At 40.4% G+C, this 72,089-nt stretch overlaps 1 long non-coding RNA gene across 2 annotated transcripts; it reads right to left on the bottom strand.

Annotated features, from left to right (window-relative positions):
• Positions 1-19,597: 19,597 nt before the first annotated feature.
• LOC116151041 (uncharacterized) lies at positions 19,598-56,748 on the bottom strand. Of its 2 annotated transcripts, XR_010376760.1 has the most exons (6): positions 56,494-56,748; positions 51,451-51,550; positions 29,677-29,752; positions 25,207-25,349; positions 23,692-24,140; positions 19,598-19,960 (listed from the first exon to the last, which is right to left on the bottom strand). It is a non-coding gene; the product is annotated as an uncharacterized LOC116151041 (long non-coding RNA). The 2 variants fall into 2 exon arrangements; XR_010376761.1 differs by lacking the exons at positions 25,207-25,349; positions 29,677-29,752 and having other exon boundaries at positions 23,692-23,789.
• Between the last annotated feature and the right edge of the window lie 15,341 nt (positions 56,749-72,089).

Below are 72,089 nucleotides of genomic sequence, written 5' to 3'. Positions count from 1 at the left end.
TTTAGTGTGGAAAACCACGTTGGAGCGAGTGCCTCCCCTTAGATATGTAAGTAGCGTAGTTCCCCTATACCAGAAACTCTGGTTTTCCAACAAGATAGTTGAAGGACGTCTCCAAAACAAATTCAGATGTCAGAAGTAAGCCTGTGGAGAGGCATTTTTTCATCCAGCATTGAAGGTTAAATGGTATACAGAAACAAATTTTCTGACTTGTCAGCATGTTTCTCAAAGCCGGTTTCAAATAAAAGCTGTTTGCAGTGTAAAACCGAGTCCGTGCTAGAAAGTCCCCATATATATGAAAGAAGCGTAGTTTCCACTGGACTGAAACTCTGGGTTTCCCACAAGGTAGGTGAAGTATGGCTTCAACACTCATTCAGTTCTGAATATTGAGAATGTGGAGAGACATTCGTTTGTCTATAATAAAGGGAATGGTTTGCAGTAGAAACACCTACACTGGATTCTCAGTAAGCTTCCTAGTGCTGGTTTGAATTTCATGCAGTTTTCATTGTAAATCCCATTTGGAACTAGTACTTTCGCATTTACACAAATGTAGTGAATTTACCCACTCATAAGGAACTGTGTGTTCCCAACAAGCTAGCTGATTGAAGACTTTCACACAAATTAACTCTCAGAATTGTGCAAGTGGAGAGACGTTCATTCATCTAGCATGAAGGGAATGGGTTGCAGTAGAAACACTTGCTCTGGTTTCTCAGTATGTTTTCCTAGTGCCGGTTGGAGATTCATGCAGTTCTCACTGAAAAACCGAGTTGGAGCTTGTACCTCCCAAAATATATTTATTTAGCTTAGTTTTCCACACAAAAGAAACTGTGTGTTCCCAACAAGCTACGTGATTGACGGCATTCATACTCATTTAAGTGTCAGAATTGAAAATGTGAAGAGACGTTCGATAATCTAGCATAAAGGGAATGGGTGTGTAGAAACACGTACTCAGGTTTCTCAGTATGTTTTCTACTGCCAGTTTGAAGTTCATGCAGTTTTCACGGTAAAACCGAGTTTGAGCTACTACATCCATATACATATATAAGTAGTGTAGTCCCAAAATAAAAGAAACTGTGTGTTTCCAACAAGCAAGGAGATTGATGACTTCACAATTAAATCTCATAAATGAGAATGTGGAGAGACGTTCGTTCATCTAGCTTAAATGGAATGGTTTCTACTAGAAAGATTTCTACTGGGTTTTCAGTATGTTTTCCTCGTGCCAGATTGAAGTTCATGAAGTTTTCACTGTAACACCGAATTGGAGATAGTACCTCCCATTATATACGTAAGCAGTGAATTTCCCGGCTCTAACGAAACTGTGTGATCTCAACAAGCTAGGTGATTGAAGGTTTCCCACACACTTAACTCTCATAATTGAGCAAGTGGAGAGACATTCGTTCATCTACACAAAGGTAAAGGGTTGAAATAGAAACACTTACCCTGGACTCACATTATGTTTCCTAGTGCCGCTTGGAAATTAATGCAGTTTCCCTGTAAAACCGAGTTGGAGCTATACCTCCCCACATGTATGCATGTAGTGTAGATACCCAATGAAATCAAAATGTGTTCCAAACAAGTAAGGTTTTTGATGGCTTGCAAAATCATTTATGTCTCAGAATAGAGCATGTGGTGAGACGATGTTTCATCTAGCAATAATGGATTGGATTGTAGCAGAAAAAATTACACTGGTTTCTCAGAATCTTTCCCTAATGCCCTTTAGAAATTCATGAAGTTTACTCTGTAAAGCCGAGTTGGAGATAGTAATTCCACATATGTATTTATGCAGTGCATTTACCCACTGAAAAGAAAATGTGTTCCAAAAGAGCAAGAAGATAGAAGACTTCCCACACACTTAACACTCAGTATTAAACATATAGACAGACGTTTGTTCATTTAGCTTAAAGGGAGTGGTTTCTAGAAGAAAGAAATATTCTGGTTTCTCAGTCTGTCTCCTAGTGCCTGTTTGAAGTTCATGCGGTTTTCAATGTAAAACCGAGTTGGAGCTAGTACCTCCCCATATATATGTATGGAGAATAGATTGCAACTGTAAAGAATATTTGTGTTTCCAACAAGCTATGGGAAGGACGGCTTTCACACACCATTATCTGAGAAATGAGCATGTGGAGAGAAGTTCTTTCATCTAGAACAAAGGGGACGGATTGCAGGACAAACAACTACTCTGGTTTCTCAGACTGTTTTGTAGTGCCGGAATGAAATTCCTGCAGATTTCACTGTAAATCTGAGTTTGAGCTATTAACTCCCCATATATATGTATGTAGTGTAGTTTCCAACTAAAAAGAACCTTTGTGTTACCGACAAGCTAGGTGAAGGACGGCTTTTCCATACACTTATCTCTCAGAAATGAGCATTTGGAGAGACGTTCGTTCATCTAGCACAAAGGGAAGTGGATGCAGGAGGAACACTTACTCTGCTTTCTCAGTCTGTTTCCTAGTTCCGGTTTGATGTTCCTGCAGTTTTCACTGTAAATCCGAGTTTGAGCTATTACATCCCCATATATATGTATGTAGTGTATTCTCCAACTGAAAAGAATATTTGTCTTCCCAACAAGCTAGGTGAAGGATGGATTACACACACAAATATCTCTCAGAAATGAGCATGTCGAGAGACCTTATTTCATATAGTACAAACAGGACAGGTGCACAAGAAACACCCACTGTGGATTGTCAGTCAGTTTCCTAGTGCCGGTTTGAGGTTCCTGCAGTATTCACTGTAAAACCGAGTTGGAGCTAGTGCCTCAACATATATATGTATATAGTGTAGTTTCCGAATGAAAGGAAACTTTAAGTTCCCAACAAGTTATGTGAAGGACGGCTTCCACACACAATTATCTCTCACAACTGAGCATGTGGAGAGATGTTCTTTCACCGAGAACAAAGGGAAAGGTTTGCAGGTGAAACACTTTCTCTGGTTTCTCAGTTTCCTAGTGCCTGTTTCAAGTTCCTGCAGTTTTCACTGAAAACAGAGTTGAAGCTAGTACCTCCACAAATATAAATATATGTAGTGTAATTTCTAACTGTAAAGAACCTTTGTCTTCCCAACAACTTATGTAAAGTGCGCATTTCACACATACTTATCTCACAGAACTGAGCATTTTGAGAGACTTTCGTTCATCTAGCACGAAGGGAACGTGTTATAGGAGAAACACTTTGCTTTCTAAGTTTTTTCATTCTGTCAGTTTGAAATTCCTGCAGTTTTCACTGTAAAACCGAGTTGGAACTACTACCTCCCCATATATGTGTAAGTAGTGTAGTTTTCAAATGAAAAGAAACATTGTGTTGCCAACAAGTTATGTGAAGGGCGGCTTTCACATGCACTTATCTCTACGAAAAGACCATGTGGAGAGACGTTCGTTCATCTAGCACAAAGGGAACCATTTACAGAAGAAATAATTACTCTGGTATCTCAGTCTGTTTCATATTGTCGGTTTAAAATCCCTGCAGTTTTCACTTTAAAACTGAGTTGGGTGTAGTACTTCCTCATATATATGTGTATAGTGTATTTAGCAACTGAAAAGAAACTTTGTGTTCCCAACAAGATAGATGAAGGACGGCTTTCACACACAGTTATCTTTCAGAACTGAGCATGTGGAGAGACGTTCGCTCATGTAGTAGAAATGGAACTGTTTTCAGGATAAACACTTACTCTGTTTTCTCAGTCTGTTTCCTACTGCCGGTTTGATGTTCCTGCAGTTTTCACTGTAAACCCGTGTTGGAGCTAATACAACATATTTATGTATATAATGTAGTTTCTTACTGAAATAAACTTTATGTTCCCAACAAGATAGTTGAAGGACGGCTTTCACCCACAATTATCTCTCAGAACTGAGTATGTTGAGAGACTTTCTTTCATGTAGCACAATGCGAACGGTTTGCAGGAGAAGGAAATACTCTGGTTTCTCAGGCTGTTTCCTAGTGCCGGTTTGAATTTCCTGCAGTTTTCACTGTAAAACAGAGATCTAGCTAGTACCTCCCCATATATATGTATGGATTGGAATTTGCAACTGAAAAGAATCTGTGTGTTCCCACCAAGCTAGGTGAAGTTCGGCTTTCACACACACTTAACTCTTACAAGTGAGCATGTGTAGAAACGTTCGTTCATCTAGCACAGAGGGAACGGTTTGATTGAGAAACACTTACTCTGGTTACTCAGTCTGTTTCCTATTTCCGGTTTGAACTTTAAATTTTTCACTGTAATACCGTGTTGGAGGTAGAAACACCCCATATATAGCTATGGAGTGTAATTTCCAACTGAAATGGAGCTGTATGTTCCCTATAGTCTACGTGAAGGACGGCTTTCACACAAATTTACCTTTCGAAACTGAGCTTGTGGAGTGACGTTCGATAATTTAGCTGAAATGGAAGTGGTTGCCATAGAAACACTTACTCTGCTTTCTCAGTATGTTTCCTAGTGCTGGTTTGAAATTAATGCAGTTTTCACCTTAAAACCCTGTTGGATCTTGTACCTCCGCACATATATATATTTTGTTTTTTCCAACTGAAAAGAAACTTTTTTTTTCCATCCAACTATGTGAATGTCGTCTTTCACACATACTTATCTCTTAGAACTGATCATGTGGCGAGACGTTCTTTCATCTAGCTCAAAGGAAATGGGTTGCTGTAAAATCACTTACTGTGGTTTCTCAGTATTTTTCCTAGTGCCGTTTTGAAGTTCATGCAGTTTTCAGTGTAAAACCGAGTTGGAGCTTGCACCTCCCCACATATATCTCTGTCGTGTAGCTTCCAAATTAAAGAAAAATTATGTTCCCAACAAGCTAGATGATGGACGGCGACACACACAATTATACCTGAGAACTGAGCATTTGTAGAGATGTTCTTTCATGTAGCACAAACGGAATTGGATGCTGTAGGATCACTTACTCTGTTTTCTCATTCTGTTTCCAAATTCCGTTTCTTAATTCATGCAATTTTCACTGTAAACCCGAGTTCGAGGTAGTAACGATAAATATATGTTTATGTAGTGTAGAATCCAACTGAAAAGAAATTTGTGTTCCTAACGAGCTAAGTGAATATCGGCTTTCACACACACTTATATCTCAGACCATAGCATGTGGAGAGACATTCGTTCATCTAGCTGAAATGAAGTGAGATTCAGTAGAATCACTTACACTGGTTTCAGTATGTTTCCTAGTGCCTGTTGGAAGTTCATGCAGTTTTTACTGTAAAACAGATTTCCAGCTAGAACTTCCTCATATATATGTATGTAGTGTATTTTCCCACTGAAAAGAAGCTGTGTTCCCAACAAGCTACGTGATTGACTTTTTTCACACACACTTAAATCTCAGAATTGATCATGTGGAAAGACGTTCGTTCATCTAGCTTAAGGGAAGTGGGTTGCAGTTAAAACACTTACTCTGGATTCTCAGTATGTTTCCTCTGCCGATTTTAAGTTCCTGCAGTTTTCACTGTAATTCCCAGTTGGAACTTGTTCCTCCCCATATGTATGTATGTAGTGTTGTTTCCCACTTAAATGAAACTGTGTTTTCCCAATAAGGTAGGTGACTGACGGCTTTCACACACACTTAACTCTCAGAATTGAGCATGTGGGGAGACGTTCGTTCATCTAGCATAAATGGAATTTGAAAGTGATGATCATGACCTGTGCTTGTAAAAAAACAATTAAGGGAGCATTAATTTAGAGCTTTTATAGTTATGGCCATGAGACATTACAGAATTTCGTTTTCAGCAGTTGATTTCTTTTTTTTTAAACCTCAGAAAACTTAAGTCTTTCCTGTAACTGGATATAGATATTGAATATCTTAAAATCTTTAGTGACCGCTTCAAAGTAGACTAGTTACTTTGCTTTTGGTCTTTAACCTAAAGGAATATCCAGAAGTCCAGTGGCAGTTTGTAAGCAAGGGCATTATCCTTGCCTTTTCATTTTTTATGTGGAATAGGTATAACTGTATACTAGGGTACAGTGTTTATCTCAAGAGCTGCTTGGATATGTATATGTAAGTTATATTTTGAAAAATTATAATATTATGAAAATCAATTAACCTTGGAGATATATTGCATATATTTTATTCTTTAATAATATAGATTTAGATAGCCCCATTTTATGTAACACTTATGAAAATAAGTTGGCTTTATATAACTCCTTTTTCGATAAATCATTTAAAAATTGTGTATTTTTTATCATTTGCTTCTTAAAAATAAGATATTAATTGCACAATATGTATTTTCCTTCGTTTATACTTTTTCTCTATACTATCTTGAGTTGCTTAGATAATTTTTCCCATAGTATTATTTATTTTAAACACTCAGTATGTGCTTCTGTCTGTTGCTTTATTAGAGAGCAAGAATTCTTTATTATTTTTAATAAAATATACTTTCAGGAAACTATACTGGGATTCTTTCATTCACAGTGTTGAGCAATGATACCTGTTCTGTTATATCAATTGTCTAAGCCTCTCAACTTCCAAAAGATTACATGGACAAAGTATAAAACGTCATAAATGATCGACTAAAAAAGTTTATTGTGTTCCTTGATTAAAAGTACAAGTATGGGTCAGTCTTAAATTCGGAAGTAAACATCTTATAAATTACATGAGTCTTCTCCAAAATTCTTTAATTTGGGCTTTAAACCCTCCAGTAAAAAACTGGTTTGAAGAAGAAGGAAGTCGAGAATAGATTCAATCCAAATTCTATGGGAATAAACAAAGCTAAATGTTTCAGTCATCTTTTGAAGCAGAATAGATATGTTTTCTGCACCATATGATTTTAATAGTACTCATCTTAACATACGGTTTTGACACCATGAGACCACAAGCCAACAAACAAGATCTCAGGCAAAGCAAGAAAAACAACTGAGGGGATTTTCTGCTGCAAAATTTCCCCTAACTAAAACTGTAATTGAGAACAAATCTGACGCCATATTGGATCTGTTCCTTCAGTTTGAAGCCCTGTGACCTGTTTTCCAGGCTTAATCTTGCTGGCTCTGAACCTTTTGTAAAACAACGTTTCCTTTAGCCTAAAACCTACAGGAAAGCCTATTCTCGGGGCTCTGACCCTTAAGGATGTTAGCACTTCTGCACTTACGCAGAGATGGCAAGTTGCAAAATAGAGAATAACCTTTGTTTTGTTGCAGGCTTACAGGGACACAATAGCCTGAGCCACATGGATGGCTGCAAGAACAAAGAATGCCGGCAGCAAGAAGTTTGCACAACCAACCACACCCCTTCCCCTTTTTAGTTCAAAAGGAGCCTTAATTCTGACTTGGGAAAGATGATTCTCCAGGATATTAGTCCCCCATCTTCTTGGTCTGCCAGTTTTCTGAATAAAGTTACTATTCCTTGCCCCAAAACCTTGTCTCCTGATTTATTTATTTATCACTGTTGTGCAGTGAGCAGAACAAGTTTGGCCTCGGTAACAGAACCAGCTTTGTTATTCCCTCTGATGTGAAATCTCTCTGGGTGTACAAGTGCTTGCCTGGTGGTGGTGGTTGTAGTGGTGGTGGTAGGCAAAAACATTTCACTTCTCCTGATTTCAATAGGCTAAAATTTCCTGCTATATAAGTCAACTCTAGACTTTTACAGAATCACCTGCTGATGTGCTTCTGGAAGCTACAATAATTCCAAAAATGAAAATAATTCGATTGTCTCCAGAAAAGATAATTTTCCTCAAAATTGAGCAGCTCTGAAACACACTTCAGGAGTACAGATAGATGCAGTGTTCTTCATTTCCCATGCTGTTCTGACACAATTTTCCACTTATATCAAAGTAAATTAAAATTGGTCTTCAATTTCAGATGCTCTTCCATGATACAACAATGTCAATTCCACTTATTTATTGAGCCAGAGCAGCTTTAGAATAAATGACTTTATACCAAACTCCTGCTTGATAACCTGTCTTCTCCCTGGTGGCTAATTCCTTCTTCTTACTTCCTAAAAGTTCTCCTGTTATGGGAAGTTAGCCTTTACTGTGCACATTCAATTGGGAAGGCACAAATTAAATATGTGAGGGGATGACATACATATTTAATTCTTACTTATACATATATACAAACACATAGGACCTGTGTCTTGGAAGATGTCAATTCCTAATGTGGGCAAGAGGATGGTCTATAGTTCAATCAATGATCTAAAAGCAGTTTTCTAGGATATAATAAAGCAATGCTTGAGTTATAAGACAGAACAACTCCTGGATATGAATCAGTGGCACCATTCAGTGGGTGCACATGTGTGCACTCACACGCCCATGCACACGGAGCAGCCTTGGAGACACTCCATCTGTGCTGATGGAGCCAAATCATGCTGGGGAGATGAGGAAAAAGTGCCTAATACAATCAAACCAGGACATCTGAGTAATGGGTAATAGGAGTCAATTGAATATTCTGGTTGGCTGAAGGTCAAACAAAAACACTTTTAGTTTCAAACGTCATTGTTAAAAACTTTCTTAAAGCACAGGAGCCTGTTTTCCTGCCTTGCTTAGTGTCACATGGCATATTAAACATGACAGATTCGTAGTTCTCTGACTGTGGAACGGGAAAGGCCTTGCTGTCATATTTCTGAACATTAGTCTATGTTTTGCAGCACAGTGGATACTGAAAATGGGGCAATTTGAGTGAATGGGAATGGACATAACCTAGCAGCCATTGACTGTGATATGCCAACTTTCTCCAAAAAGTAGGGGTAGCAAGCAAATCAGATAAATTGAGGGATCCTGGGGTGGGGAGTCGGGTGGGCTGACAGCTGGGTGGTCCCAGGTAGCTTGTTTCACTGTGTAAAATTGTGACTATGATCCAGACAGTAAAACATTGTCAAATTCCTGTGCCTGTAGCTTTGATACCTGGCCGAGTCTGTGAGCCAAATTTATCGATGGTGCATAATGAAGATAACTAACATTTCCTGAGGACCAGGTTATGTGACTTCTATGCATTGACTCACTGAATTCCCTAAGCACCCTTTGTGGTACATAACAGTCTTAAAATATGCAGCAGGGAATTATTCTGTTTGCAGATGATAAAATGAAACTCTGAACTGTTGAAGCCTGGCCCGAAATAATGCAGATGGGAAGACGCCGTGCTGGGAGCTCAGCTCGGGCCAGGCTACAGAACCAAGTCCCCTCACCCAGGAACCTGGCCCACAGCCACTGCCAGGCCCTGTTCTATTTCTATGAGTGCTCATGTGAAAATGCCAGGTACTCAGGGTCAATGCGACTTGATTAAGAAATTCAAACTGGGATAGCCTTTTGTTGGGGACTGTAACTTGGGAGTGAAACTGGCAGTGAAGTAAGGGAGGAAACAGCCCTGGTTGTAAGAATATTTCTAGGGAAAAAGGTTCCCTGATGGGCTGGCATGGGAATCGCTGTGGTTGTGAGCCCCCTGTTGCCCTGTGGGGTTGTGGGCAGGGAAGGAGAGAGGCTGTTCAGACTATTTATAGTCAATAGAGTTTGTAAACAGCTGAGTTCTGTTCCCTCAGAGCTCAGACACATGCAGAACATGAGGATGCTTAGCTAATGACCAACAGTGGGTAGCAAAGGCCAAGAGTGGGGTGGGGAGGAGAGATGGGGCCACCTTATGGAAGAAACTCTGCCCCAGGGGACAGGAAGGTAATGAACGATTGGGGAGGCACAAAGGGTTTCTATGGCCTCATCAGGTAGTTCCTACTTTAAACTGATAGTCTGGAATATATGGTCAAATGCGGTGGAATGACTGCTCTTATTTTAGGTTCTACAAACAATTAAACGGATAGATTTCTATCTCCATTATACAAGCACTGCTGGGTGACTTTTAGAGTCATGTGAGGATCAAAAGAGTGAGTACTTATTAATGCTATTACCATGCTTCTACTGAATTAACACTTCAGCAAGAGTATAACGGCCACGCTCCTTAACAACTTCCTCTGTAAGGGTCTTGTAAGTCACAAATAATAATTATAAAGAAAATATATTAAAAATAATAACAATTACAGTTACAACAACTATGTTGTTTATAACGATGATAGTGTTAGCATCTCCCTCTCATATTAAACAGTACCCAACACTGGATTCCGTAGGAAGCAACGCCAATGCATTTTTCGACTTTTCTAAGTCTTCACCCAATGAAGCCTTTTTATTCACATTGGTCCACCACAGCCAGAATTGCTGTTCCTTGCATGGTTGGCTGCCATGCTGAGATGTTCTGGGCTTTTTCTGGCACCATACGTCTATACTGGGTAGTCAAGGTTCCACGTACCCACTCTGATTTCCAATATATTGTTCTCCAGAGCCAACAGAGGGGCCACTGGAAAGAGGCCACATATACTGTGGTGAATCCAAACTGAATACCTGTTGAAGGAATGGACACACAACATGGAGTGGTGGAAGGATGGAAGGACAAAATAACTTCTTTTACTCCTGTAAAGAGAGAGGGGGAAATGGTGAACTAAATCCCAAAGAGAAAATACATTCATGGTAATAATAATGTTCAACAGTGAAAGAATCCAAACAAAAGGCAAATATAAAATCTCTGGGAAGAAGACTCATTACAACCTGTTTCTTTCACATATATAACCTTAGTAGGAATAACATACTTAAAAATCTTCAACCAACCATAGTTATTTGCTGATAATAAACTTGGGAATCTTGAAGCATATTATTCACTCTCAGTGTGGAAATAATACAATCTTGGAAGATGATTTTTATTTGAGGATTAAAAAAAGAATATTGTGGATGTATCTAACAATTTAAATAGAAATAAGAAATGTACCTTTGGGAAAGGTATGCATAGAGAACGTTGGAAGAAATACACTGAATATAGGCAAGTGAGCAAGCTCCCTTGAGTCTGGGAAGGTGAGTGCAGCACATTCAGAGGGTCTATGAAGTTATTACAAGTCACAGAAATTTATGCAATTAAAGTGTCTTCCTAAGCAAAATATTCTTCTTCAGGAATTTTTATCTTAATATTTCTATGGTCTGTGAGGTCACAGGAAGTCAAAGTTATGGTGCTGGCTTAGAAGTTCTTTTCTCTCTGTGTGTAATTTACAGGGCAATGCTACAGATGGGGCAGCAGAGATCTGTGGTAAGCTGTTCCATAGGGTGGTGGAGCAGTTAGAAATGATAAGGTCAGAGAGCTAAAAGACTTTTAGACCCTCCCCTACTAACTGGCAGACCTTTAAAGCAAACTAGCACATGTATGTAACTAAGAGAGTGGATGAGAGGCAAATTTATAGTCCCTTTAGTGTTAGTGCTCAGTCAAGGGGTAGGGACCACTCTGGCCAGGAACGGCAAGACCGTGGATGTTGTGGATGGGTAGGAGAAGCTGACATTTGCTTCTGACCTGAGAGGCAGGGTTGTGTTGCAGAAAAGCCGATAGTGCTGGAAAGATGCAGCAGGTCCACAGCCCAAAAGGAGCTGTCATATTCAGGGAGGTCAGAGAGCAAGAACCAGAGTTAGTGACGCCACAGGGTCAGTAGCGTGGCAGCTGTGATGTCAGTATCTGCGTCCCATAACCCACCTAACCCTACATGAGTTCACCTGCCTAAGGGGGCAAGTAAGTAGCAGAAATGTGTGGAGTGGGTGCAGCCACTGGCAAATTGGCAAGTGGGCATCCAAAGGAAACGCAATGCTCACCGTCACCATATTGGAAATAGGGCCTCATGGTGTCAGATCTCCTTCTTATTCAAGAGAAACAAGAAATTAAGAGTTTATTAGCAATCAACCCAGATCAAAACCCAGAAAAGATATCATTTTATAATGACAAAGAATGCACAGACTATTCAGAAATAAATTAATGAAAATATTAAGAAGATTCTGATAAATGATTTAAAAAAAGAAAAAAAAAGATGATTGAATGAACAGTAGAATGCACCACCCTCTTCAGTGGGCAGACTCAAATTTGGGGGACATAGAACATTTTTTCTCCAAAATAAATTTAGTATCTGAATGCAAATTTAGTTAATAATCCCAAATGGATTTAAGAAAAAAATCTGAAAGGTGATCCTAAATGTATTCCAGAAATATACCCATATATACAAATAAAATAATGAGGAGGGATGTTTGAATTTGTAGTATTAGAGACATTCTGGAAAAGGATAAAACAGGACCAACTCTAGGAGGTATTAATCTATGTTCATGGAAACAGTATAGAAATAGTGCACTGAGAGTATGAATGAAATAGATTACATTTCAAGAATAGACGTGGATATTTATGAGATTTTAGTAATATTATAAAACTGACACTTCAAATCAGTGGATTCAAGTACTGCAGTAATTAGCTAAATCATTGGAAGCCCTGGTACAGTGTCCTCATTTATGACATTAAAATAAATTCCAGATAATTTTTTAATTAAAAAATAAAACACCAGAAATAACCCAACATGATTTAATCTGTTCAGATTTTCAAGCGAGAAGAACTTTCTAAAAAGCTTTTGGAACAAAGACCAAAAAGAGCAAAGGCCCAGCAACTCAGCAAGGCCAGAAACGCCCACTGTAAAACAAAACTAACCCTCGCCCAACCATCTCTCACGGTCCTGTGTTGCTGTCTGATACTTTCTACACTTTCTTCTTCCCTTTAAAGTCCAGTTTCTTGGAGAAGTACCTGCGCTGAAGACTTCTCCAGGGCTCAGAGCCCTGCATCCCCCACGGCCCTCATCGCAGCACTGAGACAGGAGTTGCACTGCCGGTGGCTGCGTGTTTCAAACTAGTCGGCACTTTCAGCTCCTATTTATTTGATTACCAGTTAGCTTTTGCCGTGGACAAATATTTTCCTCTCAGTGGAATATTTTCCCCCCTTAATTTTTGTTTTACTTAAATAAATTTAAAAAGCCCAGACAGAAAATTGTGTGTGCACATATGCACACACACAGATACACACAGATCTGTTTTTTAAAGTCTACCTAAGTATAGTCCTCCTCTGCCTTTTCCCCAGTCTTGGCAATTAAAGCTGGGTTTTAGCTCTTGATTTTTTGCCCCACACACACCCCCTTTCTCACTATGCTCCTTTTAGTCAGTGTTCAAATCCCTCTGAAGCCAGGTTACAGCCTTCTCTGTGTTGCCTCAACTAGTTTCTCCCAACTGCTCTGATATTATTCTTTCTCTTGCTGGATTTCTCTTCTCCCATGTGCCATGTACATGGCCCTTTTCCCCAGGGCCTCGTCCTCAATCCTTCACTTGGCAGGAATGAATCGCCCCCACGGCCTCACCCGCAGCTCCTCTGAGCTCCTGACTGTTGAATCCAGCTTAACAACGGGCATCACTCCTCAGATGTCCCATAGACACTTTGCAATCAAAATGCCACACACAGAACAATCTCCTTGAAACCATCTCCTCCCCTTACACTCCCCCTGCAGATCCGCTCTCCAGATGGGTCAATGGAAATTCACCTCAGCAGCTCTGTGGCCCGCCGCCGCGGCCCTGCAGTCCCCTCTGCAGCAGTCACCACTTCTGCCGCCCACGTCTCTCTCCCTCTGCCCAGGGCCTCTCTGCAGGCATGTGCCACTTGTCTGGATTACCTGGAGTGGCCCCCGAAATATCCTTTCCCACCAAAATATGGGCCTCCCCCCAAAAATATTATTTTCCATTCTGCTGCCAGTATAACCAGATCTTCTTTAACATAATCATTATGCAATTCTCTTGCTTACATATATTCCAATATAGCGCTGTTTCTTTAAGGATACATTCAAGTCTAAGCACACAAGACCCATCATGACAGAGGCCTTGTGCACCTGATATTCCCACCTGTGGATACTTTGTTCTAACCCTACTTGTTGTTCTTCAGTCTGGCCAAGCCGCTTCATGCCGTGTACTCTTATATGTCTCTACCTCTCTGCATGAAGTGTCCACTCCCTCTACCACACATTAGAGAGCTAACTTCCTTTCACCTTTCAAAATTCAGTTCAAATATTTCCAGCTCTATGAAGTCCAATGTGTGTTCACCTGCTTAGCAATCCATCAACTACTCGCCAAGTCTCGCCTGCCCTGTGGAGTGCAGACACCATGTCTTGCCTGTCTTGGTCTCCCCAGCAGTTGATACAGTGTTTGGCATAGCAGGTGCTCAGTGTTTGTTGGATAGATAAACGAATGAATCAGTAAAGAGATGAGAGGTCTACAATCCCCCCAGTTATTCAGCTGCCATTTTGGAAAGTACATTCTGCGGAGTTAAGGAAATGTCAGTGCAGGTGGTGAGCAGACAGAACAGAGGTGAGGGCGTGGGGGAGAAAGGTGGTCCTGGAGAGCACAGGAGAGGCGTGGGTGGGAGAGCACTGGAGAGAGAGGGAATGGAGGGGGCCGGTGCAAGGAGATGTTGAAGAACAACTGATATTAAATGCAGTAAATTAAATAGAGAACATAATAAATGAAGGGAAGATCAAGTTAACACAGCAAGGATGGAAAAGGCAGTACCAGAGACGAAGAGCTCTCACTTCATCACTCACTGCATTTCACTTAGGGCACCCGCCCTCTGGGAAGGCAGTGCCAAGTTCTTGAGAGACTGGTGTTTGTGCTGTGGGTGCTCTAAGTACAAAACTGTATCTTATGGCTTCCAGATTTTAAGACTGATAGATTATTTCTCTTATGTCCCGTGTCTGAGTTCTCAAACAGCAGGATCTTTTGCTTCTGGGGGTGAGCTATTGTGGTTAATAACTCAGGGTTACTCTAATAATCTAAAAGGACAGTGGGAAAATCACTAAAACAAATAAAAGAGAAATTTCACTCAGAAAAAACATATGCCCTATAGAACCTTGTGGGGGCCTTGGGGGTAATGTTACCGCCAACTCATCTAACAGTTGTATGTGAGTGTGTTGAAACTCCATGCTCAAGTCACTTAAACACGTATGACAAACAGGGTCCAGGCTGTGGTGCTCCAGACATGCACGGGAAGATGAAAAGCCTGACTACTGCCTCCGACAGGATCAGTCCAGCCGGGGAGCGCAATGGACACGGACACGATCAAGCACCATCAAGGCAAGAATCAACTGCAATTCATGTTTAGAGAGGAGAGCAGAAAATCTCTAAAAAGTGGAGGGTTTCCTGCCAAGGCTTGGCAAGATTCCTTCCAGGCAGAAAAGCAGAGAAAGATACTTCTGGCGAAGGAGACTAGGGATGGTGGCTGGGTGTGAGGCCTAAAGAAGCAAGGGTGGAGGGCTCCAGGGTCATCTGTCAGAAGCTGTTCCCCTTCAGCAGCTAAGAGGCATAACTAAAAAGGCAGGTGGGGTGTCATTAATGATCATGGGGAAAACTGGGAGGAGGAAACTAAGGTCAGGAGATCACCATCAAAGGCACTTTATTTGAGAGGAACAAAAATAATTCAAAAAGCACTTGGAAATTCTATCTCCCATGAATGAAAAGAACACAAATTAAGTTTCACTCCAGCGTTGAATATAGAATAACAGACTGCCTACTCTCAGAAATGGATTGAATTTTCTAATTCGTTAGGGATTATTTAGAGAATAGGAAAACGAATAAATCTGAACAATCTCTCTAGAATAGCTGTTACTCCATCCTGGTATGTAGGGTAGAGTTAGGCTGAATTATTTAATTAGTATTTTAATGAGACTATAAAGTTCTAAAAGTCCTATCCATTTCTCCCAAAAGCGTACAACTTTTCCTTTCAATGACCTTTATTTGACTTAACTAGAACAATAACTATTTTCCAAGGCATTTTTCGTGTGTGTTAAAATACCAAATGATATGCTGCCTTCAGAATGTTGTTGTTATTATTAATGCTGATAATAGCCCCAATAAGAAATATTTACAATTACAACTCATTTTGGAATAACAGGTCATTGGCTTAAAGTCCTTTTGAAAATAAGCAGAAAAAACGAACATAATTTCTACACCAGGGACAGGAGCTGCACCCTTAATCGAACCTGGTCACTAAGCACAACAAAACAAAGATGAAACTCAAATCAGACACCAGGCCACAAAACATAGCTGACTGAAGTTGCCACAAAATGACCTTTCATTCACCGAGGGAATCAGATGCGTTTCTATGTATATTATATATTTTAAAAGCAATTATTATATATATAGCATGTAATTTAGGAAAAAGAAAACTACCTCTTTCTGTAGACTTATAAACAGGAAGCCCAATGGGGTGTCTTGCAGACATGAACCCGCATGCATAAATGCAAAGCCTATTGACCAAAATACTTTCCTGTCTCCTAAGCTTAAAAAAAAAAAAGTAATTCAAGGCAGTGGTGAGCTGAAAGGGCTCAGATACAAAACGTGCACATCATCAGCCTTCTAGTAGATAAAAGTGCGCCATGCATAATAGAAAAGATGAAGTTTCCTATGAAAATCTATTTTGAGATGCAACAATTTAAAGGCAAACGAGAGCTCAAAACCAAGTTCAAACAAAGAGAAACAAAGGCCAAGCAAATGTACAGAAATGGACAAAGACATTGGAGAAGGAGGGGATCTGTGTTCTACCAATACTCCAAATCAGCAAATTCATCCTGAATTCAAGCCAGTGATGTGCCATGAGGTCACTCAAGGAACCAGGCAGAAACCATCTGCCAGAAGAAATAGAAAAAATGTCAAAGGCAGGTGTGAGGTGTGGAAGGGTTGACCCTGTGACCCTTGCTGCCATGAGGCAGGATGCTCTTGCGGGCTTTCTGCACAGGCTGGCGGGCTCACATGACTCTGTTTAGAAGGATATCAGCCAACAGCTGTGCCACACGGGCTGCAGCCCGAGCTGAGTCACATCTAGTAACGGTTCTGAGTTCATCCTTAGACGACATGACCAGAAGGATCTGAGAATCAATGATGGAGACTTACCTGAATGAGTATTCCATTTCATTCCTTGGCAGTAAACCTTCAGCTTTGTACAACATAAATATTGACAAAGATATACACAGGCAACCTATTTGAAAGCCTAACTGCATAATTGCATCTAATTGAGAAAAGCGGGCTCCGTTTCGGTATGCTAGGTCTTTGTTTGGCTCAGTAACCGATGCTTCTGAGACCCAAAGCATATTCTAGTATAACCGACAGCACAGAAATCTCCACTGATGACTTACTCATTTCAGGGTATTCATAAAATAACCCCAGTTTGCCCGTGGGATACAGATTGTTGTCCCATTCCCATCGTGGGGTGGTATGTTCTGCTCCCGAAACTGGCATCATTAGATTCATGACCCAGCTGCCAAACAGATCAAATTATAAGGCAAGATATTATCAGACCAAGGTCATAAAAGTATTACTGACATTTCAAGCTGAACACATCATCTTCCCAAGAATTTAATTTCTTGTTTTCAGGATAAATTTCTTTTTATTGCTGCCTCCCTACCCTCAAGTATTGTGAAAACTAGCCCTGAATACGTACCTTGGGTTTACCAAAATTGTAACGACTACTACTACTTTATCTCCTACCTCCTTTTCAGGTAGGCACTTTAGCTTTTAGAAGATACCTACCCTCATTTGTTTTTTCCCCCATTTCTCTGCTATTATCCACCATGGCCTTTCCAGTCTGTTAATTGTCAGACAAAATAAGTAAAAGAAAGAAATACAGGGTCTGTGAGCTGGTGATAAGTGCTGCAGACGAAAATAAAGGAGGGCGAGGAATGTGTGGTAGGGAGGAGTGTGGATGGGGCAAGTGACCTTTGAATAAGGCAAAGACGGAGGCAAAGGGGTGGGCAGAGGGAACAGTGATCACAGGCCTTGAGGTCCCTCACGCTGGACAGACAGCATGGAGGCTGGTGTGGGCCAGAGTGAATAGGAAATAAGTGGTGGTTTTGGGGGGTGGAGCCTTAGAGGCTGCTGTGAGGATGTGGGCATTTTTCCCTCTGAAGGAATTGTGGAGCCATGGAGGATCACTGAGCAGAAAAGTGATAGTCAAACGTTGGATCGAACAGGTCCAAGACCCTAATTTAAGCTGAACAAATCAAGGGCCAAAGAAGTGACATGCCACCTCAAATTCAGTGCAGAGCTTGAAATAAACAGCCTCGGCTTGCAGCCCAGTGCTCTGCCCCCTTCTGGATGTTGTCTCACAGAGCTGTCTATAAGGTTATATTTTTTCCTCACTCAGAGGCTTGTGGGACAACTGAATTCTTCCCCCTTTTTCAAATGGCAATTTGTCCTGAAAGGAATTCGGAGTTGGCAGTGAAACAAGGCATGGACCTGTAGCCTACAGAGCTGTTGTCCCTGAAAGCAACAGCTGGCGCGTGGTTTACTCGTGGAGTTCAGCAGAAGAGACAGAGCAACAACAGACAACTTAGCATCTGGCGGAGCTTCGGCTGACTGCACTGCACGTTTGGATGGATTTCAAATTTGGACAGTGAGGCGGCTTCACACGAAAGGCAGGTGTATACATCATACATGCCCACACGTCTGTATGCACACACACGGGACACATACAGAGTATATGATGTGACTTTTAAAGAGCTGCCCCTGCTGGGTTTCCCACTGCCTCTGATCTCAGCGTTAACCTTTCCCTGGCCATGCTCCCAGGGTTGCTACGAGATTTCTTTGCAATGGAACATGCCCTTCGCTTCACAAACTTTCCCCAATTCTTTCAATGACATTAGGGGAAGAGCAGGGAGCTCTGTGAAGGGGTGGGGATATGGACTCGAGATACCCCTGAATCTGAATCCACACTTCATGGCTTATTTGTTATTTAACTTTATTTACATTCAAAATGCAATTGTTGCAGATCTCAGAAGTTGATTTACACTCACTACTGTGGCAGAATGTTGCGGTCAGTAGACCCACCACTGGATCCTCTTATTCAACACGTCCTTCAAATAATTCAGATATTACTGTATCACAAATGCCCATTTCTATATTTTGATACCTGCTTTTCAGTATAATTATCTTCCTTCTTTATTCTCTAAATCTTATGATTTTTAAACATTTTTCTGAGAAGTGTTCCACAGGCACTTTACATATGATAAGTTGATAAAGAGATCCTGGAGATCAAAACCACATTTAAATCCTGAGAAAAACTCAAATGTGCCGTATACATGGCTAGGTTTAGTCTGCTTCCTTTGTTACTTTGTTTAGTAATTTTTGTTTCAAACAACAAGATCCTACTGTATAGCACAGGGAACTACATTCAATAACTTTTAATAGCCTATAGTGGAAAAGTATATGACAAGGAATATATATATATATATATATGTATGTATAAGTGAATCACTATGCTGTACACCAAGAATTAACACAATCTTGTACACCAACTATACTTTCAACAAAAAAGTTGAAATAAAATTGGGAGATGAAACTTCCCCTGCCCAGGCTGCTGTCAGGATGAAACGACTCAAAGCAGGCCAGGTATTAGCAAACTCCCTAACACATCAAAACCCCATATGGGATCTTCTTTTTGAGCAGCACAGGCTAACCGGCTGTGGTCACCTGTAAATAAGGTTGAAGTCACTTAGACCCTTGGCTTGGGAACACCGTGGCCACAAGGGTGGGGGTCACTGCAGCACTTACGGGAATGACGGGGACAGCCTGCTCCTGACGCCGATCCCCAGGCCGCAGCCCGGAGCGCTGCAGTCAGGTCTGAGGTCCTGCCGGGAGCGCGCAGCTCCACAGCCACTCGGAGCCCTGCGGTGCGGGTGGAGCTGGGACCGCGCTCTTCCATCACCCTTCCAGGCACCCAGACTCGGGAGTCTCCTGGGGGAATTTTTCTCTGCCTCATAATTCCTGTCTCAGCCTCTTGTGGAATGCGGTCCAAGCCCCACGGAAGGAGGGCTTTAACCCTCCGGGACCCAAATCCATCACGGTTTGGATCCAGGATGTAACTTCCATGTTAACTCACCCGGTGCTCCCTTCTTGTGCTGAACTGCCCTCCCCCGTCGATGGCATTAGGTCGTATTAGAAGTCCCGACTTGCTTGTCCTTAGCTAAGGCTCTGAGCCTCTTGCTCAGTCTTCCTGAGTGGAACCACTCTTCTGTGGCAGAAAAGATTGGGCTGTCGTCTACCCATCATTGTCCTCGGTCTTTTGGGTTTTCTGTTGATTTATGGTTCTCGTGCAGGGATACCAACTTACACATGAGAAGCACCTGTAGACATTTTAAAAAATACAGACACTGGATCCTCCCCACTCTCCAGCCAAGGCTGGAAGCTTTCTCCCTCTAGCAGGGGTTACACAATCATTTGCTTGGGAATTGACCACACATATTGGCATAATCATGGTAAATTGCCCTTTACTCAGTGCTTGCCACGTGGCATTTTCTACTTCATGTTGTCTTTGTACGTTCATTATCACATTTAATCCCTGAATTATAGATAATCACCATTTCTGTTGAGGACACTCCTACTTGCTAATCTTGAATTCAATTATCTTTGATTCTCTTAATCTATTTCATTCCTGAGTTTCCTGTACCTGGATTTAAAGAGTGAATTATGGACACATGTATTTAAGATTCTCTTATTATATCTATCTGACTCATCCTCTAACCAAATCATATCTGGAGAAGAGAGATTTTCTCTTTTAAACATTTGTTTTTTCTTATTATATAGAAGTGCGTACACACTGTGGAAAATGTAGAAAGCATATATAAGAAAATTACAGCCATACATTATTTAAACACCAAAGGACAATGCTATGTCATGTTGGGCTTTTAACCATTTTTCTTAATATTTTATCATAAAATTTCCCTAGGGCAAGTTACTTAACCCTGGAATTGTACTAGACTTTTGTCAAGTACAGAATAACATTCCCAGAAATGACCCCAACATCAAAATAGTATGTGAGGCTGGGAAGGCCATAGGGCACTCAGCTTATTCTCTGAGTCCTACAAAGAATGCTGTTAATTCACTGATGTTACGCATTAGATGCCTGTGAGTCACTCACTCACTCAGCTGGCTCGGGCTGAGACCTAATTTATACCAGGTGCCGATCCAAGTGCTGGGGAGACCCCAGAGGGAGCCTGGATCACGGCATCACTGTCCTTCTTCATTTGCTCCCAGAATCCTACTCAACAAACCCACATGGGATTGGGGGGTGGAGGCAGGTGAGATATGGTAAAATTCATTTCATTATGTTCCTTTAGACATATTTAAATAGCATGAAAATAGTCACTAACTTTGATAAGTTTTCTTTTCCCTTCGTATGTATTTTTGAGGATGGGTATAGTTTTGGTGCAGCAAGAGTAATTGATAGATCTTTGGTATGTTAGGATTTTCTATGAAAAATTAAGAAGGAAACTGACACCTTATACAAAGAGAAGAGGCCGTGAGGAAAACACAAGCCACCCTCGAACTTGGCTACCATTCAGAATTTCTGGTATTCAAAAAAGGGAAACATAATTCAAAATATTTTCCCTAAATATTTTAGCCCAGAGTAGAAATACATGTAGGCAAAGTTCAGCTCACTGGAACCTACAACAATGTGCTTACTTAAGCGAAGGTATAAACAGACCACAGATACTATAATGCATCCTTTACTTTAAACTAGTTCATGTGAGCAAGTTTCATTTCACATGAATTGCTCAGTACCAATTTAGGAAATATATCCTTCTTGATTGGTAAAAATAGCTCACTGATAACCAGATTCAACAAAATTTAGTGTTAAATAATTAACCTATTTCCTTCAGGAAATGCTTTTGAGTAATCTGAGTTAAGTATTTCCTCTATCTGATCTATTTCTTTTCACAGAGAAAAGTAGTATTATTTGCACATGAGCTACTTTTACTCCTCTGGAGAAATCTGACTGTGAGCTCAGGGTAAGAGTTGTCTACTGCACAGTAGGGAAAAAAAGATTCACTTCAAGGCAAAGATCAGAATCTTTTTTTTGAGGGGCATGGTGAGCTGGGGGACAAGGGAAATGCCTTTGTTTAGAGACAGACCACAGTAATCCATCCTGAAGCTGAAAGATGAAGACCTTGTGAAGAAATGTGGAAGGACACACTGACACCCAAATGTGTTCACTCTGCAAAAACAGAAAGAAGGAAAGAAAAAATAATTTAACTGCCCTATAAAGAGAATGGACAGAAAATTGGTAATAAGGGAGAGTGAAGGAAAGTTAGGGAAGGGAGGAGAAACAGTGAAAGGGAACTTGGATGCGGTGGGCAGAATAGCAGGTTTCTGGAGCTTACAATGAAGGATGATAAGAAAAAAGTAAAGTTGAAAAAAGTTACAAAGTTTAAAATAGTTTAAAAATTAAAAGATGAAGTTAAAAAAATAATTATTTTTATAGTGGCATGGAAGATTTTAAAATGATGGAGGTTTTTTATTTCAAAATTCAAGTTGTTTGAGTTTCTCCTCCATGCTCCAAACAACAGTAAGACCTGCTTGTGTAACTGGTTTTGGGGGACACCACAGAGAGGGGTGAGCAATGCAGTTAGGTTGGCCAGGAGCAGAATGCTTTTGTGGAAGGCAAGACAGAAGAGAGATCAACAGTTTCATGAGGACAGAAACTCAAAGCCAGAAATTATCTTAAAAAGCTTAGTGTGGTGGGCAGAAAAATGTTCCCCCCCCAATATGTCTATGTCCTTATCACCAGAAAATAGGAAGAGGTCAGTTTCCCTGGCAAAGGGGGTCTATGTTTTCAGATGCGGTTAACGTTGCTAACCAGCCTACTCTAAGAGAGACGAGCTGGATTATAGAGTTGAGCCCATTGTAATCACCAGGGTCATTAAAGTAGGAAGAGGGAGACAGAAGAGGGGAGAGAGGAGAGGAGATTTGACCACAGGATCAGAGTCAGAGGCACACAACCATGCTGACCTTGAGAGAAGGAAAAGAGGTCACAGGCCAAGAGACGTAGGTGGCCTCTGGAAGCCAGAAAAGTCAAAGATACAGTTTCCCCTGAGGCCTTCAGAAACAGCCGTGCCAATATTTTTACTTCAGTAGGCTCCTGCGTTCAAGAACCCTACAAGGTTAAATTTGTGTTGTTTAGTGAAGACTATTTCTTTTTTCTTCCTACTACCATGTCATTTGGGGATACATGTTACAACAGAAAGCGAATACACTAAGCTCCTTGAAATGTTCAGAAATTGCAGATAACACTGGACTGTCCACTTTGATATGGGATTGGGCTTATGTGAAAATCCAAAGGAGAGTGTGACCTTTGCTAACATCTGTTTTTCTCATTTTTAGGAAGAGAACAGTAAGTCAAAACCTCTGTAGTTATTATTTTAGACAAGTGTCTCTTAAAACATTATGTAGCCCTGTGCCTTAGGACACCAAGAGAGTCTCTGTTCTTAGAAGAACATGAATTCCGTGAGATAGGGTCTTACATCTGAGTCCCACAGTGGTCTCTTATTGGCAATTAGAACTTGGGCAAATCATTTACCCTCTTTAAGCCACAGGATCTTCATTTGAAAAGGAAGATAAGAATAAGGATTGTTTGGGTGATTAAATTGTACACACACACACACATATATGTACAACATTTAATACAGTGACTAACATATACTAGGCACTCAACAAATTCCTGTTATGGATTTTTAAATGCATGTATAAAAGGAGGAGAAAGTTGCAGGAAGTTGTGGGAAAACTTAGTTCACGGCCCCAAAAAGGGCCATCTCTCAACGGGCTCTGATCAGTCAGTCCCCAGTGATGGGCTAATAAGCAGAAACTATAGCACTTGAGGATTTAATTTAAACATAAAAAGGAAGATATTTAAACATAATTATTAAACAGGAGGTATGTTTACACTGTTGGCTGGATCATCTTATCTGGAGAGCTTTAATAAGCAGAGAGTCTCCCCTGTTTTAGAGATGTTCATGCAGGAAAATTACTTGGATGGGTGGGCCGTTCTCACCCCAAGATCACATGACTTAGTATTCACGGAAGTAACACCTCTTGTATGTTATTCCAGATGGACTGTCCTCCCATGATTATTGTCAGCTGCATCATCAGTTCAAGGAGACAGCCACCTGGGTCACACTGGAATATTAGAAAGAAAATCTCATTTAAATTTTAGATAGCTCTAACATGAAATAAAGTCATTATTTTATGCCTAAAAAAATCTAAGGAACAGAGAGTAAAGACACTCTTCATTGGGCAACTAAGAGAAAACATGAAACAGGTTAGACTGTCCGAACACAAAGCTGTATTCACACGTCTTCATTTCTGTATTTTCACAGCCAATACACCAGATCTCCAGGATAAGTCACAAATCTGCCCTTAAAGAATGTGATGTAGAAACACGAGGAGTAGTAGTTGACAAACTGGAAGAAGAACACCTTCATGGCTAGGTTGTTCCCACAGTCAGTCTGGTCCTTGGGATCTCTGTAGCTAGAATAAAGAAAAGTTAAGTCTGTAAAACAGTGAACAGCCTTGAGACCCTAATCAAAGCCACGGACACATGAGTTAACACGCTAAATATGTATATATATTTATATATATATATACACACAATTCACACTTTTTTCATATAAGCAGTTTTGAATTCCTTAACATAGCTACTATGTTAATTCCAACTGTACACACTGTTGTAAGAGTTTCTCCCACTATGAATGCAATATCACACAAGGCAAAAAAAAAAAAAAGTCACCCATTCTTTAAAATTTATAACCACAACAGTATCCAATGGGCAAGAACTGTCCTCTGTCATGTGTAAGTTGAAAGAAAGCTACTTCTAAACATCCTGCTAAATGAAATTCTCTTGTTTCCCTGAACGGCAGGAAGGTAGGACTATTGAAGAAAACAAACAAAACACGGGGCAACTTGCTAGAAGCATTTGGGGAACATAAAACATCCTCCTAGTTCAAAATTTGAATTGGTCTTAGTGTTTTCAGAAGATGACCACTGAGCAGACAACTGGGAGAACGACCCAGCCACATGCAGCGTGTGGGAAGCAGTTAACTAGGGCCGCTAAGCCGCTGGCTGGGATACAAGCCAGAGAGAAGAAACATTTGTTATAGAAGCCACAGCTGATGAGAATGGAGCTACACTAACAGGAACAGCATGGGGGGAGGACACATAACAGTGTGATTACTTGTCCTCTCTGTAACGCACAAGCAAATCTGCCACTGGAACCACGACCCTCTTCCACTTATTTGCAATAGAGAGACTATTTACTTTCAACAATAGGGTACATGATCTAATGTAATTGAAATTATTATTAAGCACTGACCTGTTTACACAGAGTTTGGACATTCTAATGCTTCGTTTGTCCCTTTTACTAATGCAAAGCTGGAGCTAATTCAATTCTCACATAGGCTAGAGAAAATATGTTTACACTTGAACTTTTCTAAAGACTCTAATGTACTGGAATTGAAGTGCCTAAAAGATACAGTCTCTGTTTTGACTTGGTTCTAAAACTGGTGTAGAAATGACCTCAGCCACAGGAAGAGCTTACCAGAGTCAGTCATCATGATTGCCACTTTCTCATATATGGTGTTCAGGGTCACGATGATGATAAAACTGATGAGGGAAGCAGTGATGGGCATGGCCCACCTGCACAGTCAAGTACTTCCGGAACTGGTCGCCTCCATTCAGGTTCTAGGGAAGTTTTGCAGAAAATACAATGAACACTGAAAGTCCGTAGACAATGATCCCAATAACACAAGCAATGGTCAACAGGGCCTGACAACCCAAAAACCCAGCAGCATGAGACTCACTAATGACCATAATTTTACACAGAAAACTGCCCACAACCCACGCTTAAACAGACAACATGCATGTCCTCTAAACCTCACATAAACGTGAGAAGTGATGTAAATCTCACATAAATGCCACAAGAGACGTGAATATCCGGCATGTTAAACTTTAGGGGAGGAGGAATGAAGGATGTCAAAAAGAATGAGTGCATCCACTAATGTAACATGCTGACAGCAGGAGCAGCTGTGTGCAGGGCATAGGGAATAGATGGGGACTCCAATTTCTGTGAATTTTTCTGTAAACCTAAAACTGCACTAAAGAAGGAAGCCTGTTAAGTATATCTTTAAATGGCTGAAAATGGAGTCACTGGTAGCATGTTCTTTGGGAGACAAGTCTGTGATAGCAGAACCAATGAAAATATCCCTTCTACATCTATAGAATTACTTAGGTTATGAACTAGTTGTAACCCATGAAGGGGATATGCTTCCTTTCAAGGGAGAACCTATCACTGATTCAGGGGTCAGCAGGTGCTAGCTGTCATCTTCATTCTGAATAGGACCAGTGAAGCTGTGGACATGCCCTGAGGGAAATAGTGGAAGTGACAGCAGGTCTCTGCTGATGAAAGCTTCACATGCTTTTCATACTCCTTGAGATCTTAAAATGGCAGGTATTCATACTCCCTGCATTTGCACAAGATTCATGTCCCTGATCCATTGTAGTTTGACTGTGTGGACCCAAGGGCAACGGGGGTGTCTGAAGCATAATTTGCACGTGGCTGATAGTGTTTCAGCTCCTCACTAGGCAGGTATTTTTCTGCCCACTGAAGAATGCACATTAAAGTTCCCATTTTTAAACTGTTTTCCTTCCATCTACGTTCTTGGTCATAGTCCAGAAGCATGAACTCAGTGTCCGTGGCCGCTCCTGATGGCTGCCCCAGAGAGAAAGCTACAAAGAATGTGAATTTCAAGACTAAGTGAACCACATCATGTTATTTACAGTAACAGCGGGAGGCTGGCTTGCACCTGCAAGGGAGAGCAGATGGAGTGTTTACAAGCCCCTCCTGGAGCCACACTCCTGCATCTGGATCCCAGCTCCGATGCTAGCTGTGGGGCCTTGTGTAAATTTTTTAACTTCTAGAGGCTTCAATCTCCTCACCCATATAATGGGGGGGATAATAATAGCAATTTATAGGACTATTGTGATGAGTCAATGATTTACTAATTGTGAAAACAATTAGAACATTAACCACAGGCATGTGAAAAACTCTACCTAAGTATTAGCTATGAATATGGTGACCAAAGTCTTAAAAAGGTGTTTTTCTTAGTTTTTAAGCCATCAGTTTGTAGAGAAAGCATTTTATTTTCTCCTCTACTCTCTTTCATCATCCTTTTCTTCACAGTAAGTCTTCATGATTGTGAAAGGTATAACTTTTTGGTGTGTGTGTGATTAAATGTGAAAATTAGTTAAGGCTGAGAAAAATGTATTATAGAAGGTATATAAAGCCTTTCCCACTTGTACAGCACATATAGGCCATTTAAATGCTATGCATTTTTAAAAAGTCTGCATAATAATTTTTTAATTATTTATTAAGTAATCTTAATAGTTAAGACTCTTTAAATGCTTACTATTGCTTCAGCACACGTCTGTTTTTCTAAATCCTCACAATCACCCTGTTGGGAAGGTAATATTATATCTCTTTTACAGATGAGGAAATAGAGCCATGTGGAGATGATGCAATTTCCCCAAATGAAGCAACTATTAAGTGAAAGAACTGAAATACTCAAAGAGCCCAAAGACACACTAACTGTATAGCACTGTCTCCTACATGGTCTGTGAAATTAATTGTAATTCATTTCAGAACTTTTACAAACTTGACACATTTCCATTTTTCTTCCAAGCACTTAATGGGTTCAATATTTCTTATGAAACAGGAAAGCTTTCCATTCTCCTTCCTCAAGTTTCTTCGTATTTATCATCTTTTCTGATCATAACTTTAACATTTGCTCATTAAAGAAAATTTGAAAGTACTCAGTAGTGGACAGAACTGTTGTCCTGGATCTGTCCCCAGTCTTAGAAGAGGACCCAGATTTTGCTTTAGGATAAATAACCTCCCTTTTGTTTTTAGTCCTGTGATTTAAGCTCGATTAACCCACTCTTTCTGAAGCACCAGAGGTAGATCTCAGTTGGTTTAAGACAAATAATACCCCTCATTGTATTGGCCTCGCACATGATTGGAGAATTGGCAAATAACCCAGTATGAGCCACTATTATGTGAGGAGATACGTACTTGTGCCCATGTGAATGATAAGCTTCCTGTATCAAGAGAGGAAGCTGCCAAAAGAGACCTCTCGGTTTGGAAGGATGATCTGGGATGCTGAGTGCCTAGAAGCAGCATGCTGAGACATCATTGGACACAGAATGAAGACAGGACAAGACCAGCCCTTGACATCATTTGGGCTACAGTATCTCTCCTTGACTGAAGCCAGACCTCAGATCTGAGGTTTTCATTTACAGGAACCAATAAATCCCATGCATCCCCATTTTTTGGGTGTTGTTTAAACACATTGGAAATTGATTTTGTCACCTACAATGAAAAGAATCCAACTCTGAAAATGAATAAAAAATAAAATAAGAAAAATGCTTCTACCTATAGACATAATTCCTTCAGAAGGGTTCATTGTTTGTATATTACAAATCATTTTATATATTAATTTTATTCTCAAGCCTATCGTAAGCATAACACTTTGACATGCCATAAAATATTTTCATGGACACACTTTTTCATGGCTGCATATTGTTCTACTTTGTGAAGGGTTGGAAGAATATTTTGGCTGAGATTTTATATATATATATATATATATATATATATACACATATAAAAGTATGTCTGTGACTTGCATCCATACTGACTTTTCCCTGCCATTTTGAAATACTTCCTGATTAAAAGTTTTTCAAAGCTGAATTAGTGGATTAAAGCATATGAATATTTTTGACTCTTGATATCAACTGCCAGACTGCTTTCTAAGAAAGCTTGAGGAGTACACCAGAAATTAACACAGCATTGTAAATCAACCATACTTCACAAAAAATATCCAGTAACCTAGGCATGGGATTGGTGATCACTGGCATTTCATCCTCATAAACAGAGCTGTGTCACTTGAGAGGTGGAAAACTACTTCATTTTGATGTGCACTGAGTGAATTACCATTGGAGTGTGACATCTATTTTTTCTTTGTGAATGTGTGTTCCTTTTCTCTGCCTTCTACTCTCCTGAGATTTTTTGATGTTACCTTTGAAGTGATCTGAACTCTCTATGTATTGAAGGAATTAGCCCCTTGTTGGATTTGTAAACAAATAACATCCTCTGGTGTTTTGTTTAAAATTAGGATGCTTCTGATGCATGGAAATCTTTGTATACTTTCCTCAGAAACTTACTGCTCATCTAGAGTTTGTGTAAACATCCATATTTATTTCTCGTTTTTTTCTAATTGTGTTAATTTTTAAATGTTTCTGGAATTTATCACAATATATGTTTCACTGTATGATTTCAATCTTTTCTTTTCCCCCCAAGTAGCTAACGAGTTTTCCATTCACTGAATAACCTTTATTTATCTCCCTGATTTGTAATGCCTTCCATCTCTTATATTAAATTATTATTGATATCAGAGCCCATATCTGGACTTCCTGTCCTATTTTCTAATCTGGCTATTCTTGAACTACTAAAAGTCTAATTATCTTATTAATTATTATATTACTAATATGATTTTATTCACAATAAACCCCAAATCAATTTTATAACTTCTGATATTTTGGAGTTATGATATTTTAATCTAGAATCATGTGATTAAAGCTTCTTTTATATCTTTCAGTAGTTTTTACTTTTATTTTATGATAGTTCCTACTATCCTTTTCTTAGGTTATTCTTAAGACATTTTACCTTGGTTGTTACTCTTGGAAAATTTTAGAAATCTTAATGCCTCCATCTGGTCTCTTAATCAGACCCTGGAGAATCCTAAACCACTGATCTGATTTGAACAAATGAGGTGAAAAGAATTGGGGGAAGCACTGTGAGCAGAAGAGCCTGTGGAACCTCCAGAGTGGCGCCCTGCATTGGCTCAGATGTTCTCTGGAAAAAGTTTTCTCTATGAGACTTCATAGTTCCCAGCTTGATTTTCAGTTTTCTCAGGATTTCACAGTAGATTTTAAAAAGTCTGTGGCAGGTTCTTACCCAGAAAAAGAGCACTTGCACAAAGGGTTATATGTATACACTTTCCCCAGGTGGTAAATGGAACACGCTCTTCTTCCTAATTAAAAAAACAAGTTAAGTCAATCAAGGGATTACACCAATGAAATGACTTTTCTCCTAACTGGTCAATAAATCCTAAACATAATTTAAAAAAAATAATTTTCAGACCTAGCCTCATTATTTGTAATTGCATGGGTTTTTTCCTGTTTTTTTTTCTTTTCTTTTCTGTTAACGATGTCAAACAAACAACAAAATACGTACAGTGTTCATTTTAATACTCTTTTTTGAAAATGCATATGTGAACAGTAAACTGTTTCCCTGCCATTGTCTGAGCTTGGGGATCTGGGTACCTGACGAGGCCAAGCTGTAAAGCTCTACTCCTGAGCTGGCCTTAGATTTCAGAAGTGACGCTAGTGACAGCAGAGTCCGTGCAGGACAGAATGTTTCACAGGTGTCGGCAGCTAACTGGTCTCCACTGTGTGTTCCTTTGTTGAGCTTTATGTGTTTATTGGCAAAAACTATGAAGTTTTAGAGTTTCCATTTTAGAGTTTATATTTATATTTCATTTTTAGAGATGAAATCAGTAAGACTCAAGTTTTACCTGGATAATGAAAGCAGATATAGTATAATAATAGCTGTCACTAAGTACATGGCCTTTCCTCTGTGCCAGGAAGTCTTCCAAGTATATTCTGCACATAAATTCAACCCGTCCTTACCATAGTCATGAGGAAGCAACTCTCTTATTCTGATTTTATAGGAAACTATGGTACAGAGAAATTAAGTTGTCCAAGATCACTCAGGAAGCAAGCTGCTGTGTTCAAATATGAATTTAGGCAACTTCATTTTCAAGCTTTCACTACCACAACGCTGGCCTCTCTAAACAATGGAGCATACTTTCGCAAGTAAAGTAAAATGCTTCAATTAAAAAACTAAACAAAAAAAATTAGGCAATTTTTTAAATAAGGAAGAACAATAAAGTGAAATGAGTTTTCATCTTCAATTTTTCAACAAGCATGTTCTACTGAAAATTTAAACTTATTAGCTGGCAATTTTAAATTTAAAATTGGCAGTTTAAATGACCAAAAAACTTTTCTTCAGTATTTTTTTGTATGCTGCCAATATGATACGTTTTTGTTTTTCAGGACTCAAAAGCATTATGAACATCTAATTTTGTCTAAGTTTCAGCTTTCAACTCTGAATGTACAGTCTTTTACCAACATATGCTTTGACTCCCATCTTCAGTTGTAAACAATGGGAAATATTCATAATGGGGATTATTAGAAGCTTATTACATTGTAAAAGACAAATGTCACATTCTATTGGTAGCTGAACCTCATTTCTTTCCATTTATAAAAAGAAGAGTTTGACCTGCTCCTTCCAGAACTTTTCAGTGCCAACATTCTGTAGATCTGTGATTCAATTTAATAAATCTATAGTTGGAGACATTTTCAGATGCTCCTAGTAAAAGCATTTTCTTTCCAAGAGTTATTCATGCTCACAACCTACTGTCCTGCTGCTGCTGACTGCAAGTACCATTAGCTCTAAATTATCTCAGCTGATGGAAAGAAGCAATAATACAGATGACTCAAAAAATCATCTTTTCATAGCTCTGGAATGTTGATACAAAGATATATAGTTTTATTTTTTTAATTTTGCAGCAGGAGTGGCAGCAATAAATTTACATTTCCAATTATGTAAAATGCCTAGCTCAAACACTGCTCAAACACTGATGGCACCTCAACAAATGTTTCCCTGCTTGTTCTACCCTTTCTCTGACTTTAGGATGAGAGCCATGCTGCTTTGTGCACATCCCAACTGGAAGGGGGAGCAGTGACCGCGACTTAGTTAAAGACAAAGGGGCACCTAGTGTACGATGAAAAGGAGGCGGCAATAATGAAGGCACATGTGAAAAAATGGGAGTCAACTATAAAAACCAATGTGTCTTTCCTCCTACATCTATGTCATAGCAGCTAATTTATATTTTGCATCTATTTATTGGTGTTATGAAAGGATACAAGCCAATGCCTCTTTTCTCATACACTTATACCAGACCTTTTCTTTTCCCCCTTTTTACTGTTAATATGAATGAAGGACCTCAGTTCTCTTCTGTGTCCACCATTCCAGGCAGTGCTCCTTCACCTTGGCTGCACATTATAATAACAAGAGGAACTTTAAAAACTTCCCTATGCCAGAATGTACCCCAGGCCACTAAGTACCATCAGAGTTAGCAGTGATCGAATCCAGGCACCAACATTTTTTAAGATCCCTTGGTGATTCCAAAATGCAGCCAAGGCTGACAAGCCCAGAAGTAAACAGACTAAAGTGCATCTAAACAGCGCCCGCTTTTCCTGGGTAATCTCATCTGTCTCCACGTGGGGACACCGCGCCTCCTATTCTGGCTGGACTTGTTCTTCCTGCTCAACCGTGTCCCATTTGTACTCAAGTTCTGCCTGGCGCCGCTTCCAGAACTCCAGAAGTAAGGTGACTAACAGAGAGAGAGAACAGCAGAATGTGGATCTTCAGTGATGACTGATGCTTCAGAAACCTGTACTTAATATTTATTACCCTTAACACTTTGGTAAACGGTTAATAAAATCACATTTATTTATAGGCGATACTAAAGAGAAACATGAGTTAATGCCTTTTTTTTAAGAAAAAAGAAAATGTAGATTATTTATTGAACTTTTGGAAACAGACTAGCTCTCTAGCTCATGAAAAAGGTATTAACGTGATGGTCAGACGCAGGTGACTGTGTCTGATGCTAAAGTACCTGCTACCAGCACATTATGCCCACTAAAAACACAAATATCAGGGGGATGGGTATAGCTCAGTGGTAGAGCACGTGCTAAGCATGTACAAGGTCCTGGGTTCAACCCCAGTACCTCCGTTAAAAAAGAAAATTAAAAAAAGTAAAAGTAACTGCCACAATTTAAAAGCAGTGCACGGTCCACCCTCCAAGCCTTCTCCTCACATCCCTGTCTCTTCTGTCCAAAGGACCTGAGGGTGGGGAAGGGGATAACAATGCTTTAGTAACCCTTGCATTTCTATTTTCCACCACCCCAGTCACACAAAATTAAAATAATATTCTTAAATATGGAAAACTGCCATTTTTCTCAATCTTCGGTAAAGTAATTTTTAGAAATCGTCAATCTGTTTTAAGACTCGTAACTTCAAATAGTAGACAAAAACAACATGAAATGTTTATTGAAAAATGTGGCTTCATGTCAAATCCCCTAAGCCCTTCTTCCAACCAGACTGTTACCTCTAGGCCCTAACTCTAGAGAAATTCCAGAATAACCACTGTTCCCTCCACCATTATACCTGAGTCTCTACCATGCTCTGAGAATAAAGAGAAAAAAGACACAGTCCCTGCTTCTGGGAGCTCCTAGGTGCACAGGACTCATCATGAAATGATGGCTGAGGAGGCGTGTTAAGAGGGCTTGGATAACGTTCAGCAGTGGGTGCTCGGGGCAGAGAGCCGGAACTGTAGCCAAGGCTCTCCCAGAGGAGGGAACCACTGTGGTGAGTTCTGAGATGCCCTAGAAGTGATCAGGTGAATGTATAATGTTAAGGCCATTTCTCCCTGGGGAGCTGCACATGCAAAGGAGGGAGGCCAAAGAGAGCCAGGTCACTTCCAGGAACTGCAAATAGTCTAGAAGTGAGCACAGGGTGTGGGAGGCAGGTGAGGCAACCAGGTGGAGAGATCACAGGTGCACATCACACAGGACTCTGTGTGCCTCCAAGGTAGAGGAGACATGCAAAGTGATCTAGAAAGAAAAAAGATAGAGGCAGGGAGAACTATTGGCAGGTTCATGTGAAGGCCTGCTGAGGCCCCGCCAGGAGGAGAGAGAAGAAAACATTTCAGCAGGTGGACGGATTGGCCACAGATGTGATGGAAGGGCAGGAAGAGGTCAAACATGCCGGCCAGCTTTCTGGCTTTGGCAGTGTCCTAAATTATAGTGCCATTTCCTAAAACAAGAAGGGCAGGAAGAGGAGCAAGTCATGAGAGGAGACAACTGATTCAGTTCTGGCTGGGTGCCTGTGGGCTCCAGGAGAGATGTCCAGTAGGCAAATAAAAGTCTAGAAATCGGGAGAAAGTTCTAGGCTGAGCCAAGTAGTTTTCCTGCTTCAAGAGGCTAATGGGTGTGAGTGGACAAGCTCACGAGAAGAGATGTAGAGGGGTAGCTCTCACCGTCCTGCACATGGGAAGCATCTGGAAGCCTTTAAAACATAGTGCGCCCCAGCCTGGTGTGGGGCCTTTGTACTGTTTATTGTTTTTTAAATACTTTCCTTTTTTGGGGGGGTAGTTAGCTTTATTTATTTTAATGGAGGTACTTGGAATTGAACCCAGGACCTCTTGCATGCTAAGCAAGTGCTCAGCCACTGAGCCATACCCTCCCCACCTTTTTTGTGTTTTTAGACATTAGCTCTACTGAGCAGTCAGGGTTGAGGATCAACCTGTAGAGAGCAGAGAGCCTTGGAGTAGAGATCAAGGAGAAGCTTCCCAGAGCCCTGCAGACCCCAGCAGGGGCAGCCGGAGATGCAGGGAGCCTCGGATGGGCTGTGAGGAACGTGAACTCAACACTCCCCATGACAAACATGTTTCAAGCACCCACTTCCCAGCAGTGTTTCTTCTGAGTTTACTACTTTTCCAGTAATACTGGGTGAGAATAGAAATAATCTGGACACAGGGATCAAATTCAAATGCTGGTTCTGACCATTCTTAGCTGCGTGATTACTGATTAAAAGGTTACCAGTCTGCCACGTGTAAACTGGGGGACCTAGAACCGTGCTAGTGGGCTGCTGTGAGCGTAATGAAATGACAACTATAAAGGCACTCCTGACTCTCAGAGGTAATTGCTACTATTGTCCCCATTTGGGACACCAAGAAACAGAGTCACAGAAAGCTTCAAACATTTGCCCAAGATGAAGGTTAGGGTCAGGAATCAAGCCAATGACTTCGTGGATCCAGAGCCCAGGATCTTCTTACGAATAACACAGCACTGCCCAGGTTCCCTGCTCCAAAACCCGCCTCCCTTTGGCTCAGTTCCATGGGGCCTGCACTGCACAGATGTCGTCACTGCCTGCCTGCCCGCCCGGTGTCTGACCCCGGCACTGCTCCCTCCATCTCACACACCGCTTCCTTGGGCACACCAACCCTCACGAGGCCATTGCTGTGGGTACTCGGATGTTTACACGGAAACGCAGGTGGCAGCCCAGCTTTTTGCTATAGATGCTGCTGTCAATGGAGGCAAAGAGCTCACAGTTGGTTGCGGAGGCCACTTCTGGTATCCTCCTTGGCTGGAGAGCTGGATGGAATCCAGTTTCCCTCTGCAACTTAGACATCCAGCATGAGAGTTATGTAAGGCCATCTGGCCTCTCAACATAGAAATGATGCCCCCGCAGTCGTACTTAACATTGCAATTTCCTGGCTCCACCAGGGAGCAGAGGCCATGGCCTGTTGTCCACCAAGTTTTGTTTCCTTGCACAACAGCTACAAAGGGGTGAGTTAACACCAGACCAGAAAATCTACAAAGCCCTCGTGTACTATTTCCTGACACTTGCAGGTCACCCAAATACCCCAGATCCTCCAAGTAAACAACTAGAAAGAGGAACTGAGCTGGCTCGTCTGTCAGATCCCTGATGGCAGGACGGATTTGTCCTCTCCTGCTCTCGGGATCATCCGTTCTCCTTCTGTGTGCCCTTCCCCGATTGAAGGAGACTGTTCTTTGTTTATGGGCTATGGAGTATTTGTGGCTGTCTGACGAGAACCTTCAAAACTAGAGCTCTTGGTGAGAATGGAAGCATGGCACCCACGTCTCATGAGCTCAGCTAACGAACAGCCTCATCTAGCCAAGACTGTGGCCAAAACCAGGGGTCCACGCTGTGGAGTGTTGGGTCTGGAGAGCAATGCCTCCACCACTGAGAAGCTGCCCCACCACTTCTGCCCTTGTCCCCATCCAGGGGGAGGTGATGCATCCATGGGGTGAAAGCCTCGAGGGCACTAGGTGACTGTGGACCAAGCTGTGACTGGCTGGTCCTGCCCCCCAAGTGACCCATGTTATCCTCACATGCAGAAAATCCCCAAAGAGACCCCTGCTTGAGGGAATGGGTCACCTATAAGCCAACTGTCCTCGGGCCGCCTAAGAAGCAACACAGTATACACAGTGAGCCACCCACTCACTACAGTATCCAAGGCTCACAGTTCCCTCATGTGACACCATGTACCCCCAGCAAAAAGAAGACCCTTACTTTGTAATTGACTTGAGAATTCTACTGCCAACACTGCCTTCCACCTTCCACTTATGAAGTTCTTTCCACTGTGTCCCCTGCTCTGCAATTGTGCAATCAGTCCAGAGCTCCCTCATGAGACAGGAAGGAAGGGGCCGGGCAAATCCAATAAAGGAATGGCACAGCCTTTAGCACCAAGATGGTGGAAAAGTCAACTCCCAGTAGATCTTGAGCTTCAATACACACTCACCGAAATACAGCAGGATGCTAAATGGCACTCCCACAGGTCCCAGGACAGGTTCAAGGCTGACCATAAAATGTCAAAGGGTGAGTGGTGGCCCAATTTCTGGGAATCCCAACACCTTTCCCAAAGCAGTTGGAATATTCCTCCCACTTATTAGCATATGAAGATACTGAGTGCATAAAATCTAACAATCCCACACCTCGTGGTTGCTCTCTCTGCTGAGAGAGACAGCCCACACACTGTGGAGTGTGTATCTACTTTTACTTTAAACTGGAGCACCCAACCCCCACGCCTCATGGCCTTTCTGTTGCCTTCTGAAACAGCCCACTCTGTCTATGGTGTATATATCTCTCTGAATAAATCTACTTTTACTGAACTGTGGCTCTCGAATTCGTTGCTGGGCAAACCAAGGACCCACACTTGGTGAGGTGCATCCCAGGGACCCAAATACGACCTGGGATATGGCCATCCTCTCCCCCACATTTTCCTGTATCATACATTCCTTCCCAAAGTATCTCACCTTGTGCACTCCAAAATAGACAGCACTTATGTGTCCTGACCAGGATCTGCTCCTGCGTGTATCATTTCTTATTTCCACTAGAACATCAACTTCAGGAGGACAGGGATTTGGTTCTGTTCACAAAGGAAGCACCAGCACATCACAGGTGCTGGAGAAGTATTAGCTGAATGAATGAGCTGTGGGAAGTCCTGGGATTTCCACCTGGAACTCCTAGCCTCTTGGGTCCCAGCTGACTACAGGTGCTCCCTGCTACTCATGGCTGACCTCTTGCCACCACTCTCTGCTCTGCCATCACCTGAGCTGGGATGAGCTGAGATGGGCACACACCCCGGAGAGCATGGCGCATGGTTCATGCCGTTGCAACACTCGCCCCTTGACTGTTAGAGGTTACTTAGGATGGAAAAACTGAAGGCAGCACCATGTGCACCGCCCTACCCCACAACTCACTTGAAGCACCAGGACTGCACACAGGGGAAACGCTGGCCCTTTGCAACCTAAGGAGAGGGACTATGGGTGAGAAGAGGGTCTCTGTCAACTAACAGTCTCTTTACAAGCCCAGTCTTAGGAAAGCTCTTTAAAGATACTTTTTGTATCTTCCTTGTGTTTCTGTAATCCCTCTAGATTTTGTCATTTTAATCTACACATCAGAAATACAGATATTCTTGAAATCTCTATTGATTTTCAATGAAGAAAATCCTCAATTTCCTACACTGCTAAGAAAATTACTGCATTTTATTTAAAAAAAGCAGCTTCCTTTCATGACTTCCTATCTTCAAACACCTAATTTCACAAGAATCAGTGAAGCAGGACATGAAAATCATGCTGTGCTTTATCACCTACAGGTGGGCAGGGATGAAATGAATGAGTACTGATCTCATGAGACGGGAAGGCTGGGGCTGTATTATTCCAGCTACAGATGGAAGGGTCCGTATCTGTGAGGGTGAGGAAGGACCAAGGATGAGAAACCAACATTTTCTAACCCATTTCTCTTTTTCAGAGTCCCAGACAAAGCAGTGTGATTGTATCAACTAAAACAAGAACATCTGCACCCTTCTAAATGCACGCTACAACTTTACTACTACACACGGCACTCTGTCACTGACCTAAAGGCTGATGACAGCCAAGAAATTTGCAGGGATCTTATTCTGTGCTCATCCCTTTTTGTCTTTGGAACCTCAGGATATTTGCCTCCTCTCCCTGAGTGTCATTTTCCTCATCCTTCAAATGGGAGTGTAACAGTCATTCATTTGCTCAGGGTCTATTCGACAACTGGAGACGGCTTATGAAAACAACAACAACAAAAAAAGCAAAACAGCAATTCTGATCTGTGCTGTCTTCCTCCTCCTCCCTGAACATGAATGGCATCTTTCACTGAATCCCGAACTTAAGGAGTAGTTCTGATGAGGAAGTCACAGGACTGCTGTGTAACAGAGAAATGACCTGGTGAAAAAGAATGAGTTGCCAGCAAATCCTCAAAACCCATAAGGGTGCAAACCCTGGGAGCTACAGGCATGGGTGGGGGTTCCTTGGTTCCCCATTTCACAAATGGGGAGAACTTTGCAGGGTCCATGAAAGACACAGATAGCCCAGTAAAACCACACCATGTTTTGGAGTACACCAGGGCCACGTCGCTGCTGACCTGTACTTCTTTGTGTCCCAGAGCAAGAGCCCTGGGCAGGGGTGACTGTGTTTGAGGCTGGAAAAGAACTTTCTGTTCTGTCTCTATTGCTTTATCTCTTCCTGCAATAAAACAACTGGTAGGACTCTGGTGGGGAGCAATATACCCACATTCTCTGGCAAACCACACACCAGGCAGCTCTAGCTGATCTGAGAGAGGACTCTTCAATGAACATATATACACCAAAGTCAGGCAGAAGGCTGCCTGTGACCTTGGGAATCCAAGCCAGCTTGTCCTCTTAATCAGGATATTCGACATCTAAAGAAAGTGTGCACCAGATGAAGACGATGCATTAGACAGCGTTGGTGGATATGGCCAGCAGTATCTAAGGACAAGTCATGCTCTGGCAGATGGGAGCATTTTGGTTGCTTTCAGAGTTTGCTACTGAAGGGCTGGGACATTTCATTGGGCCTTGAAACTCCAGACCTCTTTACTCACAAAGGCAGACAAGTTAGGTGAGCCAGCTCAGCCTTTATTCCAACTTCCTAACCAAAATGCTATGAGGTTGAAAATATATTTCTCTGACTCTTCTGCAGCAAGGGTTCCAGATGTGGCTTTAAAAATGCCCATCAGAGATTGAAATTTGCAAATATTAACTACTATATATAAAAATAGCTAAAAAAACTAAATTTCTTCTGTATAGCACAGGGAACTATATTTAATATCTTGTAATAACTTTTAATGAAAAATAATATGGAAAGGAATTCATACATATATATGTGTATATGAATGACCAGAACATTGTGCTGTACATCAGAAATTGACACATTGTAACTGACTATACTTCAATTAAAATATATATATATGTATATATATATATATAATGCCCATCAGCAGCATCTGAGTGTCACTGAAAGCAGAAACCCAGATGAGTAGAGGCAGAGGTGGTTGGAGGAGCTACGTTATTTTGCTGGGATGGATGCAGCTGGCATGGCAGAGATCTAGAAGGAATGCTCACAACAGCCACTTACTGATCTGCAAGTGAGTTAGGGTAATAGCTTCCTGAAATCCTCCCCACCCCTCCTGATGAGCCAGGTGTCTGGCGTTTCTCTGGAAATCACTAGGCACAGCCTGGGACTCAAAGGTAAAAATTAAAAACTGCAGTCAGGCAGTGAAGAGACTGGCAGGACGTGTTGGACAAAAGTAGGTCAGAATCAACAAAGAATGAGGAGGGGATACAACGTGTGCTGAGGACCCTGACTACAGTGGTGGATTGTCTGTGTTAAGGACTCTGAGTTAGTATGAGTAGATGGATTGGTGTGGACTAAAATGGTGGCCATTGTTCAGATAAATATGTGATTTGGACTATATTTATTAAAGGAGGGCTTTTTTTCCCCCTTCAACGTTGATCATTTCTAGGGAGCAGAAAAATACTCTGCCATACAACATCTAAGTGCAAAAGAGATGCTACGGGATGGTGGTGGTGTGAAAAATTTCAGTTCTGCAGTTCCAAGGTTTCCTTAATGAGGTTCACAGCAGTTGGTACTTAAAATAAAATAAGGTACTTATAATAAAGACATCATCATATGTACATATCCTTAAAGATACACATACGGTGCTATACGTGGGCCTGAAATGTGTTCTGCATTCTAAAATCCGATGAAATAAAATCAGTAGCTCAATATGCCTGTTGGCTCTATAAACATGATGTAGCTAATGATCACAGAAAACAAGATCAGCTAGTAAATTTGAAATTTGTCTTTTCCAGTGTCAAAGATAATATTTTTTGCTTTACTTAAAAAGCATTTTTTTAATTAGGACTGTCAGTGTCCATTGGTATATGGGGTTCAGTAGATGTGTTCAGATATTCTAGACAGTGAATCAGAGCAAAGACTGAGGTTTAGACAGTAGTTAAATGCCTCACCCTTGTAATCAGCATCCACATATTGCTATTCTGAATATCCTTAAAACTGAGAACTTCATTAAAGCAACTAAAAGAAAGGGAAAAATTAGCCACAGACTATTGGAAGATTTGTAACGTGTAAAAATGACAAAGGGCTATTCATGAGCATATTCTTAAAAACCCCTACAATTTAATAAGTAAAACAACAAATGGACAACAGGTTGCACACTGATCCCTTTAGGAGAAGCCATGAAGATGAACTCTTATGTGAATGCGGCTGGAGCTGTAGAATTAGTTACTCTTGCAAGTAACTCAGTTAAAAACAAATGCAAATGGGATACACTTCTACAATATCTGTGTAAAAATCTTGGAAAATTTACTCCTCTGTTAAGCAATGACAATGGCAAAATTTGTCAAAATTAACCTCTGCAGAACTCTGGAAATTTAACCAAGGCTTCCAGCAATCCGGGGAGTGTTTATTTGAGAAAAAATAACAGCTAAATCTCCATAAAGATAATCAGTTTTGTCATATTGTAACTTGATCTACCACATCCGAGAATCCTCACCTAAATGGTGGCCTTTAAAAGCAACAGTCTCACAATCAAGGAAGGGGCAGAAGTGATTTGAAGTTACCCAAAAAATCCGCCCCCTGAGAGCTGTCACTATTTCACCTATCTCAAACTCATGCTGTGCAAACAGCCTGTCCCCAGAGTGTTTGTGGAAAACAATCAGCAGTGAGTAACATTACAACTGCCTGAGGCAGTGGTACCAGTACAGGCTAACTAGATGCTGACTAGGAAACTTAGAAGGCAAAATTGAGTATTGAGACTTTCTGGGGGTGGAGGTAGGGTTAAATAGCTCCAAAAAATTCTGAGAATTGTAGAAGGCCGTACACATGTGTGGCATATGGCAAGGAAAGATCTGAGAAAATCTTAAGCCTTCAACTCTGGCTGAACTTGAGGTTCTGCATAAGCAAGAACTAAAGGCTACAAAATAGCTGCAGACTGCCTGCCGGTGCTGAGGGCATCCGTCAGCATGCAGGCACACAGCCACCTGGCAACAGCTCAAACGATTGGCTCCAGGCATTGAAAGAAATCACTGTCCAATCATTATTACAGTGACGACAACTAGGCTTTCTGCACACATACAGATCTCATGGCCATGCATGATAAAGAATACAGACTTTACAGAATTTGTTCAGGAAAGTAACTACATAAATAGCTGCAGCAGCAATGACAATGGAAGCAACGATAAACCCTGGAGATGAGGAAAATCTGGCTTTCAGTTCTGCCATATTGTAATATTTTATATGTCCAGTTTTCAACAGAAAATTACAAGATGTACAAAGAAACAGAAAAGTTTGGCCATAACACAGGGGAAAAAGTAGTCAATAGAAACTCCCTGAGGAAACGCAGACACTGGACTTACTAGACAAAGACTGAAATAAGGAATTACACATATGATCAAAGAGCTAAACGAAACCATGCCTAAAGAATTTAAGTATGTGAACATCTCATTGTACAGAGAATATCAATAGATAAAATTTATATTAAAAACCAACTGGACATTCTAGAGATACAAAAATAATGACTACAATGAAAAATTCAATAAGAGATTTCTCTGTAGATATGAAATTGTTGAAGAAAAAGTCAGTTAACTTAAAACTACTGAGATTATCCAGTCTGTGGAACAGAAAGAAAAAGGAATGAAAAAAAATGAACACTGTGTCAGAGATAGGTTGGACACCATCAACAATACCAATACACACATAATTTGAGAGCCAGAAAGGAGAGAAAAGAAGGGGTAGAAAAAATATATAAAGAAATAATGGCTGAAAACTTCCCAAATTTGATGAAAACATTAATTTGTACATCCCAGCAGCTCAACAAACTCCACGTGGTATAAATGTAGAGACATCGAAAATAGGCACAACAGACTCAGTGTGTCAAAAGAGAAGAACAAATAATCTTGACAGCAGAAAGAGAAAAGAGGCTCAACATATTCAAGGCTCCTCAGTAAGACAGTTGATTTCTCATCAAAAACCATGGAGACCAGAAGGCAGTGGGAAGGTATCGTCAAAGTGATAAAAGGAAAAGACTGTCACCAAGTATTTTATAGCCAGCAAAATGATTCTTCAAAAAAATTAAAGGAGAAATTAAGACACTCCTATAAAAACAAAATCTGAAAGAATCCATTGCTAGCAGGCCTGTTTTACAAGAAATATTAAGGATAGTCCAGCAGCTGTAAATGAAAGGACACTCACCTGAAAAATAAAGAGCACTGGTAGAGGTAACTACATGAGCAAAAAAATAAAACAGTATAAATACAGTATTACATGTAAGTGTTTTCTTCTAATTGATGTAAAGGACAACTGCATAAAACAATACTTATGAAACTGTGTAGATGCACTTATAAATGCATAAAGGTGTAATTTGTATGACAGTGACAGCATGAGGAGGGGGAGGGAAAAGATTGATACCAAAGCAAAGATTTTGTGTACTATTGAAATTAAGTTGGCATTCATGTGAACTAGATTGCTTTAAAACAAGATGTTAATAGTAATCTCCAGGGCAATGGAGGAGAATGAGGAGGAGGAAGAGGAGGAGGAGAAGAAAAAGATAAAATAAACAACAAATTAAAATGCCACACTTGAAAATGCCTATTTTGTACAAAAAAGTGTAGTAATAGAGCATTGGGGAAATAAAAAGACATATAGAAAGCAGATAGCAGATGTAACTTCAACCTGATAAGAAATTACATTAATGTAAATGAATTAAATATTCTAATCAAAATAGTAAAGGCAGAAATAAATGGAATAGAGAATAGATGAAGAATAGAGAATAATCAACAAAAAGAAAAGTTGGTTCTTTGAAAAGATCAAGAAAACTGACAAATTTTTAGCTAGTACTGAAGAAAAAAAGAGAGAAGATTCAAATTACTAAGATGAGAAATGAAAGGAAGGATGTCATTACTGCCCTTACAAAAATAACAAGGAATATAAGGGAATACCATGAATACTTGTATAGCCAATAAATGAGATAATCTAGATGAAATGGATAAATTCCTTGAAGGATATAAGTGACTAAATCTAATTCAAGGAGAGATAGAAAACTCAAATAATCCTACAATAAGTAGTGACTGAAACAGTAATCCAAAACATTCCCACAAGGAAATGCTAGGCCAGTATGGCTTTGCTGGTGAATTCCATCAACTACTTAAAGAAAAAACAAAAACAAAAAACAAACAAACAAAAAAATGCTTCACAAACTCGTCTAAAAATAAAGAGGTGGGCACACTTCCCAATTCATTCAATGACACGAGTATCACACTGATACCAAAACCAGACAAAGGCATCACAAGAAAACTAAAGACTATCTCTTATGGATATAAATGTAAAAGTCCTCAACAGAATACAAGCAAATCCAATCCAGTAACATATATAATAGACCACAATTCAGTGGAATGTATCCAGGTATGCAAAGGCATTTCAACATACAAAAGTCAATTCATGTAATATGCCATATTAATAGAATAATAGATAAAAACTAGGAATAGAAGAGAACTTCCTCAACTTGACAGAGAACATCTATGAAAAACCTGGAGCAAAGATCATACATAATGGTGAAAGACTGAATTATTTCCTCCCAAAATCGACATTGTACTAGAGGTTCTAGTCAAAGCAAACAGACAAAGAAAATAAAGCCTCTAGATTAGAAAGAAAGAAATAAAACTATTTCAATTCCAGATGAGATGATATTATACATTGAATTCACAAGGAATCCACAAAGAAAAAAAAGAGAGAGAGAGAAAAAAAAAACTATTAGAATTAACAACATAGTTTTACCAACATTGTAAGACACAAATCAATATATAAAAAAGTAATTATATTTCTATACAACAGCAGTGAATAATCTAAAAATAAAATGAAGGAAACATTTTCATTTACAATAGCATCAAAAAGAATAAAATACTTAGGAATATTAAGAAAAATATGTGGAATACTGAGAAAAATGTCTGAAACTTGTAAATTGAAAACTAAAATACTACTGATAGAAGTTAAAAATGACCTAAAATAAATGGAAAGCTCTTCTGTGTTCATGGATCGGAAGCCTTATTATTGTTAGGAAGGCATTTGTCCTCAAAATGACATATAGATTCAGTGCAACTCTGGCTTTTTGGGAGAAATGAACAAGCTGATCCTAAAACTAATATGGAAATGCAAGATACCCAGAATAGTCAAAACAATCTTGAAAAAGAACAAAGTTTTGAAGTTTCCAAATTCAAAACTCAGTAACAAAATGGTAATCCATACAGTGTGGTACTTGCATAAAGGACAGACAAATAGATTGAGAGAAAAGAACTGAGAGTCCATAAACAAACTCTTACACGTAGCCAGTTAATTTTTCATAAAGGTTCCATGGCAATCCAATGGGGAAAAAAGTAATCTTTACAAAAATGATGCTGGGACACCTGAACATACACCTGGAAAGAAAGAAAACTGAACTTTTACCTTAACACCATTTATTAAATTTAACTCAAAATAAATCACAGACCTGAAACTATAAATCTTTTAGATAATGAACAATGAGAAAATCTTCAGGATTTTGAAGTACAAATACTTCTAAGATATGACAGCAAAAGCAAAAACAACAAAAGAAAAAAAATCAAGTAAACTGGACTTCAGTAAAATTAAACACTTCTGTGCTTCAAAGGGCTTCATCAAGAAAGTAAGAAGACAATCCACAGAATGGGTGAAAATATTTCCAATATTTTCCCTGATAAGGGAATTTTTATCCAGAATAGACAAAGGAGACTTAACACATGACAATACAAAGACAAATACAATTAAAATTGGCAAAGAATTTGAATAGATGTTTCTCCAAAGAAGACATATGAATGGGAAATAAGCACATAAAAAGATGTTCAACATCAGTAGGCATTAGGGAAACTGAAATCAAAAGCACAATGACATGCCACTTCATACCAACTAGGATGACAAATATATATGATATATGATATATAAATATGTATCTCTAAACCCAGTAATAAAAAGTGTTGATGAGGATGTGGAGAAACTGGACTCCTCATACATTACTACTGGAAATATAAAATGGTGCAGTCACTTTAAAAACTACTTTAGCAATTCCTCAAAATGTTAAAAGTAGAATACATCCCAGCAATTCCATTTTTTGATATATCCTGAGAAGAACTGAAAATATGTGTTCACACAAAAACTTGTCCATGAGCATTTACAGCAGAATTATTCATCATCAACTGATGGATGGATAAGCAAAGTGGTGTATTTATAACAATGGCATATTATTTGAACACAAAAAGGACTTTGGGTACTGATATATGCTACACCATGGATGAGTCTTGACAACGTCACACTAAATGAAAGACGGCAATCAAAAAAGGCAGCATACTGTATGGTTCTATTTATATGAAATGCCCAGAACAGGCAAATCCGTAGAGACAGGAAGTAGAGTGGTGGCTGCTGGGGTCTAAGGGAAAGGAAGTTTAGGGAGTGACTTACTAAAGAGTACTGGTTCCTTTTGGGAGTGATGGCTACAAAACCCTGAAATGTACTTAAAAACCTAATGCACAATTTCAAAGGCTGCATTTTATGGTATGTGAATTATATCTCCATAAAGCTGTTACTCTTGAAGCTGAGCCCACATATGGAGCAACTGGCCCAGCACTGACTGCAGCATCTGGAGGGGGAGTGACCCACCCACCCACCACAAAGGAAAGGACCACCTGACCCAGTGTTGGAGGGGTGCAATCTTCTTGCAGACAGACACTGTGAGCAGCACAGACAAGGGGGCCAACAGAGCAAGGTGAGTTCGTGAAACAGGGCGAAGACACAAAGGCCTCTCAATAAAACCATTAAGAGCACACAGTCTCTAGGAGAACACATCTTTGTTTTTAAAATCTTTTTATATCTGTTTTATACCTATTACATATTTAATCTTTATTTTTAAACAGTTCTATATGTTTACAATTCTCATTTCATTTTTAATTCTCTTGGTTTTGATCTGTTATTTATTAGTCACAGGTTTCAAATATTGTATTTTGAATTTTCTCTTCTTTTTATTAAGATTCTTAAAAGATATCTCAACTCGATTCCTATTCTGCTTCAAATTGCTCTTCTATTATTGATTATACACTGTTTTCAAACCTTCTTTTCCTCCATTCTTTTAAAATTCTCTCTCTCTTTTAAGTTTTATTCCCACATAGGCTTTATATAGATAAATAAATAAACTCCTTTAAGGACCACAATAGATAACTGATACTCCTTAAGCCACAGTGCCAGAGAGATATGAGCAGAATGAAGAAGCAGAGGAAGTCCTGCCAATTAAAAGAGCAAGAGAAATCCCCTCAAAGAACGATCAATAAAATAGACATTGATGGCCTACTAGATCAAGATTTCAAAAAAGAAGTGATCAAATTACTGAAGGAACTAAAAGAGATAGTCTTTAGAGACATAAAATATATCAAAAACAAAATAGAAGCTATAAAGAAGAGCCAAGTAGAATTGGTAAATTCATTGGCTGAAATGAGATCTGACCTAAAGGCTGTACAAAGCAGGCTAGATAATGCAGCAGAACGAATAAGTGACCTAGAAGACAGGACAACAGAAAGCACCCAATCAGAACAGCTGAGAGAAAAACAAATATAAAACAATGAAAACAATATAAGGAACCTATGGGATAATATAAAGCATGCCAATCTATGCATAATAGGGGTTCCAAAAATGGGAAGAAAGAACAAAGGGGATGGAAAAGGTAATTAAAGAAATCATGACTGAAAACTTCCCAAACTTAAAGAAGGAATCAGACACCCAAGCACAGGAGGATCAGAGGGTCCCAAACAGGAAGAGCCCAAAGAGAAACACGCCAAGATATATCATAAATCAAGATGGCTAGACTGAAGGATAAAGAAATGATCCTAAAGGCAGCAAGAGGAAAACAAAGAGTGAGTTACAAGAGAAGGCTCTCAGCTGATTTCTCTACAGAAACACTACAGGCCAGAAGGGAGTGGCAAGATATATTCAAAGTCCTGAATGAAAAAAAAAGATGCAGCCTAGGATACTGTCTCCAGCAAGGCTATCCTTTAGAATAGAAGGAGAGATAAAGAATTTTACAGAGAAGCAAAACTAAAAGAATTTAGCAACACTAAACCCATGCTAAAAGAAATATTGAAAGGTCTACTCTAAATAGAAAAGAAGCAGGATGCTACAGAAATGAGAATTCATGAATGTGAGAGTATTTTTTCTTTCTTCTTTTGTTTTTAAATCTTTTGTTCTCAGTAGAATGGGTTTGAGATTACATTAATATCTCTTTAGTATACACAGTTACAGTAATTGGTTAACAGACTTACAAAAAAAGTGTAATCACAAGCCAAAAACTTACAAGTGAGTCACAAAAACTAAATACAATACAAAGGAAAATTACCATACCACAAAATGAAGAAGAAAGGAACCAAGAAGAAATACCAAATCAACTGCAAAAATAAGTTCAAAATAGCAATAAACTCTCATCTATCATTAATTACTGTAAATGTTAATGGTCTAAATGCTCCAGTCAAAAGACAGAGTAGCAGACTGGATAATAAAGCAAGAAACTTCAATACACTGCATATAAGAGACACATTTTAGGGAGAAGGACACATAGATTGAGAGTGAATGGACGGAAAAGGATATTCCATGCAAATGGAGATGCCAAAAAAGCAGGTGTAGCAGTACTGATTTCAGACAAAATAGACTTTAAAACAAGGGCCATAAAGAAAGATAAATAAAGACATTTTATAATGATTAAAGGAGTGATACAAGATGAAGATATTACAATCATTAATATATAAGCACCCAACATGAGCACCTAAGTACATTAAACAACTACTAACAGAGATAAAGGGGGAAATTGATGGGAATACAATCATTGTCAGAAATTTTAACACCACATTAACATCACTAGACAGATCTTCCAGACAGAAAATAAATAAGGCAACAGAGAAATTAAATGATACAAGAGAATAATTGGATTTAGTGGATATTTTCAGAGCATTACAATCCTCCATAATAGAATACACATTCTTTTCAAATGTGTGTGGAACACTTTCTAGGATTGATCATGTACTTAGTCACAAAAGAAACCTCAACAATTTTAAGAAGATAGAAATTATCTCAAGCATCTTTACTGACCACAATGCCATTGAAACTAGAAATCAACTTCAGAGAAACAAAGGAGAAAGAAAGGAAAACATTGAGATTAAACAACATGCTATTAGAAAACAAATGGGTCGATGATGTAATCAAAGTTGAAATTAAAGAATACCTTGAGACAAATGAAAATGAAAACACAACCACACAAAACATACGGTACACAGCAAAAGCAGTACTAAGAGGAAAGTTTAGGGTAATGCAGGCCTTCCTCAAAAAAGAAGAACAATACCAAATAAACAATCTAACCCACCAGCTGAAAGAACTAGAAACAGAAGAGCAAAAACACACAAAAGTCAGCAGAAGGAAGGAAATAATAAAGATCATGGAGGAAATAAATAAAATAAAGATTAAAAAAATAGAGAAAATAATCAATCAAACCAAAAGATAGTTTTTTGAAAGAGTAAATAAAATCGACAAACCTCTGGCCAAACTCACAAAGAAGAAGAAAGAGAGAGCACAAATTTGCAAAATAAGAAAGGAAAATGGAGAAATTACAACAAATAACATAGAAATACAGAATATCATATGAGAATATCATGAAAAACTACATGGAAAAGTGGATAACCTAGAGGAGATGGACAAGTTTCTGGAAACATACAGTCCACTAAGACTGAATCAAGAAGAAACTATCCATTTGAACAAATGGATCACTAGGAATGAAATTGAATTAACAATAAAAAACTTCCCTACAAATAAAAGTCCAGGACTGGACAGCTTCACCAAGGAGTTCTACCACACATACAAAGAAGAACTCATACCAGTCCTTCTCAAACTCTTCCAGAAGATTGAAAAGAAGGAATATTCCTAAACTCATTCTATGAAGCCACCATTACCCTGATACCAAAACCAGGCAAAGACACCACCAAAAAAGAGAATTACAGACCAATATCACTGATGAACACAGATGAAAAAAGTCCTTACCAAAATACTAGTAAATAAAATCCAACAGCACATAAAAAAATAATACATCATGCTCAAGTGGGGTTCATCTCAGGGACACAAGGGTGGTTCAACATATGAAAATCAATCAATGTAATACTTCACATCAACAAGAGAAAGGACAAAAACCACATGATCATCTCAATAGATGCAGAAAACTTTTGATAAAATTCAACACCCATTTATGATAAAAATTCTCACCAAAGTGGGTATTGAGGGAACATATCTCAACATCATAAAAGCTATATATGACAAACCTACAGCCAGCATAGCACTCAACGGTGAAAACCTCAAAAGATTCCCACTAAAATCTGGGACAAGTCAAAGATGCCCACTATCACCACTCCTATTCAACATAGACTTGGAAGTCCTGGCCACAGCAATCAGGCAAGTAACAGAAGTAAAAGGGGTCTAAATTGGAAAAGAAGAGGTAAAAGTGTCACTATATGCAGATGACACGACAATATATATAGAAAACCCTAAAAGGTCCACACAAAAACTACCAGAGCTGATCGAAGAATATAGCAAAGTAGCAGGTTACAAGATTAATGTTCAAAAATCAGTTGCATTTCTTTACACAAATGATGAATCAACAGAAAAAGAAAGTAAAGAAACAATCCCCTTTAAAATAGCACCCAAAGTAATAAAATATCTAGGAATAAATCTAACCACAGACGTGACAGAATTATACACAGAAAACTATAAAGCATTGGTGAAGGAAATTAAAGAAGACTTTAAAAAAATGGAAAGGTATCCCATGCTCTTTGATTGCAAGAAGCAATATTGTTAAAATGGTCACACTGCCCAAGGCAATCTACAGATTTAATGCAATCCCTACCAAATTAACCTGGACATATTCCATAGAACTAGAACAAATCACAATAAAATTTATATGGAACCATCAAAGACATAGAATTTCCAGGGCATTACTGAAGAAAAAAAGAAAGAGGCTGGAAGAGTAACTCTCCCAGACTTGAGACAATACTATAGACTTACAGTCGTCAAGACAGCATGGTATTAGTACAAAAACAGACATATAGCCAAATGGAACAGAATAGAGAGCCCAAAAATGAACCCAAATATTAAGGTCAACTAATCTTCAACAAAGGAGGCAAGAATATACAATGGAATAAAGACAGTCTCTTCAGCAAGATAAACATAAGACAAGATACAATAAAATTCCTAGGAGAAAATACAGGCAAAATATCTGACATACATCTCAGAAATCTTCCCCTAGGGCAGTCTACCCAAGCAATAGAAATAAAAGCAAGAATAAACAAATGGGACCTAATGAAACTTACAAGCTTCTGCACAGCAAAGGACACCTTAAGTAAAACAAAAAGACAACCTACAGAATGGGAGAACATTTTTGCAAATGAAACTAACAAAGGCTTGATCTCCAGAATATATAAGCAGCTCATATGACTTACTGAGAAACAACCAAATAACCCAATCCAAACATGGGCAGAAGACCAAAACAAGCAATTCTCCAAGGAAGATATACAAATGATCAATGGGCACATGAAAAATGCTCAATATCACTAATTATCAGAGAAATGCAAATCAAAAGTACAATGAGGTATCACCTCAAACCAGTCAGAATGGCCATCATTCAAAAATCCACAAATGACATATGCTAGAGAGGCTGTGGACAAAGGGAAACCTCTGACACTTCTGGTGGGAATGCAGTTTGGTGCAGCCACTGTGGAATAGGTATTGAGTTTCCTCAAAAGACTAGGAATAGAATTGCCATATGACACAGGAATCCCACTCCTGTGCATATATCCTGAAGGAACCCTACTTCAGGATGACAGCTGCACCCCAATATACATAGCAGCACTATTTAAAATAGCCAAGACATGGAGATAGCCTAAATGTCCATCAACGGATGACTGGCTAAAGAAGTGGTATATTTATACAATGGAAAACTACTCGGCTATAAAAACTGACAATATAGGGCCATTTGCAGCAACGTGGATGCTCCTGGAGAATGTTATTCTAAGTTAAGTAAGCACCGTAACAAGGAATAAAGAGAAGTTACCTCTAAGTACAGTTATTTTGATTAAAATATACATACAGAAAGCAAGTCACCCCCACGACTGCTGCCAGGAGGAGCATCTGAATGTAATAGCCCAGCCCAAGCAAAGTAGATTCCGACCTTCTCTCCGTAGAATTTCCTGCAGAAAGACAGAAGGTAGTTTCAGAAGACACACATATTCACTCTGTAGCTTCATTCTCATGTTAATTTCTTTTTTCTTTGTTTTTTGGTGGGGCATAATTAGGTTTATTTATTTGTTTTTTAAATGGAGGCATTGGGGATTGAGCCCAGTACCTCATGCATGCTAGGCATTCACTCTACCACTGAGTTATACCCTCCTTCCATCATACTAATTTCTGATTCTAAATCAAGGGGGCTTTTAGTTTAAACCTCTGACTCAATTCACACTTAAAACATATGCGTTTTCACAGCAGCCCCCAAATTCTACCGTGAAATAAGAAGTATTTTGCGTATCATAGAAATACAGATCACTGGTTCACCTGCTGAAGAGAGATAAATGAGAACAGAGCAAAGGAGGGGACGAGGCCGACTCCGGAGCAGATGCAGGGGATCATCACCACTCACTGGACAGTCTGGCACATTCAACAAATCCCACCAAAGATCATTCTTAACAGGCTTGACACAAGTGGACTTCAACTACTGGCTCAGTCATCTGCGTCTGCCTTATCTCGGGAACTTCCCTGGAGCAAATGCATCGTAAACCACAGATAATAAGGAAATGGCTGATAATGATAACAACTGGGAGTGCAATGTCTCTCTGACAAAATATTTATAAAACTCATGTGGGAATGGGAGAGGGCAGGAGGGATGTGGCTGAGTAAGGAACTGCCCTGTATTCTTTGTATCTAGCACGTCGGCTGTTCCTAGGTTTCAAAAACCCTTCAATGTTACTCAGTTAATCTGGAGTAGACGGAACAGGCCAGGGAGGCAAGATTAGAAGAAAGGAGGCAGGGCACGAAGCGGTGCCAGGCTGGTCCTGAAAGGGAGACAGACACAGACAGGCAGACACAGAGGGCTTAGGGATGAGGCGGAACAATGAGGCGGCGGCCAGGTGTGTTTGCTGCTGCTGATACTTCCCTCAGCTGGAGCACTGCTGACGCGGCAGTGCTGGGTAAAACCTGTGACTTTCCTCAGCTCTGAGTTCTCTCGGAAACTTCCGGCTCAGTCTGGAGCTGAGATGAGCTCCGAGGGCCTAGCCTAGGGGGGACTCAGCTCTGAGAACAGCCTGGAGTCCTGAGAAACTTCAAGCAGGAACCCCTAGGGCTTGACCAGCGCTCACAGGGCTGCTGTGAGACCAGCTCCATCGTCAGAGACCTGGGCGTGGACCATTCCATGGGGAAAATGGCTGAGCCCGATGCCAAATCAGATAGGAGGGACAAAGTGTGTTCATTCTCATGTGACTGGTCTTTGTGGCCTGGCTCACAGATGGCAGGCTCAGGATGGTGTCTGGCAGAGAAAACCCTGGCAATGGGTTTGAGATGTCTTGGACTCTTTCTTGTTAAGCTTTTTGTAATACATTCTTATCAACTATCCATCCTGAAAATGCCACATTCAAAACTGAAAGAATGTTAGAAGTTGCTTGCTCCAACTGGCCAATGGTAAACACACCCTGCTACAGTTAGAGAGCTGGTCAGGCAGCCTCTGCCTGCATATTTACAATGACGGAGAGTTCATTACTTCCAAAGGTTACATGTCGGCAAGAATGTCAGAAAGAATTTTTGAACCTTAAACAGATGTCTGCCCCCTAGTCCTTGCTGAAAGGCTAGAAATAATGAGGATCCCTTCAAATGTAGTTTTGTCTGATTGTTATCTCTCTCTGTCAAAAACACCCCAATTCTTAACATCAATTTTTCAAAATTCAGCTTTGATTTCTTTTTATCAAACTTATACCATACATTCATTAAAGAGTCAAACAGTTCTCGAACACCGATTGTAAAAAGGAGCAGTTCCCAACAACCACCCCATTTCCTGGTCAGAAGCAACAATGTTCAGCTCCTACTGTTTACTCTTGGAATAAAAACTCCCTATTTCTGACTAATATCCTTGTAACACAGCCTACTGACTTTTTCAGCTTTATGTATCACCTATTTAACTTTCTATTTTGGAAAATGAATATTAAGCTCTCTTTCAAACCACATCTCCTCTACACACCCAAACCTTCATTCTTCCAACCTTTTGATACAAATACATTATAATTTTGATCAGCTCAGTATCCTTGCTTTACATTATTAGGACTCTGTACAGACTGTTCACAGCTGTAGCAGGTTGTCTGCTAGGCTTACTTTTTTATTCCCTACTTTGTTTTTCCTGGAGTTAATAATTGTCTTGGTGGTTCATAGCTTAGATTTCTCTGCGCTTAACATTTCAACCCCATACCTTCTCCTAATGAATAACTTTCTCAATACTTTCCTATTCATTGTCTACAAATTTCATCTCCTTGAATAAATCTCTTCAGATCTCCTTCAACCTGGATTAACGACATGCTAGTCTTGTCACAGAGCTCAAGGGGCCACTAGTGGGAAGCAACAAGGGAATACATGGACCAGGAGAAGGGAACAGATCAACATAATTTCCTTCACAAAACATACTTAAAATAGTGGGAAAATTGTTTTCTTTACAAACACAAACACACACACCAACCCCAAAATCCCATAAAGAATGATTAAATAGCCATCAAACCCATTGCCCTGCCATCAAATTCTGTATAATATAAAACAAAAATAACAGAAGGAATATATCATATAAATATGAATCTCAAGGGGGATGGGGTACACTCAGTGGCAGAGTGTGTGCTCAGCAAGCATAAGGTCCTAGATTCAATCTTCAGTACCTCCATTAGAAAAAAACATTAGAAACAATAGAAAAATGTATCAACTTTAAATATTTACAAATATATAAACTTCCTCTTTTAAAACTGTTCTACAGGATAATCCGGGTTAATGAGAAAGTGCCTCTTCATGACTGTGATCCTGCTGATAATTGTGGGAGGAAATTAGAGTATGACCACACGAAATAAAATCCCTTATGAAATAATGATCCCGGGTGACAATCATTATTGGCTGCTGTCATCACAAAAAAGAGAGTCAACTGGACATTATGTACCTTATGACAGGAGTACAAAACTTCATATAACAAATATTCTTGCACAAATTTGAACCTCGTTCAGATCAAGCTTTTAGGGGAGGATCAAATCACTTAGCTAAAGCGAATACATAGGATGGAGAATTAAGTCTAACCACAGGGGAGAATGAAATCAACCAAACAGGAAATAGAGAAATCCCTCAGCAATTTCAAGGAAAATGAGAAACAGGAAAATTATAGATTAGAACCCACATGAGAGATATGCTAGCTGCAATGTGTGAACTTAGTCTGGATCCTGATTTCAACCCCAAAACTGCTTAAAAGTGTATTTTTGTGACAATCAGGGAATTATTTTGTAACCCTAAAAAAAATGAATATTCCAATTGTATTTGAAAGAGACCTTGTCATTTCACTAATGAAAGGTTAAGCTACGTAGGATTGCCTTCAAAATGATCCCGAAGTGGGGGAGGGGAAGAGGTGGAGATAAAGTTGCAACAACAGTGACTCTGAGTTGATAATTCTGGAGATGGGTGACTGATACAGACAGGCTGGCTGTGCTGTTCTCTCTACTTCTGTACGTGTTTGAATCTTTCCATAAAATGTGAAACAAACAAAAAGACTTCAGTGATTTAAAACCCTCACTTGGAAGGTTAAGCGGTTTGCCCAAGTAGGTGGGCATCTGAATGGGGCACTGAGATTAGGAAGATCAGGCACCTGGCTCCAGGCCGACCTGGGGCTACCTTGACCCTTCTCTTCTCCTCACCATCCACAGCCAGCCCATAACTTCATCCTGTCAGCTCCACTCCCCAAACGCATTCTCCCTGGCTCCCACCATCTCTCATCTGGCCCACTCCAAGAGCCTCCGACCAGTCCTCCCTGCTTCCTGGGTCCCTGCAATTCATTCTCCACATTATCTTTGCAAATTGTGAGAGAAAATTACCTTAGTGCTTAAACTATCATGACTGCTTCTCACTGCACTTAGTGTCTACACTACTTTCCGTGCTCCTGATGCCCTTCTAAACCTCGCGTCTCATCACTCTCACCAGCGTTGGCTACAGTATCTCCTCAAACCTGCTGAGCACATTTGTGCCTCGGGGCAATGGACAAGCTGCCTCTATTCCTGGGGTGACTTATCCCAGATCCTCAAAGACCAGCCTCCTTATCACCATCTCAGCTCACATGTAACCTTCTCAAAGATAGCTTTCTTGACTCCATTTCCCCCAAGTCTCCCATCTCAACACTGTATTATTTCCTTCATTTCAATCTGAAATTGTTTCCTTATTAGCCCGATTATTTTTGTTTGCTCAGTTTTCCTTGGCCTCCCTCCTCCCAGCAGCCTTGCACAAACAGCATAAGCTCCCGGGGAGCAGCCGGCGCTGATGCTCTGAGAATACACATGCTGAGCGCGACATTACAGTCACGTGGTGTAGTGAAACGGTGTCGAACAGCAGATAGAGCTAAGCAGTGAGAATACTTCTCTTATTTTATAATTTAAGTGAAACCTAACATTTACTCCTGTTTAATGAAGAATTTGGTAGGTCTTTGTTCCCAGTTCCTGGACGGCAACCCCTAAAGCCTTGAAATTTCCCAAGATAGGAGTGTCTTTACTATTCATGGTGGACCCTTGGATGGCTTGTGTTCATGAGATAACTCAGGATGGGGACTGGCCAGCCAGAGACACTAACCATGTGATTAGAGGAGTGGGGCTTTGAGCTTTGTGACAAGTGACTGACCATCAGGAGAGGTAGGGGCTCAAATGTTAGGGCTTTGACTTACAGTTAGTGTTTGGGGTAGCCATGTCAGTAGTGACCCAATAAATCATGTCTTTGTAATAAAGTCTCCAGTAAAAACTTGGGGCAACAAAGCTCAGAGCTCCTGTGAGCTTCCTGGTTGGTAACACTCTTGGAGGACTGTCACACTCAGAAGCCATGAGGGCAACCCTTAGCCCTTCCCACTGGAGTGCTCTCCACAACAGCTCACCTGATGAGATCTAAGGGCTGCTTCTTGTCTATGCTTCGAGGAGGAGCACATTCCCTGTACAGAAGGCCCTGTTCGCTGGGGCAGCTGAGGTCCTCTGATGGAGGCTGAAGTTGCACTGGGAAGCAGAAGCAAACAGGTGAGCGTCACTGTCACCACGTGTTCACATGTTCTGCTAATAAAATGTGGTGCTAACACTTTGTGGTCATTTGTAAATAAGGGGCCCTCCTTTGCCAGAAGGGATGGAGGTACCATATAATTTTTCATAATTCTCACCGAGGATTAATACTAACCCCTTGAGGGTCATTTGCAAACATGGCTGGAAAGGAACACTTGGATGTTACAGTCCTGGGGCCACCGTGGGTACCTGGTGAGAGCATTGCAGATGCTTAATGTCCTACAACCGGGCCAGTCTTCCACAGCAAAAAAAACTACGCCACCCAAGTGCCCAAACTGCTTCAGTGGAGGCAGCAGCCCCCTCCTTGGACACCCAGAGGAACCTGGACTCTGGCTGTTTAGGGGCAGGGTCAATTCTAAAACCCAGGCTATTTTGTCCCCACAATTCAGTAGTTATTCGGTGACAGCACATGGAATATAAACAATAAAGAAACTTGACATGATGTTATATATTTAGCTTACTCAAGAAACAAAATTTAAATCCAGTCATTCTCCTTCCCACCTGACCTACTTTCCTTTCTCCTGTACTAGAACCAGATTATTACCCACCCAGCCTTAGCATGGGTCCTGACTCCACTTACCTCCCTCCCAAACACCACATGAGATGATTCCTCAGCCTGGATGTGGAACCAGCAATTACAACAGGCTTTAGTGGAAAAGAAATGGTTGTGTGCAGTTGCCAACTAAACACTGTAGAATCCTGGTGTCCCACATTAGTAATCATGACAGCTGTTTGCAAGTGTCCCCAAAGTTCATTTCAGACTCTCATTGCTAATTTTGCTGGGATATAAATATAAAACATGTGGACTGCTGGGCTGGACTGCTATGCTGAGTCTCTGATCCAGGAAGCTCAGTGTCTGCTCCCTGCAACCAGCTCCCTGTTCTGTTCATGCATGTGCATCAAGCAGCTGTTTAGTGTCCATTTTAGTATCTTAGACAGTGCATTTCAGTATGGTCTTCATCCACAAATACGTGTACCACACAGTAGTAATGATCAATCTCAGTCTTTGCTTTCTTTTGTCTTAGAGAGTCAGATAAACGGATAGCAAGGTAACAAAGTCATAGAGCGCTATAATATAGTATTTCCTTTATTTCAATGACAGGATTTATTTAAAGAGCTTAGATATAACATCTTTGCATTTATGGCATCATTTAGCGTCTGAAGCTCTTACATTTTACAAACTTCATTTCATGCGAGATGTTTTCAGTTAGAGAAGTGCTTCTGAATTTGAGGTGTTGCTGTCATCTCAGATGGAGTCCCTAAAAAATGTCAAAACTCTGCAGTATTGTCATCATGACAAGAACTCAGACAGATGAAATTTGGAAAGCCCTGTGATTTACTAGTGCACAGACAGAAAATGGTATTTCAGAGGGAAAAAGCCTGAATTACAGAAAATGATAAATGAAATGGTCTAACATGCATTTCCCTTACAAAGAACTAATACTTCTTTGGTTGATAATAACATCTGTCAGTAATTATGAAAAGAGCTGGCAAATGCATAGTACTTACTATTAGCCAGGGCTGTTCTAAAATTCAAGCAGATTCATTAATCCCCATAGCATCTCTACGAGGTGGGTACTATTATTATCCCCATTTTATTGATGAGGAACTTGATAAACACAGAGGCTAAATGACTTTTACAAGGTAGACAGCGAGAAACCAGCACAAGTGTTCCAGCCTGAGTCTATGCTCTTGGCCACTTCTACCTTTTTTTTTTTTTTTTTTGGTGGCAGGGAGATAATAAGGTAATTCTGGTGGGGGGTGGGGAGGTAATTAGGGTTATTTGTCTATTTTAGAGGAGGTGTTGGGGGCTGAACCCAGGACTTTATGCGTGCTAAGCATGCGCCCCATCACTTGAGCTATACCCTCACCTCTCGAGTCTATGCTCTTAGATGCTAATCCACACTGCCCCACATGGTAACTCTGGGGGAACTACAGTTCATTCATTCACCCACTTGTTAAACTCAGCCTTCCTGGTGCCTGGGATTCAGCAGTGAACAAGACAACATGGTTCCTGCCCTAAATGGGCTTGTCGACTCCTGACATATTATCTTCATTTTACCCAGGAAGTAACAAGGTCAAGAAGACTCACCTTTTCCTGTTAACACCGGAGGATACATGAAGTGCTTTATTTCATTTCTGCCATTTGACTTACACCATGGGAAGGGAAAGCTGCCTTGCAGATCCCGGAGCTCACAAGCCAGTTAATCCTGAATTTTTTTTTAAAACTGTCCCTTACTTGATACTTGATCTGAGAAAGGATGAAGTAAACCTAAATGGATTCTAAGAAAGCGTGTGGTTTATACAGGGTAAATAACCAGCCACTGTTTACTATCCTAACAGGAATCTGTAGGCATATTTCTTTTCTTTCTCTTTTTTCCTTTTTATGGGCAGCTTTTAAAAACCAAACCAAACCAACAAAACCAAATCACTTATAATTCAACAGCAGGTTCTAAATCACCCCCAAGACAGCAGCTAAACTCGGTTTAGACTTACAGTGAGGCTCCTGGTGTTTGGATTGATGAATGTATCTCTATCCTGAATATAAAAGTCGTTCACGCAGCTCTTCTCAAATAGGGCAATGAAAAACTCTTGTTCCGGTTGTTGATACTTTCATCCACTTGGAGGACTTTCATAAAACAGCTGAAGGTATCAAAGGCTGAGGACACGGTTTTCAGATGATTGGGATTCAGAGGCAATTTTATGTACAGTATCTCAGCTTATGTACAGAGCACCTCCCACAGGGTGTGTACATTTGCAAATACAAGCTTGTCATCCAAAACCTATATTGGGAGAATGAAAACACAAACCAGGAAACTATTTTCACATTTTTAGTACACAGATTTTTCTTACATTGCTGGTAGTTAAAGCACTTGTGCAAACACACACAGATATGACACTGGTAAAAGTGAAGATATAATGAAAATAGATTTGCAAACCATCATACATTTTTGCCTTAAAGTTAATTTCTTTGTTGAAATTACTGAAAAGTTATTTAAAATCCTTACAATTCATTCATAAAATAACCAATGTTTTAGATGAAGAAAAGTAAACTTGTTAACTTTTAGTCCAAATTAGTAACTAAAAATAGAAACACGAAAATATTCTTTGCAGGGGCATTGTAATGACAATTTTTTAAATTTCTTAAACCTAGGACTATTTACATATCTGTTCAATATAATGTTAAACAGCCATTAAAAGGGATTTAAAAGAATTATATTTATTAATATGGAATATATAGTAAAAGGAAAAAGAAAAAAATGTGAAATAATAATTTTCATTTTTGGAAGGGAAAAATATCTACATTTGAACAAAAAAATGTTTAGAAGGATTTTAAGATTCTTTATGTATAACTAAGGTACAGATGATTTTTAATTCCACTGTTTTTAATTCCATTGGATTTTAATTCCAATGTTCTTTCATTTTCAATTTTGGGGGAAATTTTTATAATAAAAAAACTTTAAAATTGTTCTTGCATAAATACATTAATAGATATATTTATGACTACATTCTCTGGCTATTAAAAAAGATCTCCTAGCTTTGGATCTGAAACATACATTCCATAATGCAGATTCTGACTGACTCGCCTCCCAGTCCAGAGCGAAGGCACGGCTAGGGTGACATGTTTCAAATATCATTCCAGGGAACATGCAGGCTCCCAGCCAACGGCTGCAAAGGGACTGACACTGATCTGCTTGCTCCCAGCTGCAGACCATCACAGATGACTTTAGATTCATAGGCTCAAGTTTTCTCTGTCAAAAGAAATCAGAAAATGTTAGGCTTTTACTTTCACCAAGGGAACAAGAAGTTGTTTGATTTTCTTTTATTAAAAAAAAAACAACAAACCAATTTGAACCTGAAGAAAAGACATTTGCTCAAAATACCACAGTAGCAATGAAGGTGCTCTGGCTGGCAGGGACTTGTTGGATTCCTGTGAGTGCTGGACTCCTCACATGGAATTCACTTGGCACTCCAGAAGGCCTGTGGTTGTCCCCATGGGTTTGTGGCCATATGTGGTGCACAAAAGTCTCTGGCTTTGCCACAATTTCAAAGCCTTTTTTGGCTTATGAAAGGCTTTGCACTCAAATGGAGTTTTCTTGAGTCCACTCACTGATGTCATTCACCAGAGTTATAGTCCAGATCTGACATTCTAGACTCTTAAAATCTTTCAGACATTCAAATGGTTCAGGTTTGGATGTGTATTCACCTCTGCAGGCCTGGACCAAATTCCATAAAGCCACCCGGACAAGTTCAGCAAAATGCAAAGACATTTTTCTTTCTGCAAGACTGAAATGTCTGTGAAGCTATAAAAACTTCTGCATCTACAAAAATAGGGAACCAACTCATCAATAACATATCTATCCATAATGCATGGACATTTGAAAAAATACTGTATTTACTCCTATTAAATTCTATCTGGCTTTTGCCAAATTGTGTCCTAAACTGTAAGGAAAGTATATAAATGTAGAGAATTTTTGACCTTTTAAGAGAAAAAGGAACCCTCCTACTCGGTTGGTGGGAATGTAAATGTTGCAGCCACCATGGAGGACAGTATAGAGTTTCCTTAAAAAACTGAAAATATACTTCCGTGTGATCCAGCAATCCCATTCATGGGTATATGTCTGGAGAAAAATATAATTCAAAAAGACACATGCACCCCAGTGTTCACAGCAGCACTATTTACAATAGCCAACACACTGAAACAACCCAAATGTTCACTGGCAGATGATTGGATAAAGAAGTTGTGGTATATTATATATATATGTATATTTACATATATACACGCATATACACACACACATATACACATGAACACACACACACAATGGAATACTGCTCAGCCATTAAAAAATTAAATAATGTCTTTTGCAATAACATGGATGGACCTACAGGGTATTATGCTAAGTGAAATATGTCAGAGAAAGAAAAACAAATATTCTATTTATTAACTTATATGTATATCTAAAAAATAAAACAAATTAATTACTATAATAAAACAGAAATAGACTCACAGGTACACAGAACAGACTGGTGGTTACCAATGGGGAGAAGGAGGAGAGGGAGGCAGGAAGGGGGTAAGGGATTGAGAGGTAAAAAGTACTATGTATAAAATGGATAGGTTATAGGGCTGTATCATACAGCACAGGGAAATATAGCCATTATTTTATGGTGACATTAAATGGAATATAATATATAAAGATGTTGAGCCTCTGTGTTGTACACCTGAAAATAATATGATGGAAATCAACTACTCAATTATAAAATACTTAATCAAAGTTTTTTTCATATTATTTGCAATAAGTTAGAAGCCAGCACTGTCAATAGAAACATAGTGCAAGTCACGATTTTCCAGTAATCCCATTTAGACAATAAAAAGGAACAAGTGTACTTAATTCCAGGAATAATTATATTTATCCCAAAATATCCAATATACTATCATTTCAAAAGTGTGATTAACAATTTTAAAACTTATTAATAAATATTTTACATTATTTTTGTTGTACAAAGTCTTGAAAATCTATTATGTATTTTCCACTTATAGAACATCTCAATTCACAATAGCCACATGTGGCTGGTGGCTACCATACTAGACAGAGCAGATTACACCATTCACACTTCTCATAAATTACCTGCTCTTATTTATTTAAAAAACTTCCAGAAAAGGCTTTAGATATTCCCTATATCTAACAAAGCAACCTTGACGGGTGAGGAATATCTTCATTATAAAGTGAAAAATAAAGGTAAGAGAGCCATGGTTACATGTAAGTTAATGTAACAATTCCTTCTTAATTCATTCAGGACTTTACAATCTTTCTTCATATTCCAAGGATTCACTGTCATTGTGCAATGTTTTTCACTATAATCATCTTTGGAATTGAGAGGCTTCTGATGACCCTGCTTTGTGCATCTGTACATAAAAGAAAATAACAAAACAGAGAAAAAGACCTTATTAAAGATAATTTAGGGGGGTATAGCTCAAATGAAAGATCATATTCTTAGCATGCACAAGGGCCTGGGTTCAATCCCCAGAACTTCTTATAAAAATAAAATAAATAAAAACCTAATTACCACCCCCTGCAAAAAATTAATTAATTATTTTAATTAAAATTTAAAAAAAGATAATTTAGAGAAGCCTTATCAGGCTACAAGAGCTACAATGAATGCCCCTCCCCCATTAATTTAGAAGAAGTTTCACAATATTTCCCAACATAAAGGCTAAAATATAATTTGGAACACTTCCTGATGGTCAGCATCATTTTAACAAAAATGTAGATAATTACTTCCCTGGTGTCAAAGCTCTGACAGAGATGGGCACAGAAAATTTAGTAAAAATTATTTTGCAACTACCTTTGAAAGAAATGCTGAGAAATGATCTTTTCTGTTGGAAATTAGCCTGCTTTTATATTCTGCAGTAGGCATATGTGTTTACAAACCAGGCAGGAACTGGATCATATTTTACACATACTTTAGAAACTGATTTGAATTTTGCTCTCTACCTGCAAGGCTATTTCTTAGGTAATAACATAAGCTGGCCACTATACTAAATTTTGTTTCCCTGTTTGCTTAATCCTCACAACAATTCTGTAAGCTGCTATTATTACCCCCATATAACAGATAAAGAGCTTGAGGCAGAAAATAATTTGGGTAACTTGGTAAATGGTGGAGCTGGGTAATATCGCAGCCAGTCTGACACTCAAGTCCATTCTTCTCACCGATGTCTGATACTGCTGCCTACATTCAGCAATGACTCCTGATTTCATATTTAAGTGTGTCATTTCTAAAAGTGCAAAGCTATATTAGTACTGCTGTGTAAATTATTCTTTTAAGATGTGATTGCCAAAAAAAACAAAAACAAATAAAATCAGGGTGCCACTGAGGGGAGGGCGAACTGCATATGGACGGACACAAGGGGACTTTTTGAGGACACAGTTGCACAACTCTAGAAATAGCTAAAATGGCTGACTTGTACAATTATAATATGTGAATTGTATGGCCTGTAAATTACACCTTAATACAGCTATTAAATTAAGAAACTGAGATACCAAATTAAGATTAAAACACATATATATATATCACACATAGTACAACAGGCAAATATCATTATTTACTGCAACATTTTCCTTCATGCAGCTTCCTTTCCTCACCTGTTCCTGAAAGGATGATTCATTTTTAAAATAGCCTTTTAATTTATTCAGCAAATAATTTTTGACGGCCTGCAATGTACCCAGGACTACTCTAGGCACTAGGAAAAGATCAATAAACAAAACAAAAGTCCTGTCCTCACGGAGCTTGGTTGGAGTCTAGCTGGGGTGGGGGGTGGAGATGACAATTCACACAACAGAGCAGCAGAGGAGGTGGCATGCTAGGAAAGAGGAACCATGGAAAAAAGTAAAAAGGGCAAAGTAAAGAGAGTTGAGGGTATAGGATGAGGGTGATGTTGTATTAAATACCAGAGCAGGGCACACTGTGAACTGAGGTTAGAATTAAGACTAGGAGGTGAGAAGTCCCAGGTGGACGGAATAACCATCACCAAAGCCAGCGTGACCTCTCATGTTCCAGAATGGGGGCACAGCTGGAGCTGCGGAGAAGGGTCAATGCAGATCCTGTATGGCCTTGGAGGACATTGTAAGGACTGTGGCTTTTACCCGGAGTGAAATGGGGAGGCACTGCAGAAGTACGACACAATCTAACTTAGGTTTTCAAGGCTCACTTGACTGCCGGGTGAGAATAGTGCAAACGGGTCAGAGATGAAAGGTGGGAAGCTACTGAGAAGGGCTATGGAGGAGGAGAGGACAGTGGCTCAGGGAAGGGAAGCAGCAGTGGAGGCAGGAGCCATGGTGAGAAGTGGCTTGGTTCTGGATATGTTTTAAAGGCAGTGTTAAACCAGATCTATTGACAGAATTCATGTGGTATGTCAGTGAAAGTCAGAATAACTCCAAGTTTTTTGACCCAAGCAGCTGGAAGGATTAAGTTTCCACTAACTGAATGGGGGAGGCTGCATAAAGAACCAGTTTGGGGGGTAGGAGGACCAAAAGCTCAGTTTTTACACACGTTGGTTTTAAGATATCAGAGTTCCAAGTGAAGATGTCAAATCAGCAGAATATTATAAGAGTCCAGAGTTGGAGAGAAAAAGTCTAACGGGAGACAGAACTGTGCGAATCATGGGTCACACAGGTGGTACAGGAAGCCATGAAACCCAGGTACTCAAACATTAAGATAACCTTGCATTAACCATAGGAGTTATCCTTGAGGGCCTGCCTACTAGGTGAGGATATCAGTCCTATTTCCCGACCACTCGAGTTTTAAAAAGGTACTTACAAATGAATTCGTGCAAGACACTGCCTCCAGTGGGTGGGATCAGAGCTGGAGTCGGAGAATGGGATGGTGCACGCTACTCCCTACGGCAGATTGTGTGTGTGTGTGTGTACGCATGTTTGTGTGAGAAGGGGGAAGAGTTACACCTGTCTTAAGAAAAAGAGCTAGAAATTCTAGAAGCCGAAAGATGAAAGAACATCCAGATCTGGTAGAGGGAACAGGGGAAACACTGTACTGTAAGACATATCCCCATAATGCCATTTCCCACCATCCTTTCATCAGGAACACAGTTGGAAACTGGGGAATTATGTAGATACGTGTGATGTACACAAACTTTCTGACTATGTAACACTAAATATCTACATATGTAGCAAGTTAATGATATTTATATCTGCTTCAAGTTTAATAACAAGTTCACAACAGAGGGAAAATAAAATATTGAGGACTGGTAGAATTATCCTTGAAGGCCTTTCAATGCTCAGAATGGAAGCAAAAGCGGCTTCACCCCACAAAGAATGTCATTATGAGTCAAGAATGTTTATATTTGCTTAAGAAATTGAGAGTTACAAATTCCTGCTTTAAAGAGTTAACTTTAAGACAGATACCATACTATAAGCAACATCTATACTGGTGCTTTCTTAAAGCTATTTTTAGTTCCTGCTTGTTCTGATGTACTCCAGAAACTCTGCAAAGAAAACCTTCTATTCAAAGGCTTAAAGGAATAAAAAAAGAAATAACACTGCATTCTTTTAAGTGTTCTCTGTACTGAAAGTCATTTGCAAATGCAGCACCCTGCCACATATCTACATTTTTAACGATAAAGACTTTTGTGCAATTTTTCAATTGCTATGTGACTTTGTGTCAGTCTCTCACTCAGAAGCAGAATAGAGTACCAGAAAATGACACATCATGTCTAAAACTACAGATGTGGAATATGAACTTACACCAGGAAACAGCTAAGTGGGAGGGTAAGGTTTACCTTTTAAGTTACCGTAAGTGCAGTTACATCTTCTCCCTGCTTCCCCTGTGAAGTGAAGAACTAGTCTTTTCCAGGAAAGCTCTCAATCTGAGTACTGTTTTCTTTAAAATATTTGGAGATTCTTTTTTAAGGTTCTTTCACTTTTAAGTCTTTCCCCAACTCTACATCCCATAACAAGTGTTAAAATTATCCAATAGCCTATTGTTACAGAACATACTATACAAAAGCTGAGGTTTCCCAGTGCTTGGATCCCACAACTCTGCTACCAGATAATCCTAAAGCCTTCCTTCCATAACTGACTCTTCTGCCAATTCCCAGCTGAGGGCAAATTTGGCTTCTCAGCACAGTTAAATTTCTAACTCTGCCTACAAACACTCTACTGCCAGTAAGGGAACTCTAAGGGAGCCAACAAAGCCCCTAGTGAGTGTTGCCTCCTTCAAACAATCAAGATGCCATCACCAAGCAAATATTTAAACCTACTGCAAAACTTCTGAAGACATCTTACAAACAATATAGTTTATATAGATTCATACTATTTGCTCTGGAATAGTGATTTCCAATGGAGGGAACAAAGGACCACATGACCCAAGCAATTATTTAAAATTTCACATAACTATCCCTATTCACCTGAGGATTCAGGCAAGCCCGTCTTATAGGTCTAGTTGTAACAGAATGGCAGCACCTCTTCAGTAGGGTGAAAAACAGCGAGGTAGACTTTTAGTGAAAGAGAGTGATGTAATAGGACCCACCGCCCACTTACCTCCCACCACAGGACAATCATCTCAGATCGAGAACAAACACTTTGGGAAACAGAGGTTGTTTATGTTTTTATGGTTTTCTGGTGGAAATAATGCCCTGAGTCACGTGAAGTTGTGGCTGCAAAATTGAACAGGAGACCAGACATTTTCACATTCAGGACACAAATAATCAGCCCCCAAGTGGTCACAATAACTGTTCTCCCCTTTGCCTGTTCACCCCAAAAGCTGCAGGACTCTCCTGCTTGCAGTGACACCCACCATTTCTCACAAATTCCTGCCAAGTTCACGTCAGCAGCTGGTGGTGTCAAAGTCAACATTTGTACTGCTCTGAAGTCTCTCCATTACTTTATATCCTTCTATTTTCTCTGTTGTCTTCCTAGCTACCCTTGCATTCAGAAGCTGGTTAACGCACTAACATTGACTCTGTAATCAATCCAGGATATAGGAAGCAGAGATTCAACTGTAACCAGTCCCAGAATACTTGTCATGCCACTCTAGTGTCCCAACAAAATACTCTGGCATCCCTCATCTCACCCAAAGTACCACCGCATTACTTAGAGGTTGTAAAATTAGAGGGTTTCTCTACTGGGAAACACTGGCTTGTGGTAGAGTCTTGATTTCAGTTTTTGCAACTAGTTACAGGCAAAAAGACATGGTCCGCAAATTTTCTTCAAGCGTTTGGAATTTAAACTTTTATTAGATACAGAGCCGGCGGACTAACCGTAATCTATGAACATATGGTCATATTATAAAATAATGTCCATGTCTGCCTTACAGCCATGTAAGAACTTGAATTACACCTGCATCCTGTAGGCCTTTAGAATTGGATGTGAAGCATCCTGTGTTAAAAACCTCCTATCCAGTCCCAGAACACCTTAAAGACAACATCACATTAATGCCACTGAATACATTAGTATAGAACTTGTATGGTTAAGTTACATCTCCAATTTCCCAGAGCTGGAAAGCAGATGCCTAGAAAGGCTGGAAAAGCCCAACTACCAAAACAGCTCAAAAGTTGAAGCAGACTCCTGCACCTCCCAGGGCGGAAGGCGGAGGATGGAGGGGGCATTGCCAACCACACTGTCCTCCCCCAGGACGTGGCATGTGGGGAAGCAGGCAGAAGTGGGTGGCTGGGACTCAGAGGTGGAGAGGTGATGAAAGCAGGAGTGGAACTGCTCTGGTCCTAGAACAACAGAGCTGTAAAAAGCTCGGCTTCAGTTCAACCCGCTTACTCTCCCACTTCCCCTCCCACCTACGTGACAAACAGAGCACAGTCAGGCACTTTCTGCCCATGACGGTGACTACTAGCAGGAAAGGGACCAGGATAAAAGCATGTCCTACAAAAGATCAGTCTGACTTTAAAGACTGTGTTATAATCAATGAACAGCAGTGTCAGAGTGGGACACTTTTGAGGCGCTCAAATAGGGAGGAAGAGGTTGAGGATCCATTTCCAGCACTTCCATGTCTTTTATCACTCCTATTTCTGACCTTTCCTTTGCCACGTTTTGTAACACTGCCATCACTGGCAGGTAAAGGGGCAGCAATGAGACTTGGCCGTTTGGCTGATGGGGCTACATTTCCCAGCACTGGAATGAAAAGGAACTGGAAGAGGAGCAGCTGGAAGATGTGAACCGCGGTCCTGGCCTGTGCCAAACACTAAACAGGTGACCCTGGGTTAGGCTGTTAGTCTCTCTGGGCTTCCGGCTGTTTACTTATAAAAGAAGGTTTTGTCATTGCACAAATATATCCAATATGAAATGTAACGTGAAAGTCAAACATAATGACATCTCACCTGCTTGCCTCAGGGAACTGTACAAGCACTGAACACTATGTGAATGTAAACACAGAGTTAAGAAAACTGTTGAGGTAAAGCGCTGAACTGAACATGGAGATAAAGTTTTTCTCCATGGATTTTCTTGGCTTTCTTTTTTAATTGCAACACTGAATTAATAGTTATTAGCTATACTCCACACCACCACCCCTGCGAATAACTAAAGTAGTTTAGCACTGCCTGGATGCCTGCTATTGCCCGATGCTAAGCAGGGTGAGGGTATAAAGGAGGCTGAACAATGGAGTCTTCTCCAGTTACCAGCTCAGTGAGGAGACACATTGGAAACCACCCAGGAATGGTACCAAGTCAGTACTCAAAGCCAAGATAACAGGCTACCGATCATAAACAGTGCAGGAATACAAAGAGGAGCTAGAAGTATTTGGAGTAAATAGGGAAGATTCTATGAAGGGGATAGGGATTCAACTAGTTCTCAGGGCAATTCTAAGCTGTTTTAACTGAGGACTGGAGAGGAAAATACTTGTGACTCCTGGTTTTTAATAAGGCACAGGTTACCCTCGGAGGCTAAGTCACATAATGATTGGAACACATAAGGTAAGGCCAAAGTGATGAAAGTTCAAGCCTACCTGTCTGAGAACTGGTTGTGGTAAGTCTTTGACTTGACTCTAGATGTTGGAAGGTCAAAATGGTAGGTTGACTGAAAAGGGGAGGTGAGAGAATATCCAAGAATTCTACAGAAGGAAAAATTCATGTATCAGGGATGAAAGCTCTTCATCAGAGTATCAGCAATCAGAATAGACACTTGAAACCAAAAACATACAGTTCCAGAAGCTGACAAAATGTGGAGGGTGGTGAGAGAAAGATGAATCAAAGTCCATTCCAAGCCTTTGGCTATTCAAGACCAGAAGAATGATGATCCCACTGAATAAGTGGAGACGCTGCAAGAAAAAATATTATGAAATCAGCTTTAGACATGTTGAATCTGACATATGAGCTAAGAGTAGGTGTTCTCTAAGAAGCTCAAAATTCAAAACTGAAGCACAGATCTAGAGTACAGGCTTAAGCTGCAGATGGACAAGACTTGATAAATCTCCTAAAGGAAAACATAGGCAAAACATTATCTGACATAAATCTTAGCAACGTTCTCCTAGGGCAATCTACCCAGGCAATGGAAATAAGAGAAAAAAACAAACAAATGGGACGTAATTAAACTTATAATTTCCTTCACAGCAAAGGCAACCATAAGTAAAAGAAAACATAAACCTATGAATGGGAGAAAATATTTGCAAATGATACGACTAACAAAGGCTTAATTTTCAGAATATATAAACAGCTCATACAACTTAACAACAACAACAACAACAAAAAAAACTCAATCCAAAAATAGGCAGAAGACCTAAACCAGCATTTCTCCAATGAAGACACAAATGTCCAATAGATACATGAAAAAATGCTCAGTATCACTAATAAACTGAGAAATGCAAATCAAAACTACAATGAGGTATCAGCCCACACCAGTCAGAATGGCCATCACTCAGAATTTCATGAATGATAAATGCTAGAGAGGCAGAAGAGTGTAGGGTACCCTCTTACACTGCTGGTGGGAATCCAGTTTGGTGTACTCATTATGGAAAGCATGGAAATCCCTCAAAAAACTAAAAGTAGACTTACCCTATGACCCAGCAATCCCACTTCTGGGTATATAACTGGAAGGAACTCCAATGTGAAAAGATACCTGCACCCCAGTATTCATAGCACCACTGTATACAATAGCTGAGACATGGAGGCAAGCTAAATGTAGCAACAGATGACTGGATAAAGAAGTTGTGGTATATTTATATACTGGAATACTACTCTACCATGAAAAGGACAAAATAAAACCATTTGCAGCAACATGGATGTATCTAGAGATCGTCATTCTAAGTGAAAGCAACCAGAAACAGAAAAATACCAAATGATACCACTCAGATGTGCAATCTAAACAAAGAGAGAAAAAGACACTGTGAACACATTTACAAAACAGAAACAGACTTGTAGACTTAGTAAACAATCTTAAGGTTACCAGGGAAAGGGGATGGGAAGGGATAAATCTGGGAGATTTACAAATGTTAGCCACTATATATAAAAATAGATTTTAAATAAAGTTTCTTCTGTATAGCACAGAAAACTATGTTCATTATCCAGCAATAACCTATAATGAAAAAGCCGATACAGCCACCAACTGAGGAAGCAAGAGAAGAAAGGATTTAGTTATGCTGGGCTAGAGCCCACTTCTAAAATCCTTCTCAGCCACTGAGGCTGCCCCGAGTAACCTGAACCCTCCTCCCAGGGACAGGCTGACATGACATATGTCCTGCAAACCTGAGGCAGCAGAGGCCGTATCCAGGTCTGGCCCTGGGGGAGATGGGAGCAAGTCCACCTGCTCCCCCTCGGGCAGCACCCCTCCCCGCAGACCCTGCCTCCTGACTGCACCGCTCCTGTATCTCAGGAACCCACTGACTTTAAAACAAGTGGTCCACGAACCTGGGGTAGCGGCAGGGAGATGGGCAGCGACCTGGCAAGCTGGTCGATTTGCCCCCATCTCCCCCACGGCCTGTCCAGGGTTCGGCCTCTGCTGCTCCAGGCACGGTCCCCAGGTCAGCCTGCTCCCGGGAGGAGGGCGCGGTGTGGTCGAAGGCAGTGGCTGGTTATGGGGTCCGCCCATGTGTGCCTGTGGATTTGCTTCAAACTCCCCAGCACATGGCCTGAGCTTGGCCTCTGCTGCCCCAGGTTCGTGGAACTCAGGTTACAGGTCAGCCTGCTCCTGGAAGTCGGGTGCTGTGCTGTCAGGGAATGGCGGCGGCTGTGATGGCGGGATTGGGGCTGCCTTGTGAGAGCGCAGGGGTTGCAACCACTTCCCGCTGCTGCTGCAGCCATCCCAGCACACTGATCGCACCGCGCCCACCTCCCAGGAGCAGCCTGACCTGTAACCTGAATCACAAGATCCTGGGGATTTAGAGGCCGCCCCCAAGGTCAGGCCGCGGGGAAGATGGGAGCAAATCCAGGGGCTCTCATGGGGCAGACGCCATTCCATCCGAGGCCCCGCGACCGCACCGCACCCGCCTTCCAGGAGCAGGCCATTGTCTGAGGGCCAGTCGGAAATGCTCCAGAGCCGTCCGGTGCCCTCCCACCTCCCGGGGCTGTGCCTGCTCTCCTAAACCCGGACATAAGCGGCGGCAAAAACGCGGGGTTCAGGAACTACTAATAGCGGGATTACCACGAATTACAGCGGCGGCTGGGACCCGCCTCAGGGTCCTAACGGGACGCGCGGCCTGGACTTCACCTCCGCACCCCTCCCTGTACGCCTCCCCAGCAGCACAGCCCAGGTGTCACCCACCGGCTCCCCGAGCAGCGCGCCCCCACCAGCGCCCCCTTAACTGCCCAGCAGCGGCAGCCGAACCGATGGCAAGTGGCCGCCCAGACCCCAGGCCGTGTTCCTCTTCCAGGAGCTGGTCCAGGAACAACCGGCTCCAGCCAGCTTCCACGCGTTCTGGGCGGGTTCCGGCGCCCGCGCATCTGTGCGTCTGCGCGTGCGCGCGC

The sequence above is a fragment of the Camelus dromedarius genome, chromosome 19, assembly GCF_036321535.1.
Source record: "Camelus dromedarius isolate mCamDro1 chromosome 19, mCamDro1.pat, whole genome shotgun sequence".
In the NCBI taxonomy this organism is placed as follows: Eukaryota; Metazoa; Chordata; class Mammalia; order Artiodactyla; family Camelidae; genus Camelus; species Camelus dromedarius.
The sequence above is the reverse complement of the archived record's forward strand: the minus strand, read 5'-3'. Positions and strand labels throughout refer to the sequence as shown.